Source organism: Typopeltis vanoorti, chromosome 6, assembly GCF_054136105.1.
Source record: "Typopeltis vanoorti isolate ZY-2024b chromosome 6, IOZ_Tvanoo_1.0, whole genome shotgun sequence".
Lineage (NCBI taxonomy): Eukaryota > Metazoa > Arthropoda > Arachnida > Uropygi > Thelyphonidae > Typopeltis > Typopeltis vanoorti.
Genome location: NC_143554.1, coordinates 110,834,176 through 110,888,534, shown reverse-complemented (window position 1 = coordinate 110,888,534; position 54,359 = coordinate 110,834,176). Strand labels below are relative to the sequence as shown.

The 54,359-nt window shown below is 36.3% G+C and overlaps 1 protein-coding gene across 1 annotated transcript; it reads right to left on the bottom strand.

The window, feature by feature from the left end:
• Window positions 1–1,235: 1,235 nt before the first annotated feature.
• Window positions 1,236–53,111, bottom strand: LOC150105807 (V-type proton ATPase 16 kDa proteolipid subunit c-like). The gene is made up of 3 exons (XM_090393597.1): window positions 52,890–53,111; window positions 30,009–30,192; window positions 1,236–2,489 (listed from the first exon to the last, which is right to left on the bottom strand). Exons 1-3 carry the CDS (start codon window positions 52,963–52,965, stop codon window positions 2,273–2,275), a joined length of 477 nt encoding a protein of 158 aa, XP_090249723.1. The 5' UTR covers window positions 52,966–53,111; the 3' UTR covers window positions 1,236–2,272.
• Between the last annotated feature and the right edge of the window lie 1,248 nt (window positions 53,112–54,359).

The window sequence follows — 54,359 nt, the reverse complement described above, 5'->3', positions numbered from 1 at the left end:
TACAAAATATTAGTTAGGATTATATCTCCTTGAATGCAACTGACAAAAAAAAGTTCATAGAACCTGATATAGTGACAGTGGATTATAAAACTATTAGTGATATGAGTTATGATCGTGTGTCGACACTACAGACATTTCATACCAAAATGCTGATTTCTTTATTCACTATTGTATGTGGAAAATTTTGTGTTACCTTTCATTACCAGTATGAGATGATATCCAAGAACTACCTGAAAGAATTTTATTTAGTTCTTAAATAAAGCTGGCTGTAAAATATGTTGCTAGAGCATATTGTATTACTTTATTATGACAGTGTATTGTGGTTAGCCATTGTACATTGTTTTTTTACATTAAAATGCAGTTTAATCGCACCATTGTTTATCGTATTCTGCAATTTCTGAAATGTGCAAGATATAAATAAAAGCTTGTAGCATGTTCCTTTTAAAATTACATTTTTCTTCAACCCATTCAGCTCTTTGGATGGCAGAATCCCTGATTTGAGGCCACAGTGAACTAATGCAACCAGCACACAGCTACATCACCTAAAAGCAAGTATTTATGTCTATAGGTCCATGCATTCAAGGGACTAGTTTACCTGTTTTGAGACGAAAATCCTAACTTTGTTGGATGAGGGGGGGGGAAGGAACCCTCCACCTCTGTAAGCGCCTATCTAGCTCACCATTTGATTGAAATGACCTGACCTTAACTTTCTTATCTACTAACACTCCAAGATCCATAGCCTGTTCAGTTTCTTTTAGCATAATCCCACCAATATAATAAAGCACTGGATATCTAAATCTGTACTGCAGTACTTGGAGAATGATTGCAATCAGCAGCATTCCTGATTACCCTACCTATCTTTGCATCATCAGCAAATAGATGCATGTCACCTGTCAAATCCTCCCAATATCATTAATGTACAGACTGAATAACAGTGGACCAAGCACTGATCCTTGTGGTACCACTGGTTATATCCTTCAGAATCACATATCCCATATACCAATTTAGAAACTTAAATTTTAAGATTTAAAAAAAATAAAAATAAAAATCTGTTAATTTTAATTAAAAAAGAAATTAAAAATGTAAACATTTTAAAAAACAGATTAGTAATAACAAAAATTTAATTGTGCAGTGTATCATAGCATCTTGCACACCCCTTTGAAGGCACTGATAAATGATTAATCGATGAAACAAAAAAAAAAAAAAAGATAAGATTCAACTGAAGTAAAACAATATTTTTGACTAGAGATTTTAATTTTCTAAATAACATACATCTCTGTAAATGATTAACGAATTATATAAAATACTGTTATTTATTAATGAATGTTCACTAGTAGAGTGGTCCACTTTAATCTTTGGTACTGAATGTAGTTCAAATCTTATGTGTATAATTTCATATTTAACATTTCACAATATAAATTTCATGAAAATGATAAATTTCATCAGTTAAAAAAGTGTATTGTAACTGTACCATTACGACAACAAATTAAATTTTTGAAAAATTTCACATCAGTAAATAAATTTTTTACAGCTCTTTTTTTTTTTTTTTAAATATTCAAAGCATTTACAGTTCCATAATAAAAAAAAAAATAATTCAAATTTGATATCTATACATTGCAGACTTAAATCTGAATTAATTATAGCCTGTAGTTAAAAAATAAAATACTGGCCAGTAAACAGTGAAATAACATTGGAATATTTACATAGACTAGTTTATATACATTCTTCGAAATGTTGATACAAAGCTTCCCCAAAGATAAAAACAGCAATGAAAATAGTTTAGATTTTGAGTATTAAGGCACTTGATTATGGAATGTAAATAGCAGAAGACACAGTTCTTTGATATTTAAACAGATTATTCAATAATACAAAACTGGATAACCTATATAGTTAACATTTCTTTTAAACAGTAATATTGGATAAAGGCATTTTATACTTAAAATGCTAATAATATTATTTCCAAAAGATGTTTTGCACTTTGAATAGAAAATAAATCTTTTCAAGACAGCAATGAAAAATTAACATTGACCATCTTAAATTAATGTATAATCTGAGGTAGACAGAATATCCCAATGTGTGACAAGAGAAATAGGAAAACATTAAATTAAATATGGATATTAACCAAAATAAAATGATATTCATTTTCAAAATTTAATTCAATATCCATTTTATCAAGCAAATCAGCTATGCCAAAAATTAAACAACTGAAACAGTTAAAAACTTGCTTCGCTTTGTGGGAAAGAACACTCTTGCTGACAAATAATAAAAATTTTCAACTTCCAGTTACTTTTGTAATAAGAATTAGAGAAACAATAAGTCCATAAAGCCCTAATACTTCTGCAAAGATAAGAATTAAGATCATTCCTACAAAAAGTCTCGGTTGTTGTGCTATTCCACGCACACCAGCATCTCCAACAACTCCAATTGCAAATCCTGCTGCAAGTCCACTGAGTCCTACACTTAGGCCTGCTCCAAGATGAATAAAACCCCTATAAATAGAAATGCAAATTAGACATTACAATTAGAGAAGAAGAAATAAAAATCAATGGAGGACATTTTCCAGATCATTTTCAATTAATATATAATAAAATTCACATAAAATAATATTTTTAGATGAATACTTCTTAGGAGAAATAGGTTTGTTGCACATTTAGAATTAGTCGAGTCACTGTAGCAAACAAACGAAAAGTCTTGAAGAAAGTCTCGAAGAAATTCAATATAGCAAATTATCCACTTGAATAAACTATTCCTGAATTTCCCTACACATTTGCTATAGCAAGAGTCAAATGTATAAACTTTTTTTTTTTTTTTAACATAGCATTGTACTTTGTTGTTGTTGTAGTGAGTCAACCATAATGCAAATTAAAGGTCAAGATCATGCTTGTCAAGTGCATGCATATTTGCTGGATTATTTAATTTGCAAAACTTGAAGAAAATATCCTCGTACTTTTGTGAGCAGCAAAATGAGCATCTATTGAAAATATTACTAGAAAAATGCTTTTGCATCCTTGACACAGTATTGATGTAGGAGGTATTTTAGATGCAAAAAACATAATTTATCAAATTAACTTGATAAGTATCAGAATGTGGAAGAATGCAGCTAATGGGTACTAAACTGTAATAATATTGTGGATCATGGTATCTGACAATCATTGAGGATTTAGATGCAACTAGAGCAGACATTATTCTTCTACCTACAATATGATAATCTTACATACTGACAGAGGAAAACTCATTTATTCAGCAAATTTTTCTAATACTTCAAGAAAGTGGTTTCCTAACAAATGATACAGATAGCAAAGTGACCTATAATCCATTACTGAAGCAAATAGCAAATTGGTTCAGCAAAAACAAGACACTTAACAATGATCATTGATATATGGGACGTAATCAATCAAATTCCTGACACAGTGGCGCATCCAGGGAGGGGTGCAAGGGCCTGACCCCTCCGTTTGTAGCGGCAGAATGACGAATAAAAGAGGGGTGAAGTGGAAAACAATGTGGTTTTATTGCTTCCACCTTCCCTTGCTGTTTTGTCAGATTTGAAGTGAACATGTGTTGTCCACATGATCACATTTCAACTAATTGCTTGTTTATTGATTTCTATTGTTGAAGGTTTTCCTCATTCAGCCAAGGCTCAATATATCTTCAGAAGTACTAAGTAATACTTTTATATATTTTTCGGAAATCGCGCGAAAAGCAAGCTGACAATTGAGTTGAAATGCTAACCTCTCTTCAACCGAATTCCAATAATATGTGAAACTGCCATAACAACATTCACAATATATAAGTTTTAACAGGTTTACGAATTTTAACACTTTCCTGCTCTGAACGTGTTTCAGCTTTTTTCATTTGTGAGGTATATGCGAAACTTTTTAATTTCTTTTTTTTCGAAAAGTAAAATCAGGGGCGAGAGTTATATGCAAGTAAGTACAGTATTTCAATTATGGATAAGTACATTGGTACCTTCTTTAAACGGAAAAATATCTCAGATGACAGTGATAATACAAAACAAGCTTACAATGGCAGTTTGTGTGTAGTTTCTGAAGAGAAAGATCTGTAACGAATCCACAGAATTCCCATCAGTTGCAATGCGATAATATTAATACGCTGAACGAAAGGAAAGATTTGCCGATTTTCTGGACACTTGACCAGTGGATTGCATTTAAAGGTAAATACAGCTGGTTATTTTGTAGGAACATTTTTCTGTTTTGTGACTTTTCTCCCTTTATGGTAATTATGCCTACATTGTGTTATTATTCAACGATTGTTTACAGGTTTGAATGTGTATATAAAGTCAATATCAACAGTAGCCTGATTACGAACGCATGATGAAAGGGACGGGGAGGTTTGGAGCTTCTCCGAATAGTATTCAAAAGGTAAATACAATTGGTTATTTTGTATAGGGCTCTGAAACTTATTAGTTTAGAATTTAACCACCGGGAAAGGGTTTGTGTTCACCTCAAAACTCGGAAACAGAATTTGGAAACATTTTCCGAATAACTTTTTATAAGAAATTTCTGTGATTTCACGATCCATTTCAGGCTTGCAGTCACGAGAACAACCTTTTGTTATCGAAAAAAAGAGCAGCTAATTCAGCTTTCAAGTGACAGCGAGTTTAAAATGCAATTCCGTGATCGTGGTTTGGCTCGATTCCGAATCTCGCCTTCAGCAAGAAGTGAATTTCCCGAATTATTTGAAGTTGAAAATCATCATGCAGTTTTCTACAACCTATCTTTGTGAGAAACGATTTTCATCGCTCCTTCAAATAAAAACAAAATACAGAATTCGTCTTAGTGTGTGTGTCGATCTTCGACTGAAGTTGACCAATATTGAGCCAGATAATCCAGCAACTCTGCAAGGTCAAGAAGCTCATTCATCTCATTAAAAGTAAATAGTAACATAATTATATCATTTTATTTATTTGTTTAATAAAAATTAAAACTTTGTTTTAATTTTTATCCATAGAATTTAATTTTTTATCTATATATCTGGCCTGGTTGGCCAACTCTCCAGCCAAAAGGCTGCGAGTTCGAATCCCGCTGTGGGCATAGATGTTTGCGATTGTCTGTGAAAATACTAGTGGCAGTGGTTGGCAGTAGAAAGCGTTGGTGTAGATGATGATGATTGTAGTTGGTGAAGACTGAGAGTTGTAGAGTAGGTGGCCTTCCTCGATGTCTTTGGACTACCTGGAGATGTTATTATGTAATAATATCGACAAGCTTTATATGTTCATGTGCATCACATAGTTTGAATTTGGCACTTGGAAATGCTATATCTGTGACAAATAAGAAATTGCACTGGCATAATCGAAAAGGTACACAATTTTTTCAATACCTCTAAAAGACAGGATGTCCTTGTTGTTTATAATATTAATATCTTTTAAGATTTAGAATATCTTTATTTAGCTTGCAAAAAATATTTGCGTGCACTTTACCATTGTCTAAAATAATGCAAAAATCTGATAGTGACCTCTTAATTGCCCTAAATTTTGTTGATGATGTTGTGGCTCAATTAAATACCGTTCATGAAACACCAGATTCTTCATTTAAAGATATTTACAATGAAGCATGGATAAAAGCCAATGATTTTAATATTGACATTAAAAAGCCAAGGACTTCATCAAAACAAACATTAAGGTCAAATGTTCCAGCCGATTCTGTAGAAGAGTATTTCAGGAGAACTATTTCATTCCATTTATTGAACAAATATTGACTTAACTTCATGAACGCTTCACTCGACACCGCAACATTTTGAAATATATATTTTTCTCTTCTACCAAATTGAAAAGATGCTCCAACAGCAAGTGCAATGGAAGATTTTCGTCAATTGTGTGAATTTTATGCCGGTAATTTGCCTTATACAAATCCAGCAATTTTGAATGCCGAATTCAAGTTGTGGTATAAGAAATTTGAAAAAACTGTTTGCAATAGCTCCATGCAAAAATGCCGTTGATGCAGTTTCAAAGTGTGACAAAATGATATATCCTAACATCTATAACTTATTAAAAATATTTGCAACGCTTCCGGTAACATGCATCAGTGAAAGGTCATTTTCTAACTTACGCCTTTTAAAAAACTATTTAAGATCTACCATGACACAATTACGATTGAACGGACTGGCTTTGCTACACACACACACACACACACACACACACACACACAGAGAGAGAGAGAGAGAGAGAGAGAGAGAGAGAGAGAGAGATTAATGTAACCACGACTGAAATAATTCAAGGGCTTTGTAAAAAGAAAAGAAAACTGGATTTTATTCTTTAAATAAATTTTTATTATTATAATTACGGCTATTTTGCCTGCTTCTGTTTAGGAGTGCCCCTGTTTAAATGTCATTGGCTATTTACTCACAGATTCTTAGGGCATTGTAGATGTAAATTTACCAAAAGGTAAATGTAGCATAAGGAAGAGAAATTTACACATACCTTTTTCTGGGTGTTGTGGCTTTTCTTCTTTCTGCGATGTCCAAAATACTGAGTGTGTGTGTGGGGGGGAGGCAATTTGGGAGAATTAAAATAGAAAAACCCGTTTTTTTTTAGTAATATATATATATATATATATATATATATAAACATACATATTATATAGGGTAGGAAAGGGTGAAAGAGTTGAAACTAGCAACTGATTTTTTATATGGATTGGGGGGGGGGAAGGGGAAAGATCAGTTGCTGGTTTCAACCCTTTCACCCTTTCCTACCCTATATAATATAATATATATGTTTATATATATATTACTCAAAAAACCCCGGGTTTTTCTATTTTAAATCTCCCAAATTGCCTACACCCCCCCACACACACTCAGTGTTTTGGACATCACAGAAAGAAGAAAAGCCGCAACACCCAGAAAAAGGTATGTGTAAATTTCTCTTCCTTATGCTACATATACCTTATGGTAAATTTACATCTACAATGCCTTAAGAATCCGTGAGTAAATAGCCAATGACATTTAAACAGGGGCACTCCTAAACAGAAGCAGGCAAAATAGCCGTAATTATAATAGTTTGTTAAGAGGAGTAACATGGGAGTTTTCCCAGACATAATATACATACATTTTTATAATTACCTAATGAATTTTATTGAATGAATGAAATTTAACTCATTTTAGTTAAACGGATAAAAATATTTTTATCCGTTCAACTCCCCCCCCCCCCAAAGATTAAATCCTGGGTGCGCCACTGTCCTGACATGTACCTCAAGGGGTGTACAGGATATTATGATAGTACTACATGAAAATTTTACATCATTACCAACTTCCTATCAACAATTTTCCTCCAAATCAATCTGTTACTTACCAAGACGCCAACATTTTCAGATCATATATTTCTGTCTTCCAAGGCAATTTTTACTGTATCAATTCACCTATACCTTGGTCTTCATCTGGGTGTTTCACACACCAACTTGGCAGAAACTTAACAATGATCATCTTTTGATATATGGGATGTAATCAATCATCATCAAATTCCTGACATGTACCTCAAGGGGTGTACAAGATATTATGATAGTACTACATGAAAATTTTACATCATTACAAACTTCCCATCAACAATTTTCCTCCAAATCAATCTGTTAATTGTCAAAACTCCAACATTTTCAGATCATATATTTCTGTCTTCTAAGGTAATTTTTACTGTATCAATCCACCTATACCTTGGTCTTCATTAGGGTGTCTTTTTCATGCCAACCTGGCAGAGAACACTTGTTTTGCAAATCTTTCCTCTCCCATTCTGTTTAAGCGACATACCACCTGAGAAAAGTAGAGCCGAGATTAACATCTCCAATTTTGAAATCAGGTTTAATACCACTTTCCTTCATAATGAGATCCATATAGATAATGAATAACAGAGAGGGATAATATACATTATGTATATTATCCCCCTCTGTTTATTTGTATTGCTTGATATAATGCCCCACTGACACCATTAAATCTGTAGCATTTTGAATAGCTTTTCTCTTGGCACCTGTCATATGCCTTTTGAATGTTTACAAAACTCAAATATAGATCTTTGTTATATTCCCATGATGTCTCAACTATTTGTCGTAAAGTGAAAATCTGACCCTGACGGCCACTATTTGATCAAAATCCAGCTTGTCCTTCACCAAGCTTCCCTTCTACAATCCTCACATTCTGCCACCTTCCTGATATTTATTTTCTATGTTTTTGAGTCTTACCATGACCTTTATTTAGCTAGTTTAACACAGTGTTTAGCTTTCTTACATTTTTAAGAACACAAGCAGATTTATTCGCCAGGAACTTTCGATATGCTTTCTTCTTTTCCTTCACCACCATTAAATTCCTGATATGTACTCTCAAGAAGTGTACAGGTTATAATAGTACTACATGAAAAATTTACATCATTACTAACTTCCTATCTACAATTTTCCTCCAAATCAATCTGTTACCTGTTGAGACTCCAACAATGTCAGATCTTATATTTCTATATTCTAAGGCATTTTTTACCATATCAACCCACCTACTTGGTTTTCCTCTGGGTCTTTTTCCTATCAACTGGGCAGAGAACACTTGTTTTGCTAATATTTCCTCTCCCATTCTGTTTACGTGACTACAACCTGAGATTAGCTGTGCTAATACATTCCTGCATGCTAGCAATGTCAAGTTCATTCCTAATATATACATCCTCATTTTTCATATGATATTACCATTGATGCCATCTGTTCACGCCCCTAATTTTTCTCTGGACTCTCATATCTGTGGTCTCTAGTCTTTGGTCAAGTGTTTTATTTTTAATCCTGCTCTCAGATCCATAAGTTAAAATTGGTTTCAACACCGTCTTGTATACAGCTATTTAATGATCAGACCAATTTCTCTCTTATTTCATATAAATTTATTAAGTTGACTTCCTACCATACCAGCTTTGTCTATTTCCATATTCGATTTACCATAATGTTTTACTTGTTCTATAGGTACTCCATTCCCAATACAGTTGATATTTTCAATGCTTCTGCCTATTTTAATTGTCTTGTCATTGCTGACCTTCAATACCATATCTATTAGAACAGTTATTCAATTTAGTGAAGGAATCTTGCAGACTTATAGTAGATTTATTTAGAAGTATAACATCATCCACATAAAGCAGAGCTCACAATAACATCTCCAATTTTGATATCAGGTTTAATAACACTTTCCTTCATAATGTGATCCATATAGATAATGAATAACACAGGGGATAATGTACATCCTTGTCTGACATCAGATTTAACATTAAAGCAACTTCTTGCTTCCTTCAATTCTAACTGTTGACTTACAACTCAAATCTAAATTGCTTGATATAATGCCCCATTGACACCATATAGCCGTAGCAGTTTTTTTTTTAATAGCTTCTCTCTTGGCACCTTGTCATATGCCAAATACAGATCTTTGTTATATTCCCATGATTTCTCAACTATTTGTCGTAAAGTGAAAATCTGATCCTGACAGCCTCTATTTGGCCCGAATCCAGCTTGTTCTTCACCAAGTTTTTCTTCCACAATCCTTCTCAACCGTTTCTCAAGTATACTTGCATAAATCTTACCATGAACACTCAGAAATACTGCTGTAATTCTCATATTCAGTTTTATTTCTCTTTTATATATGGGTACTATGAGAGCTCTACTCCAATCATCTGGAATTTGACCTTCTGTACTATGCAGTGCAGTCGTGTTGGTTGATTGGTAGAGCCTCTGCTACTAATGGTTCATGAAAAAAGTTAACAAGTTTGAGCGCAGTTAGTAGTTGGAAGGGAATCAATCGTTCGATGCTGTTAGCACACATTCGCTCGAAGAGTCTTTGGACTCTCTGAAGGTGTCACATAATAATAATAATACTTGAACATTTCTGGTCGAATGTTATCTACTTCTGCTGCCTTTCAGGTCTTTTGATGGCTTTTTCTACTTCAAGTATGGATATGTATTCATGACTGCATGCCTGTTGAGTGTTTTTTTTTTTACCACTGTGCTATCACTGCTTTTTTCATTTAGCAATTTTTCGAAGTAATCAGTGTTTTATCTCTAACTTCAAGGATATCTTTTTTGCCAGTTTTAATGTCACCTTTATCATCTCTAATTCCTTTCATAGCAAGCACTCTCACTTCCATTTCTGAGCTTCTTCAATAACATCCAAAATATCTTGCCACCTTCTTAATATTTATTTTCTATGTTCTTATGAAATTCCTCCCTGTTTAGCTAATTTTCCAAAGTGTTTAGATTTCTTACATTTGTCTCTGTATTCTCTTAGAGCACAAGCTGACTTACTTGCCAGGAACTTTGGATATACTTTCTTTTTCCTTCACTGCCTCTTTAACTTCCTGTTTCCACCATGGAGTTCTGATTTTTCTATCCTTCCAGTCAATCTCACACATGCCTTTCTTCAATAATGCTTGTGTATTTTAGTCTACAGTTCATATCTGAGAGCTGCTCTACTTTTATTTGCTTTAAAACTTTCTTACATGTTCTTCTTTTGAATATGAAATTCAATTTTATCCTGCTCAAGACTAAATGGTGATCACTTCCAATTTCAAATCCTCTGTACACTCTGGTGGCCTGCACCAGGGAGAAAACATCACTATCAACAATAACATAGTCAATGAGACTTTTCTTATTCCTTTCCTCTTCTCTCCATGTGAATTTGTGCACATTTTTATGTTGGAACGTGGTGTTAGTAATAACCAGTCCATGTCCTGAGCAGAAATCCAACAGATATTTGCCATTATTATTAGCTTTGCTCTTTTCTCCAAATTTTCCCAAAATATTTTTGTATGTCTGACAATCATTTTCTACTCTGCTATTTAGATCTCCAACAAGGACCAACTTTTCCTTTTTCATTGTGTCAGTTGCTTTCTCTAAAGCCTCAAAAAAATTCTCCCCATTCTACCTTAGAACTTTCTGTGGGACAATAGGCAGTCTGGACAACGAGACTTATTTGCCATAGACAAATAAGTCTCATTGTCCAGTTCCCCATTCTGATATTTGCCCACATCTCTATACTTGAAATTGCCAGCCATTCAAGAAGATTAGCCCAGTATTTAGTGGCTATTGCTACTCCTTTTCCTTGATTGTCATTGCCTGAAAATAACATTTTGTATTTATTGCTCAGAAAGATCTCACCAGTTTTCTTTTTTTTCAGTCGCCTTTATTATGTGAATCGGTACTTATCAAATTCCTCAGCCAGCTCCATTTCTTTGCCATTCAGGCTTCTTATGTTGATAGTACCACACACCTGGTGATGTTGAGTTGGGCTGTGTTTTAGGATTTGTTCTAGTAGCTGACTTTTTGCTGTTTGCCCTGGTTCCCTGGAGAAAACAACAGAGACCTTGTTTAACTGGGTGATGCCCCAGCCAGCATGAAATTCTGTCATGTTGTACCATCATTTTTATATTTTGGTTTAAGCCAATAAGAATGCAATTTGGTCGGCTCAATCTCAAATTGCCAGCTCATCCTCGTTCATTCAGTATCCAGGTAGATACCTAATAGGGTGCACCAAGAGAAGGTGAGGACTGGACATTAGGCCTAAAGCCCTGGTTGGTTCTCTGCATTTCTTTAAAGGCTATGTGGAGGTCTCTTCTCAGTTATACAGCTCTGACCCTTAAGCACTCCTGTGCAGGAAATATTTCAGTAGAATATTTAGCTTTAATGTGAATACACTAAATAATTGTGAAAGCACGGTCAAAGGGTTGAATTCCAAATGACTGGAACACACACTCACTGTTACCCATCTGCAAAAAAAAAAAGGGAATAAAACAATGAAAATTACATCAGGGAAATACTCTTATTAAATGATCCTGGCAAGATTTATGCAAGCATACTCAAGAGAAATACTGCTGATAAAGGAAAAGCTATATTCAGGCTGAATAAAGGTTGTCAGCCCAGATTTTATTTCAATATAAATAACTGAGAAATCAGGAATATAACAAGGATTATTCTTTTTATTATCAGCTAACACCTTTTTGTTCCTGCATAGGGAGTAGGTGCAGCCATTTTAGCCCTATCTAACTCTCGGAGACTGAGTGGGCAGTTCAATCTCCACTGGTAGCCAATTGGAGATAGCTGGCCCAAGGCTATCACTAATTAATCCGTACATAGTGAAGAAGGCGGCTAGTAGGTGCCACTATCTCGTGATCCCTAACACAATATTTTTTTTAATGTCTGAAAATAGTGTGGGTTTGACGGCCAATTTTCTTCAGTTTACAGGACGATAAACCAGTTCCTGGGGAAAAAAACCCGCTTTCCCATGCCAGAGATCGACTAACTCGGGAACCGGTCAAGAAAAGGGCTAAGAAAATGTTCTAGTTGGCAACTAGATTCGAACCAAAGTCTTTCGTCGTGCAGTCAAGCATGGTAGAGTGCAAATGCCAATTCTACTGAGCTACACAGGCTCCAAGGATATGTATTCAAATTTTGTAGATCTCTTAAGAAGCATATAACATACCAAAGAAAAAACTGTACAATCGATAATTCATATGGTGTAAATGTGGTTAGACCAAGCAATATATGGTTTATACTTAAGTTACATACTATCAGTTAGCAATTGAAGTTTATACAGAAACATGTTAAATTTAAATATAAGCAATGCTTTAAAATATCTTAGCAGGTATTAACTATTAGAGATCAGATTATGAAACATTTTATTTTAATTAACTGGTAGTTGCTCAACTATCATTAATTATATATGTTATTATTTTCTGTCAAAATTGTGATCCAGATGGAAGGATATCTGGAAATTAGGGAACATTTTACCATTATGCTCATCAATTCCTTGAAAAAAATTTCTTTAAACCCTGTTTTAAGGAGATGAGCTAATATTGGAAAAGCAGTGCAACAAAAATATACAAGTTACAGAAAAGAGGTGAGCAAAATCTTTCATTATATGGCAGAAAAGGAGAAACTAAGAGTATGACAGAAAACCACAACTGATTTAATGCTGAAAATGAAATTGAATAAACAAACACTTCCTGAAAAAACTTAACCTGAGATGAAGCATAACTACAAGGCTGAATATGAAAGCTGTTTCCCATACCTCAGATATCTTCTTGAAGAAAATAGCAAAATTAATAATGGTAATTTGCAGGATTTCTGGTTTCCCTTTAGGAAATGGAACAGTCATTGCTAATACAATGTTTGAATACAAAGAAAGATATGCACAAATTCACATGGAGAGATAATGCAAGAAATAAGAAAGTGATGGATTATGTTATCATTGATGACGGTTAACACCTGGTTTAGGAGAAGAGTATACAGGTGTTTGAAATTGTAGTGATCACCATTCAGCTTTGAACAGAATAAAAATTAAAAATGCAGCTTTCAGAGGTAAACTGTCAAGGGAAAAAAAAGCATTTGAAAACAAGAAGCAAACTTTAGACTCAGTGGCAGACTTGAAAAAACAAGTCTGCCACTGATGGAGTTGCAAACAACTTCAGTCTTTGATAATAAGCCAAATGGCTATTTTTCTGGCAAATCCAAGCGTAAGTGAACACCTGGTAGTACAACACCAAGGCAACTTGAAGCAAAAGGTAGAGCAAGCTCCCTCACTATCCTTGATATTTTCTCATAATGTAAAACACAGCTCCTAGGAGATGTAATACTGCCTTACATTATGAGGAGAGGTCATTACCCAGACCGGTTTCAACCTTTTTTGAGGTATCATCAGTGAGTAGGTAGACCTAGATGATATCAAAGTTTAAGTGAAAAGAACTTGCATACCTTCACTATACAAATGCCAGAAAGGTGTGCCCATATATTATAACTAAGATAAAAAGCCAAACGGCTATTTTTTCTGGCAAAGTTAATTAAATTAAGGGGATATATGGGCACACCTTTCTGGCATTACATCTCCTAGGAGCTATGTTTTACATACATACATCTTCAAGGCCCACCTTTGGACCTTCAAGGACATCCTAATTGGGTTGTAGGGGAACAACTGCAAGAGGAACTTCCAATGGTCACGATCCTCTGCCACTAAGCTCAGGTGTTCTGGTGGGATTCCCAAATGTGTCCACCCAAGGTTTTGGATATAATCAATCCAGCGAGTCCTTGGCCTTCCACCCTCTGGCTTGGCAAAGAGGGCCTGCTGAGGGAGCCTCTCTTGTGGCATTCTGACCAGGTGCCCGTACCAACGTAACTGTGATCTCTCAACATGGAGAAGCAATGGTTGAGTATTGAGTTTTTCCCCGAATTGCAGAGCTTCTGACTCTGTCGAGTCTTGTCAGCCCCACAATCCCTTGAAGGAACCTCATTTCAGCCACTTGGATTCGTGTCCACATTCTTTTGGTCATTACCCAACTCTCATGACCATAGGTGAGGATGGGGACATAGACTGTATTGAAGACAGCCAGCTTTGCCTTCTGGCTTAACTCCTGCTTCAATACTACCGAACGGCCAAGTCCAGCAATATTGAGCTTGCTAAGCCAATTCGAGTATCTAGCTCTACGTCCCATTTTCCATCATTTGTGAATATGGACCCAAGGTATTTAAACTTCTCCACTTACATGTAGAGTGCACTGGGATGGTTGTCTTGAGACCACAAATGTTTCAGTTTTGGCCACACTGATCTTCATTCTGGTGTCTGCACAAACAGCTACAAACCTATCCAGGGTCTGCTGGAGGTCATCTGTGGAACAGCTAAGCAGAACTAGGTCATCTGCAAAAAGCAGATGCCCAATGCTACATCTTCCAATTCTGACACACTTACTGCCTCGGCTGTGCCTATCAATCCAGTCCATAAATATTATAAAAAGGAGGGGTGACAGAACACACCCTTGGCAGAGGCCAACGGAGACTGTGAAAGGTTCAGACTTTGTGCTGTTTACCCTGACACAAAATTCTGGACATTCGTACAGGGACTTGATGGCAGCTAATAGTTGGTCATCCACTCCATACTACTTGCCAAAGCTTATCCCGAGCCCAGTCATATGCCTTCTCCAAGTCCACAAAACACGTGTAGACATTCTTGGCATATTCCCAAGATTTCTCAAAGACTTGCTTTAAAGTGAAGATTTGGTCAGATGTGCTTCTACAGGACGAAAGTTACATTGTTCTTCCTGGAATTTTGACTCAACTATGCTCCTGCACCGTCTTTCCTCCAAGCACCTAGCATACACTTTCCCAGGCAGGCTGAGCAGAGAGAGAGATGCCATGATAATTACTGCAATCCTTCTGGTCTCACTTCTTGAAGACTGGTATTATTATGCCTGTCTGCCATTGCTTTGGTGCTCGCCCAGATATCCGAGCAGCCTGGCACACTCTGTATTTTACATTATGAGAAAATATCAAGGATAGTGAGGGGAGCTTGCTCCACCTTTCCTTCGAGTAGCCTTGGTGTTGTACTACCAGGTGTTCACTTATGCTTGAATTCGCAGATAGTTCTTCGGCATGAAACTCTTAGATCATAGTTTTTGATCTCAGAATTTCGCATACTGTCTGTAAAATAATAAGGAATTTTTATCCCCTTAATTTAACTTCAGTCTTTGTTTTATTTCTAACCCAGCACTTTGATTCATAAGGAAAATGTTAAAATTGGTTTGAACACCATTTTGTATACAAGCTTAGCATTTTGACTAATATCTCTCTCATTCCATATTCTGTATAAGTTTATTCAGCAGACATCTTACTGAACCAGCTTTACTAATTCTGCTGTCTATTTCTATATTTAATCCACCATCCTCACTTAAAACTGTGCCCTGCATAGTTGAAATATTTTACTTGTTCTAAATGTTCACCATTCAGAATACAGTTGATGTTTTCAATGTTTCTATTTTTATTGTTGAATTTCATACCAAATTTATTACAAAAGTAATTTGTAGTTACTTATTCAATTTAGTCAGAGAATCTTGCAGACTCTTAATGGTTAATTCAGAAGTATAACATTTGCATAAAGTAAAGATTCAAGATTGACATTCCCCATTTTGATATCAGATTTAATACCACTTTCCTTCATAATGTGATCTGCATAGATAATGTGCACCCTTGTCGCACACTTGATTAATCAAACAATCTTCCTGAACCTACTCCAAATCTAACTGCTGACTTGCAGCTTAAATAGACTATTGCTTGATATGTTTCAATTATACATACATAAATCTTACCAGGAACACTTGGTAGGAAAATACCTCTGTAATTTCATTGTTTTATATCCTTAAGGATGAGAGATCTAGAATTCAGCCCTCTGACAGGTCTTCTGAATTATGCAGTGCAGCTACTGTAAAACACTTATATCCCCATATTTGGAGGTATAAGTGTTTTACACATTTCAAGTTCTTGATATCTTTTCCTACTTCAAGTATGGATATGTATTCCTGACTGCATTCCTGTTGGGAGTTTTCTATCACCAAGTTCAAACTACGAGTGATCTGAAAAGTTCTCGGCCTAACAATGAAAAAACGAATTTATATTTTCAAAATTATTTTTATTTTTCAATATAATCTCCTTTAAGGCTAATACATTTATTCCAGCGATGCTCCAGTACCATTAATCCATCCCTGTAGTGGTTCTCAGTAAGATCTGCAAAATACCCCTCTACAGCTGCAATCACCTCTTGATTCGAAGAAAAACGCTGACCAGTGAGGAAGAGTTTTAGTTTTGGGAACAGATAGAAGTCAGGGTGGATGTTCCAACAATTCATAGCACAGATCTCTTAATGTTCCCATTACCAAAACACTTTGTGGAGAGGTGCATTGTCCTGATGAAAGATGATTTTTCTTCTTCTGCAAACTGGGTCTTTTCTCATGAATTTTTTCATCTAGTCTGGTTAAAAGATCAGAATAATATTCCTTGGTTATTGTTTTACCCTTATCAAGATAATTAATAAACAAAATGTCTTTAATATCCCAAAACGCTGATGCCATGATCTTTCTTGCTGATGGAACTGACTGTCTTCTTTGGCGTTGAACAACTGGCTTCTGTCCACTGTTTTGATTCTGGTGTGCTATGGTGAATCCAAGTCTCCTCCATAGTAATAAATCGATGCACAAAATCAGTTTTATTCTTATTAAAATGCTCCAAGCACTGTTTCAGAGATTTTCATGCGAGTGCATTTTTAATCTACTGTGAGCAACAGTGGCACCCATCTTGCGCAAAGTTTTTCCATATGCAATTCTTCATGCAAAATATATCCTACACGTTCTTTTGAAATGCCTATAGTCTCAGCAATTTCACACACTTTGACTCAACAGTCATCCAATACCATATCGTGCACTTGATCAATGATTTCTGGTGTTGTTACACTTTTTGGACGTCCTTCACGTGGATCATCTTCAAGGCTGGTATGGCCACGTTTAAACTCGGCAGCCCATTTCTTAATTGTCGAAAATGAAGGAGAAGAGTGCCCATAAACTTTTATGAACTTCGAATGAATTTCTTTTGGTGTTAAACCTTCTTTTACAAAGAATTTTATAACTGCGCGATACTCAATTTTATCCATTTCAAGGGATACAGACAACACTTTTGCTTCAGACAGCTGTATAAAACAAACTACTTGATAGAATGACTTGTAATTTCACATGGATGCTTATGACAGATGTACCAACTTAGAAAAAAAAAAAAAACTTGCTGATAGTATTGCCATATATGGTCGAGGCCAAGAACTTTTCAGACCACCCCTGTACTTGTTTCATTTAGCAATCTTTCAAAGTAAGTATTCTAGACATCTAGAATATCTTTATCTTTCAGTTTTCATGCTACCTTTGTCTCATTCGTTTTACAGCACTCTTTCCTCCATTTCTAAGCTTTTTCAATAGCGTACAGAATAAGTTGCCTCCTTCCCAATATATTTTTCTATGTTCTTACCAAAGTCTTCGCATTATTTTTGTTTAGCTAGTTTTATACAGTGTTTTGCTTTCTTACATTTTTCTATATATTCTCTAAGAACACAAGTTGACTTACTTATCAGGAATCTGACATGCTTTCTTCTTTTATTTGATCATCTCTAACTTACTGACTCTGCCAAGGAGTTCTGTCATGGTGGACTCAGACAACCTCACTACATATCTCCCTGGCTGAATCAATGTTTTCTTTAGAGTTTGGCAATAAATCTCCAATATTTGGTTCTTATTTTCAAACTCATTTTTTCTGGAATGATGTTTGTGTATTTGAGTCTACAGTTTCCCTCTGAAAGCTGCTCAACTTTGATTCATTTTAAAACTTTCTTACACACTCTTCTTTTCAATATGAAATCTGCTTTTATTCTTCTCAAAACTAAATAATGATCATTTCCTATTTCAAATCCTCTGTATACTCTGTGTCTTGAACCAGTGAGAAAACATTGCTATCAAGTATAACAGTCCATGAGACTCTTATTTGCATCTTCTCTTCATGTGAATTTGCACAGATCTTAATGTTGGAGCATGGTGCAAGTAAAAACTAGTCCATGTCCTGAATAGAAATTCAGCAGGCACTTACTATTATGACAATTTATGCTCTTTTCTCCAAATTTTTCCAAAATATTTCTATATGGCTGGTAATCAGTTTCTACTCTGCTGTTTAGCTCTCCAACACCTTTTCCTATTTCATTGTGTCAAACTTCTCTAATAAAAATCCCCCCATTTCTTCCTTAACAGAACCTTCTGGAAGACCACAGGCACAAGTTTTTGTCCAGTTCCCCCACCATAATATTTGCCCATATCACTCTACTTGATACTGCCTGCCATTCCTTTTCCCTAATTGTTACTGCCTGAATATAACATTTTGTATTTGCTGCTTAGAAAGATTTCACCTATTTTTGTCTTCTTTGTCAGTCATGCCTATTATGTCAATCTGTTACTTATCCAAATTTTCTGCTAGTTCCATTTCTTTTCCATTGATACTTCTGACGGTGATAGTACCAATCTTGAACTCCACTGATGTTGAGTTCAGATGTGCTTTGGGATAGAATAGTCACCGTGGTTTCCCTGATGAAAACAATGGGAGCCTTGTTTAACTGAGCAAAGCTGCAGCTGGCATAAAATTATGTCATGTTGTACCATCATTTTACAGGGTGATTTAAGCCACAATGGTAAGATAAATCACAAATTACCAGCCATTCTCACTTGTTTGGTATCTCCAGCACCTTCTCCATGGTGCATCCCTTTAGGTATCTAAAAGGGATACACCATGGACTGGAGATTATGTCATGAGACTGGAGATTATGTAGGCGCCACAGGTGGTTCTCCACATTCCTTATAAGGCTATGTGGAGGTCATCCCAGTTATATAGAAGGACATTTTGATGTAAAAATCAGGTGCAAGTCAAGAACTGCATTCAATGCAGCCCTTGTGGATGAGCCGCCACTGGTGTACACTAGCTTCAGTCTTATTCATCATCTATATGAATCACATTATAAAGAAAGTAGCATTAAACCTGATATCAAAATTGGAGATTCATAATAGTGCTTCATGATATAAACACTAGGAAGGGGAAAAAATAAATTAATTTATTGAATTTTCTAATATTTCGCTAGTTTTCCACCCCGCATCTTCAGAGCACAAAATATAACTATAACAAGACACAGATACTAAATGAAATTAGAAAAAACAACTCAAATTGTAACTGTAACAGAACTGATGTTCTAACATAGCACTTGCTATGGGCCAGATAACCATAAAGTTAATTTGGAGAAGTCAGACTACATAGTCTCAGAATGACTGTTTCCTGGATCTATGGCAAATCAATGCAAATATTTTAATTAATTTGCCAAAGTTTGTAAAGTGCTTAATAGTAGATGCCAATTCTAAAAATAATTTTTCAGACCTTATCAACTTCTGTATAAAACAGATATCTTCTTCTATTTAATCATATGTGAAAGGATACCCAGAGCATGGTCTGCTACTCCTGACTTGCCATTAAGATGATTACAGATGTAATTTTTGTTCAAGGCAGATGTTAACTGATTTTCCAATCTGTACAAAATATAGCAAACTGCAGGAACAAGGAACTTTATACACTCCAGAATGTGTAAGAGGATAAAGCTGATCTTTAGCAGAATGGATGAAGGTAACTAGTTGCATGAGTGGTTTAAAAGTGGCAACGAGATCACATCCGTAGAGAACTTTAGCTATCTTTTCTGATGTGTCCTTAACATAATGGAATGTTATTATTCTTCTACATGGATTAGTCATTACTTACACCATGTTTCAACATAAAGATGTTCACAAGTTCACATGGAGAGAAGAAAAGAAATAAGAAAAGCCTCATTGACTATGTCACTGTTGATAGTGATATCTTGATGCTCGTTCAGGATACAAGAGAGTGTACAGAGGATTTGAAATTGGAAGTGATCATTATTTAGTGATAAGCAGAATAAAACTGGATATCACATTGAAAAGAACTGTATGTAAGAAAGTTTTAAAAAGATGGAATTAAAGTTTAGCAGCTTTTACGGGTATATTATAGACTCAACTATATAAACATTACTGAAAAAAAAAAATGAAACAAATTGAAAACAAGAACCAAACGTGGGAGTCTTAGTGGCAAACTGAGAAGACACCGATTGATTCAGCTAAGGAGCTATGTAGTAAAGTTGTTTGAAAGGATAGAAAAATAAGAACAAAATGGTGGACACAAGAAGTTAAAGAAGCAGTACTGGAAAAGAAGAAAGCATACCTCAGTAGCAAATAAGTCCCTAAAAGAAATACAGAGAAAAATGTAAGAGCTGTGCGTAAAAGTAGCTAAACAAAAGTTATGGGAAGACTTTGGCAAGAATATAGAAAATATATCAGAAAGGTGGCAAAAATGAAGCTTAGAAATGGAGGAGAGAGTACTTTAAAAAAATTAAAGAGGATAAGTGACATGAAAACTGAAGATAAGGATATCCTAGATGTCTGGAGTAATTACTTTGAAAGACTGTTAAACAAACCAAGCAGTAACAGAACAATGCGTAAAATTTTCAGTAGAAAAAGTCATCAAAAACTCTAAATATGAAAAGGCAGCTGCAGTAGATGATATTCAACCAGAAATGCTAAGTATGGAAGTATAAAGTTTTGCAGTGGCTATAGTGCATAATTCAGAGGGCCTGGTCAGAAGCTCGAATTCCCAATGATGATTGGACTATAATAAATTTAGTTTAATCCTTTATCCAAGTGTGAGCAAACAAAGTTTGTGCCTCAAAGTATCTTCAGGACTGGGTTAAGGTGGTACAACACCAGGGCAACTTGTTGCAAAGGTGGAGCAAGCTACCAACACTCCTGTCTCAGTATCTCCTATAATGCAACACACATCTACTTGCGGATATGTCTAATGTTATGCATTAAGGGAAGGGCCACTACCCAGACTAGTTTCGACCTTTATTGAGGTCTCTTCAGTGGGAGCCAGGCCCAAGTGGAGATATCAGGCAGAAGAATTAGCAGGTCATCTCCACCTATAGGAATTGCCAATTGGTGTGCCACCCTTTTTTAATAATTTACTCTGGATTTAGAGAAAATGTTGAAAGTTTATTTTTCACTTGGTTAGAGTATAATAAATTTAGTTTAATCCTTTATCCAAGTGTGAGCAAACAAAGTTTGCGCCTGAAAGTATCTTCAGGACTGGGTTAAGGTGGTACAACACCAGGGCAACTCGTTGCAAAGGTGGAGCAAGCTACCAACACTCCTGTCTCAGTATCTCCTATAATGCAAAACACATCTCCTTGCGGATATGTCTAATGTTATGCATTAAGGGAAGGGCCACTACCCAGACTAGTTTCGACCTTTATTGAGTTTTCTTCAGTGGGAGCCAGGCCCAAGTGGCTCCCACTTGGACCTGGCTCCCACCCAGTCCTGAAGATACTTTCAGATGCAAACTTTGTTTGCTCACACTTGGATAAAGGATTAAACTAAATTTATTATACTCTAACCAAGTGAAAAATAAACTTTCAACATCTTTCTCTAAATCCAGAGTAAATTATTAAAAAAGGGTGGCACACCAATTGGCAATTCCTATAGGTGGAGATGACCTGCTAATGCTAATGCCTGATATCTCCACCTGGGCCTGGCTCCCACTGAAGAGACCTCAATAAAGGTCGAAACTAGTCTGGGTAGTGGCCCTTCCCTTAATGCATAACATCAGACATATCCACAAGGAGATGTGTTTTGCATTATAGGAGATACTGAGACAGGAGTGTTAGTAGCTTGCTCCACCTTTGCAACGAGTTTCCCTGGTGTTGTACCACCTTAACCCAGTCCTGAAGATACTTTCAGGCGCAAACTTTGTTTGCTCACACTTGGATAAAGGATTAAACTAAATTTATTATACTCTAACCAAGTGAAAAATAAATTTTTAAGATGATTGGACTAGAGCTCTCATAGTACCCATCTATATATATATATTTAAAAAAAAAGGATAAAACTGAATATAAGAATTAGAGGAATTTCTCTACTAAGTGTCCAGGTAAGATTTACGCAAGCATACTTGAAGAGGTTGGGAAAAATTGTGGAAAACCTGGAGAAGAACAAGCTGGATTCAAACCAAATAGAGGTTGTCGAGATCAGATTTTTGCTTTAAGACAAATAGTTGAAAAATCATAAGAATATGACAAGGATCTGTACTTAAGTTTTTGTAGATCTGGAAAAGGCATACAACAAGGTGCCTAGAGAAAATCTTTTCCAAATACTACTATTATATAGGGTGCATGAAACATAATACAGAGCAATACACAGTCTATATTTAAGTTATCAGTCAGCAGTTGGAATTGAATGAAATACAGGAAGATAGTTTGATGTAAAATCAGGGGTAAGACAAGCATGCATATTATTTCCGCTCTTATTATTTATATGGATCTCATTATGAAAGAAAGTGGCATCAACCCATTAGAATTAAAGATGTCAAGCTTAACTCTTTGCTTTATATAAAGGATGTACTCCTAAACTCATCTAGTGCAAATCTCCAGGATTCACTAACTAAATTGAATAACAGCTGTAATAAATTTGGCATGAAAATAAGCAATAAAAAGACCAAAACTATTAAAATAGGCAGGAGCACAGAAAACTTCAGTTGCATTCTGAATGGAAATCCTATAGAACAAGTAAAATATTTCAGCTATTTAGGCACAGTTTTTAGTGAAGATGGGATGGGAAATTAAACCTCGAAATAGACAACAGAAAAAAAGCTGGTATGGTGGATAGCCAGCTGAACAAATTTATATGGAATAAGAGAGAAATTAGCCAAAACACCAAACTAGCAGTATACAAGTCAGAGTTTAAACCAGTTTTAAGTTATGCATTTTAAGTTGGGTTAGAAATACAGTATTTGATCAAAGACTACAGACCACAGATATGAGGGTTCTGAGAAAAATTAAGAGTGAACCAATGGCAGAATCATATTAAAAATGAAGATATTAGAAAGGAACTTGACATTAGCATTCAAGAATGTGTCAGCAAAGCTAACTAATCTAAGAGGTGGCATGGCCACTTATAGAATGAGTAAAGAAAGGTTAGCAAAACAGGGGTTTGATTCGGTCAAAGTGCTTTAGAAGCACAAAATGTTAGATATGACAATATTGGATTGCTCACAAGTAATGGATTGATTTGGAAGAAAATTGTTGATAGGAGATTAATAAGAATGTAAACTTAATCCTGTAGTGCTGTCATAGTAACCTGAACACCCATTGGGAGTGCATATCAAGAAATTGATATGTTGTTGGCCTTTAAATAACTCTCAGATTTTTGGTAAATTACTACAGCTAGACTTACTGATGTATGGTGAGTGTTTGTTGTTGCTGCTGCTGACTCCAAACACTATCTTTCCAATTTGCAACAAATTCTATGTAGCACTTTGGATTTTTCATCTAATCCTTTACGAAGAAGCATACAAAACATAGTCTGCCAGTACCAAATTTCTATAATGATGGCAGAGAATGTATTTCTTCAACTGATCCTTCTCATCTATCCATAGTAAGCCAATTCAGATGGGCAAGGCACTTGTACTCCTAGATGTGATGACAGAGAATGGAATTTGTCCTTGGGTGAACAGGTTAGGGTTGCTAATTTGATATATAGCGTGAATGTTGGCACGGAGCTTATATTTATTATACAGGTAACCCTCATATAACGCGATCTACAAACTGTAGTAACTCTTGTTGAACGTGGTACTTATACAACACGGCTCTGATAAAAATACTGTCTGCAAATTGTAGTAACCCTTTATCTTTTCATATGTTTTTCACCGCACGATTTAAAAATCAAATTTTATCTTCGTTAAATTTGTGTCTGCCTGTATCCCGCATGTAGTTATAAGTAGCGAATTTATATTAGGGGAAATACCCTTTAGCACGCATATACCTCAATTGTTTACCGTATAAAACGTTTATTGTTGAAAATTGTCCTCGTTTCTGCCAGGAAAGTGCATTAAAAATCATGTATATTCGTCTCAAGCTGAGCACTTGATTTTCTGGCGAGTTATATACAACATGTAATGCTTGCTTTTTTTGTGTAAAAAATTATTTTTATAGTAATAGCCACAAACTGCAACTAAAGGGAAAAACCAACATTGAAAACAAAATTAATTTCTCTCGAAGAAAAAAAAATCAAAATCTTGGATCGGTTGAAAAATGGAGAAAAACCAGGAGTTTTTGCAGGGACTAAATGAATCAACAATTCGAACAAAATGAACATAAAATCTGAGAAAGTGTTTACTGTGGGTCAACGATAAGTGCAAAGCATGTTGCGTGTACGCGATATTCTGATTGAAAAAATGGAGAAATCTCTAATGATTTGGATAGAAGATTGCACCTCAAAAGAAAATTCCTATGGATGGAAATCTTATTAAACAAAAAGCTCTAAAAGTTTATAAACATTTATAGTACAGACCAGATGTTTAATGCAGATGAATCCGGGTTATATTGGAAAAAAAATGCAAAAAAACACACCTATATTTTGAAAAATGGAGGATCAGCTCCTGGATTCAAAGACAGAATTACTCTGTAATGCATCAGGTGATTACATGACAAAACCAATGTTTATTAACTAATCCTCAAATCCTCGTACTATGAAAGATTAAAATACGCACTATTTTATTTTGCCTAAAACACTTATGCATTACGTGCAATAAAGTTAAGTACAATTTGTAATTTTTATACTATGTATTTGTTCCATAGTTTATATGTTTTGTTAACTTACATGAATTAAATAAAAATACATTTTTGTTGGATATGTCATTGTTTATAATTTAAAAAAAAGAAAGAAAAGAAAACGATTTCGAAACATAACCCTACTTTTTCTATGTGATCTGAGGCTCGTATAACGAGATTTACATAATGCCAAATTTCTGCGGAACCTAACATCCGCATCATATGAGAATTACCTGTACTTGGGCTTTTTTCTTTTTTATATATTTTGGACATATAGGATGGTGACAGTTTTATTGCTGTCTTGTTTACTCAGGAAGAGAGGAGAAGGAGACTGGGGGGGGTTGTGTTTAATATTTTATTTACTTTATAGGAGTCACCACAGCTATTTATTGTACAATGAAACCTGGAGAGAATTCATGACTAAACAAACACACGTAATAACCACAGTAATAAGTTCATCATCATCATCAAATTCCTGCCATGTACCCTCAAGGGGTGTACAGGATATGACAGTACTACAAGAAAAATTTACATCATTACTAACTTCCTATCTACAATTTTCCTCCAAATCAGTCTGTTACTTGTCAAGACTCCAACATTATCAGATCTTATATTTCTATCGTCTAAGGCACTTTGTACCGTATCAATCCACCTATATCTTGGTCTTCCTCTGGGTCGTTTTCCTGCCAACCTGGCAGAGAACACTTGTTTTGCTAATCTTTCCTCTCCCATTCTATTTAAGTGACCATACCACCTGAGATTAGCTCTGCTAACGCATTCCTGGATGCTGACAATATCAAGTTCTTTCCTAATATCCTCATTTTTAATATGATATTGCCATTGATGCCATCTGTTCACGCCTCTAATCTTTCTCAGGACTCTCATATCTGCAGTCTCTAGTCTTTGGTCAAGTGTTTTACTTCTGACCCAGCTCTCAGATCCATAAGTTAAAATTGGTTTGAATACTGTCTTGTATACAGCTAATTTAGTGTTCCGAATGATTTCACTCTTATTCCATATGAATTTATTCAATTGACTTCCCACCATACCAGCTTTGCTGATTCTGTTGTCTTTTTCTATATTTAATTTACCATCTTCAGTAAAAATCATGCCTAAGTAACTGAAATGTTTTACTTGTTCCACAGGTTCTCCATTCACAATACAGTTGACATTTTCAACGATTCTGCCTATTTTCATTGTCTTTGTCTTTTAATTGCTGACCTTCATGCCATATCTATTGCAACAGCTATTCAATTTAGACAGAGAATCTTGCGGACTTGTAGCGGATTTATTTAGAAGTATAACATCATCTGCATAAAGCAAAGAGCTGACATTAACATCTCCAATTTTGATATCAGGTTTAATACCACTTTCCTTCATAATTTGATCCATATAGATAATGAATAACAGAGGGGATAATGTACATCCTTGTCTCACACCAGATTTAATATTAAACCATCTTCCTGTACTTCCTTCAATTCTAACTGCTGACTTACAACTCAAATAAAGACTAAGTATTGCTTGATATAATGCCCCATTGACACCATATAATTGCAGCATATTGAATAGCTTCTCTCTTGGCACCTTGTCATATGCCTTTTCCAAATCGACAAAACTTAAATATAGATCTTTGTTACATTCCCACGCTTTCTCAACTATTTGTCGTAAAGTGAAGATCTGATCCTGACAGCCTCTATTTGGCCTGAATACAGCTTGTTCTTCACCAAGCTTTTCTTCCACAATTCTTCTCAACCGTTTCTCAAGTATACTTGCATAGATCTTGCCAGGAACACTCAGTAGGGAAATACCTCTGTAATTCTCACATTCAGTTTTATTTCCCTTTTTATATATGGGTACTATGAGAGCTCTACTCCAATCTTCGGGAATTCGTCCCTCAGTCCAGGCTTTCTGAACTATGCAGTGCAGCCACTGTAAGACTCTTATACCACCATACTTCAGCATTTCTGGTTGAATATCATCTACTCCTGCTGCCTTTCCACATTTCAAGCCTTTGATGGCTTTTTCTACTTCGAGTATGGATATGTATTCCTGACTGCATGCCTGGTCAGTGTTTTTTTTTATCACTGTGCTGTCATCACTGCTTGTTTCATTTAGCAGTTTTTCAAAGTAATTACTCCATACTTCAAGGATATCTTTTTCTCCTGTTTTCAGTCACGTTTATCATCTCTAACTCCTTTTACAGCACTCTTTCCTCCATTCCTAAGCTTCTTCAACAACCTCCAGAATATTTTGCCACCTTCTTGATATTTATTTTCTATATTCTTGCCAAAGTCCTCCCATGACTTTTGTTTAGCTAGTTTTCCACAGTGTTTAGCTTTCTTATATTTGTCTCTGTATTCTGTAAGAGTAAAAGCTGACTTATTTGCCAGGAACTTTTGATATGCTTTCTTCCTTTCCTTCACTGCCTTTTTAACTTCTTGTGTCCACCAGGGAGTTCTGATTTTTTTATCCTTGCACACAACCTCACCACATGCCTCTCTGGCAGAATCAATGTTTTCTTCAGAGTTTGCCACTGAATCTCCAAGGTTTGATTCCTGTTCTCAAACTCTTTCATTTTCTTTTCAATAATCTTTCTGTATTTTAGTCTGCAGTTCACATCTGAGAGCTGCTCAACTTTTATTCGCTTTAAAACTTTCTTACATGTTATTCTTTTCAATATGAAATTCAATTTTATCCTGCTCAAGACTAAATAGTGATCGCTTCCAATTTCAAATCCTCTGTACACTCTGGTGTCCTGCACCAGGGAGAAAACATCACTATCAACAATAACATAGTCAATGAGACTTTTCTTATTCCTAGCCTCTTCTCTCCATGTGAATTTGTGCACATTTTTATGTTGGAACATGGTGTTAGTAATAACCAGTCCATGTCCTGAGCAGAAATCCAACAGATATTTGCCATTATTATTAGCTTTGCTCTTTTCTCCAAATTTTCCCAAAATATTTTTATATGCTCACAATCATTTCCTACTCTGCTATTTAGATCCCCAACAAGGACCAACTTTTCATTTTTCATTGTGTCAGTTGCTTTTTCTGAAGTCTCAAAAATTTCTCCACTTCTACCTTAGTAGAACATTCTGTGGGACAATAGGCACAAATAAGTCTCATTGTCCAGTTCCCCATTCTCATATTTGCCCATATTACTCTACTTGAGACTGACTGCCATTCAAGAAGATTAGCCTCATATTTTGTGTTGAATACTATGGCTACTCCTTTTCCTTGATTGTCATTGCCTGAATATAACATTTTGTATTTATTGCTCAGAAAGATCTCACCAGTATTGGTCTTTTTTTGTTTCAGTCACCCCTATTATGTCGATCTGGTACTTATCTAATTCCTCAGCTAGCTCCATTTCTTTGCCATTCAGGCTTCTTACGCTGATAGTACCGATCTTTAACTCTGGTGATGTTGAGTTAGGGTTTGTTTTCAGATTTGTTCCAGTAGCTAACTTTTCGCTGTTCGCCCTGGTTCCCTGGCGAAAACAATGGGGGCCTTGTTTAACTGGGAGACGCCCCAGCCGGCATGAAATTTTATCATGTTGTACCATCATTTTTTATTTTGGTTTAACCAATAAGAATACAATTTGGTCGGCTAAATCCCAAATTACCAGCCGAACCTCGTTCGTTCAGTATCGAAGTAGATACCCAACAGGGTGCACCACGAGAAGGTGAGGATTGGACATTAGGTCAGAAGCCCTGGTCGGTTCTCCACATTCCTTTAAAGGCTATGTGGAGGTCTCCTCTCAGTTATACAGCTTTGACCCTTAAGCACCCCCAGTAATAAGTTTTAATAAGTAAATACTTCATCCTAAGTATCTTAGGACATAGTCAATACTAGGAGTAACATACAGTTAGGGCGCATGATTACAATGGAATCACAATATACGTGCAGTAGTATGTTATAGAATTAAATTAAAATATATCTGGAAAAAAAAAAAAAGATTACATTAAAATAAGATAACATATATAAAAATTATTTTACACAATTTTGTATGACCCTTTCTTGCCCCCACCCGGGATTTATGGTTTACCAAAAATCCACAAACCTCATCCCCCCCCCCCCAAGAACTATAGATGCCACCAATGGTCCATGCTACAAATTATCTCAACAGCTAGTAAATGCTCTTACTCCCCACCACTCACTAGTCATACCACATTTCACACACACACACACACACACACACACACACACACTAGGGGGCTCTTCCCCTGGTGCCCAACCCCCGTGTTCCAGACTGGTAGGCTGGTTTTCCTTGAATTCTGATGACTCGACACTCAGGGCTACTCTGAGTGTCGTCTTCAAAAGTGGTGGTGGGGGTTCTAGAGCCTACGGCATCCAACCTTTGAGTTCTGGACTGGTAGGCCGGTAATTCTCCTTGAATTCTGATGACTCGAATTTCGAAAACTCGAAAGGGGATCGAAAGGACCACTGACAAGACCTCAAAGGTCTCGTCAGTGGTCCTTCCCTTAATGCATAGCATTATACATGTCTGCAAGGTGATGTGCTTTGCATTATGGGAGATATTAAGACGAGTGATGAGAGCTTGGTGCACCTTTACCACGAGTTGCACCAGTCCTGAAGATACTTCAGGTGCAAACTTTGTTTGCTTACACTTGGATAAAGGATTAAACTAAATTTATTACAGATCTGTAGAGTAGGTGCCCTCCCTCAATGAGTCGTTGGACTCCCAAGAGGTGGCATGTAATAATACACACACAAGGCAATGTGCACCCTTGGGCTAGGTGCATGTTGCACCCCCCCCCCACACAATTTTCAAATGAATGTATGCAGAATCTCGTGTGGAAGGGTCAACTTTCCTTCCCACAAAGCTAGCAAAATCAGTCTAATAAATGCTTTTAAGAGATAAAATTATATTTTGTGAGTAGTGTTTCAATGAGTGAAGTTGTCTGCAGAATGGCCTCATGTAATGAGTCAAGAAATAAACTTATTTAATCTTATATATATAAGACAACTTACTTATATAGGCTGTAAGGCTCCTTGACAGCATTTCCTATGAGAACTGCAACTACCAGTCCATATATAGCAATAATACCAGCCATAACAACTGGAATTACAGACTTCATTATAAGTTCAGGTCTCATAACAGCCATAGATGCAATTCCTGTTCCTGATTTAGCTGTTCCATAAGCTGCTCCAAGAGCTACAAAAAAAAAAGTTATTATTATACAGAGGCTGAATTTAGGAAATAAATGAATTACATTTTATGTAAAGAATTTTTTTTTAAATATATATCATTCCCACACACATACGAGGCTGCAAGACAGCAAATTGTGTGGGCTGGGATAAAGAGAAAATCAATCTGTTGCTATACCTCTTGAAGAGGTTATAATCATTGGAGAATGCTTCATGCCAAAGGATGTTACACAGAACTGAGGTAGATGAATTAAGGATGACTGGGAATAGTAGCTTCAGTGAGTCAGCAATTCAACTGTAAAGGAATGTTGGACAGCTGTTGCATATGTTTAGTTGCTTTAGTAAAAATGAGAGGTATAACAATGCTAGTTCTGCTGAAGAACTCATGAGAATATCTGTAGAACAGACATAACGTGGAAACTTGCTCTCGTCCACTGTCTCATAGACAGTGGACGAGAGCAATTGTCAATCAACCAAACTACTCTTTTGAATAGCATCAAGAATTTTTAGAGGTTCTAGGTATACCACACCAAAATGCGAAAGCAGTACCGAGTAAAAAATTAAAATTAATGCCTTGAGAGAAAACAGTTTTTTTTTTGAAGCTAAATATGTTATATAAGTGATGTGATTATGCTGAGAAATGATACATCCACATCTGGATTAGGATGCTCAAGTCCAGTCCTCTGGGTTTCTTGGGATGATAAAGCAGTGGAAAGGATTCAGAAGCGATTGACCAAGATGGTGAGTGGTCTGTGGAATGTTCCCTATAAGGATAGATTGAGGGTGTATGGTTTACAGAAGTTGGTTCATAGGAGAAAAGGAGAGGATGTGACCGAAACATTTAACTTGCTTAAAGAGTTTTATAGGATTCATGCATGGGAAATGTTTCAGCACTTGGCTGAAATTTCAGGGATGACCTCTTGTATCAGAACAAGAGGTCATCCCTGAAAGTTGAATAAAGGTGTGGTTAGTAAGGGTGCGAGAACTAGATTTTTTGATCGGAGGGTTGTGAACGAGTGGAATGGGTTGCCAGTCAGTTGCGAGTGCTTGTTCTGTTAATGGGTTCAACGAGAGGTATGATAGATTGTGTGCATAGTTTGGGTCTTAAAGCCAATAAAAAAAAAAACCAAAATAAACAAACATTCATTATTCAAGAAAAAATTAAAGTTTCAGTGGCAAGCTCTGAAGAATAAGCTGGATTCAGGTCAAATAGAGGTTGTCAGGATCTGACTTTCACTTTATGAGAAATAGTTGAGAAATCATCGATAGATTCAGCCAGAGATGTGTGGTTGTCGGCAAAGATAGAAAAATCAGAACTCGATGGTGGACACAGGAAGTTAAAGAGGCAGTGAAAGAAAAGAAGAAAGCATACTGAAAGTTCCTGGCAAATCAGTCAGCTTGTGCTCTTAGAGAATACAGAAATAAATGTAAGAAAGCTAAACATTGTGTAAAACTAGCTAAACAAAAGTCATGGAAGACCATAGAAAATAAATATCAGGAAGGTGGCAAGATATTCTGGAGGCTGTTGAAAAAGCTCAGAAATGGAGGAAAGAGTGCTGTAAAAGGAATTAGAGAAGATAAAGGTGACATGAAACTGGAGAAAAATATTCTAGATGTCTGGAGTAATTACTTTGAAAGACTCCTAAATGAAACAAGCAGTGACAGCATAGTGGTAAAAAAACACTCAGCAAGCATGCAATCAGGAATACATACTCATACCTGAAGTAGAAAAAACCATCAAAAGCCTGAAATGTGGACAGGCAATAGGAGTAGATTATATTCAACTAGAAATGCTCAAGTATGGAGGTATACAAGTCTTACAGAGGCTGCACTGCATAGTTCAGAAGGCCTGGACAGAGGGACAAATTGAAGGTGATTGGAATATAACATGTCATATTCCCATGAGAAATCATGGAAATATAACAAAGATCTGTATTTAAGTTTTGTAGACCTGCAAAAGGCATATGACAAGGTGACAAGAGAAAATCTATTCAAAATGCTACAGTTATATGGTGACAATGGGACATAATATCAAGCAATACTTAGTCTGTGAGTCAGCAATTAGAATTGAAGTACAGGAAGATGGTTCGATGTTAAATGTGGTGTCAGATAAGGATGTACATTATCCCATGTTATTCGTTATCTACATGGATCACATTATGAAGGAAAGTGGTATTAAACCCGATATCAAAATTGGAGATGTTAATCTCAAATCTCAAATCAGCTCTTTACTTTATGCAGATGTTATACTTTTAAATAAATCCAGTACAAGTCTGCAAGATTCGCTGACTAAATTGAATAACTGTTGTAATAAATTTGGTATGAAAATCAGCAATAACAAGACAAAGACAATAAAAATAGGCAGAAATACTGAAAACATCAACTCATCATGAATGGAGAACCTAAACAAGTAAAGCATTTCAGCTACTTAGGTACAATTTTTAGTAAAGATGGTAAATTAGATATGGAAATAGACAACAGAATCAACAAAGCCAGTATGGTAGGAAGATAACTGAATAAATTTATATGGAATAAGAGTGAAATTAATCAAAACACTAAATTAACTGTATATAAGACAGTTTACAGGATATTATGACAGTGCTATATAGAAAAAAGTAACCTCATTACTAACTTCCTACAGACAAGTTTCTCCCAAAAATTAATTTATCTGTCAAGACTAATGTCAGATCTTAAATATCTATATTACAGTTGCATAAATTACTCAGTTTAAACAAAAGCTGCATAATAGATTTAGTAAAGGTCCCTTTAAAAAAGAGAAGTTTTAATAAAGTTAAAATATAAAACATCAAAAATATGCATTAGATAGGGTGGTGAGTCCCCTTCCATTTTATATTTCACATTATATATTTTTCTCACATGAATGAGATGAAAGATACACAGGTAAGTCTGCCCATTCTCATTTGTAAGATCTTGAGAGCAAAACAAAGCGCTACACATTTCACTTGCTCACTGTCACATCTTGTTTTGCTCTGAGGATGCTAGTTTAAAATCCAGCAAAGAGCAAGCTAGTTAATAAACATCTTTTTATAATTTAGTGTTTTCTTTTGGTGTTGGGGTGCAATCCTAGCTCACCTCCTCGTGGTGCACACTGGATAACGCTAAATGAGCTAGAGCGACCTTGGCAGCCAGTCTATCCACGGATCTCCTGGCTACTAACTACATGCAGCAATCAGAAGCGAATCGTTTGAAGAACCAACTGACTAGAAATCTTGGACCCCAAGTCCGAATCTGTCATCTTAACATTGAAGGAATAGCAAATCAAAACGTGAATATATTTCAAAAATTCCTTCTTGACCAAAATATAGACATTGTACTCCTCCAGGAAACACATGCTGCTACTAAAGAAGACTTGTACAGAAGAGGGAGAACATACGGCTACCAGCTTGTAGGAGCAACTTACCACCATGCAAATGGTATAGCAACATATGCCCGCAACAACATTGAGCAGATTGAACTTGTTACTGCATCAAGTGATGATGATGATGTCAGTTTGATCGTGACAAAGTTGGGCGAACTGACGCTTGCTAATGTCTACAATCCACCAAAAGTCCAATGGCCTCAACAAGTCCTCCCTCTTTTGAGCCACCCAACTATATTTGCGGGAGACTTCGATAGCCACCATGAGTTATGGAAGTATGCTCAGAATGATGAATGCAGCATAGCCCTCACCGACTGGGCTGAGACTTCCAATATCTACTTGGTCTTTGATGCTACAGAACGTGGCACCTTCAGATCAGCAGCATGGAGAAGAGACTATAATCCTGACCTCTGCTTCGTCACCTCTAACAACATGAATGAACCTCTACCTGCTCAAAGAAGAGTTCTCCGTGACTTCCCTCACAGCCAACACTGAACAAGAGGCATAAAAATACCTCTTGTCCAATCAATTCCCTGCCCGAGATGGAAACATCGAAGATCCGATTGGGAAAAATATGCCACTGACCTTGACAAGTGTGTTTGTTTCATACCTCCTGTACCAAATAACTACAATCGATTTGTAAGAGCTGTCATCTCTACTAAAAAACATATCCCTAGGGACAACAGAAAGGAGTATATCCCTGGATGGAACGAACGGAGCAAACAGCTCTACGAGAAATTTATGGAGAGAGGTGATCTGGAAATCACAGAACTCCTCCACGACTTGGACGCAGCAAGACGACAAAGCTGGATCTAAGGCACTCCAGCAGGAAGGCCTGGAGTGTATTACGGGAGCTAGGAGGCACTACAATGATGACTGCTAAAAAGACAGATGTCACACCAAACCAAGTTGCTAACCACATTACTAGAATCTCGAGATGCCAACGTGATAAAAACCATACAATTAAAGTTAAAAGAGAAGCCAGGGACCTGAAGGCAAAACTACAAGACGAATCAGAATATGCAAGAACCTTCAGTGATGAGGAAATCCACAACACACTAGCTGATACAAATACGGGAAACGCCCGGAATTTCTTATTCATGCTGACAAAAATACCAAAAAATGGCTCACCCGTTTCTTCTCAGAAATAATGAACATCGGCGTGTTGCCAAAAGAATTTAAGAGAGCTAAGATCATAGCACTTTCTAAACCCAGAAAATCAACTGACAACCCACAAAACTATCGTCTCCAATTGCACTACTAAGTGCAACATATAAATTACTGGAAAGACTACTGTACAATCACATAAGCAACACCATCCTTGAACACATTCCGACAGAACAGGCAGGCTTTAGGCACAATCGCAGCTGTTGTGAGGTTCTGGTGCTAACATCATACATTGAAGCGGGCTTTCAACAAAATATTAAAACTTCTGTAGCTTTCCTTGATTTAACTGCCATATACGACACCGTTGAAGAGAGGGCTTGCTGTATAAACTAATGAAAGTACTACCGTGCCAAAGAACAATACAGCTTATTAATAATATTCTCAGCAATAAATATTTCCGTGTTATCCTTGGAAAAAATATCAGTAATCAAAAGAAACTCAACAACGGCCTACCACAAGGCTCAGTACTGGCCCCCCTCTCTTATTTAACCCATACATTGCTGACCTGCCAGTTACAGCATCTAGAAAATGCTGCTATGCAGATGACAGTGTTTGCCACCAAAAATAGAGAACTAAGACGGATGGAGGAAACTCTCACAAATGACCTTGCTGCTATGCATAACTACTTTAAAAAATGGAGACTGCAACCAAGCCAAAGTAAAACTGAAGTGTCAACATTCCATCTCAGAAATAAACTGGCACATGACGAGCTGAACATCTGATTTGGAAACTCAGTTCTACACCATAACAAATATCCTAAATAACTAGGAGTGCACTTGATTGCACCTTATCATATAAGAAACATGCTGAAAACAGCTGTAAAAATTAGAACCAGAAACAACAACATCCAGAAATTATGTGGCACATCTTGGGATGCAGCAGCAACCACATTAAGCACATCTGCACTCAGATAAGTTTTTTCGGTGGCAGAGTGCTATGCTCCTGTTTGGCTCAACAGCTGCCATACCAAACTAACTGACTGCCAACTTAACACCACAATGCGACTTATCACTGGAACCATAAAAACAACTCCTATTTACTGGCTCCCAATGCTGAGTACCAAAATACCACCAAACCTACGAAGACATGATGCTCTACTACGTGAATATGATAAAATACTCAGAAACACACACTGACCACCTATACACACTGACATACTAGCGCTACAGCTCAACAGACTGAAATCAAGAAAGCCCCCTCTCTGTGAAGCTAAACACCTGAAAACGACCAACTACAACACCAAAGAACAATGGAAGCGAACATGGAGAATAAATACCAATGCTCAACTCCAAACTTGGTTTGATAGGCATCGTCTCAACATCCCGGGTATGGAACTGAGCTGAAAGACTTGGACAACGCTGAACAGGATTCACACCGGACATGGAAGATGTGCAAGCTCTCTCTACGAGTGGGGAAAAATTCCCTCACCGGAATGTGACTGCGGGCACCCAAATCAATCAATCCACCACATCTCTACTGAGTGCAGTCTTCGTGCATACACAGGCCAAAGAAACGACTTCCTGGAGGTGACACTGCCTGTAATAGACTGGATCAGACAACTTGATATTAACCTATAAGTGTTTTGTTTGTTGAAAATATAAGTGTCTTTGTTTTATTCTAATTGTTTGTTACTTACTTACTATATATTTATTTGGACTTATGTACCTTTATAACTGCATGTAGATTGCCACATGCTAAATAAAATTCTTTTGGTGTTGTAATATCATTAAAGTAAGTAATGAATAATTCACAACACCTCAACCTGTCCACAACTTGAATGAATTTTTAAATTTCTTGGGGTCAAATCTATATAACTTGAAGATCTCCATACCTTTTCAAGTAATGCAAAGAATTGACCAATACTTCTGACAATGTCCAATCCTCGCCTTCTTGTGGTGAATTCTATGAGGTATTTACCAGGATACTGAATGAATAAGAATGTGCTGGAATTTTGCAATTTAGTTGATTAAACTGTATTCTTACAGTTTAATTCTTATGGCTTAAACCATAATGCAAAATGATGGTACAATATTACATGACAGAATTTTATGATGGCAGGAGCATCACAAAGCCTCATTGGTTTTCTGATAGCTGAAAATCAGCTATCAGAACAAAATCCCAATTCAACATCAGCAGAGTTCAAGATTGGCACCATCATCATCATAAGAAGCATCAATGGAACAAACAGAAGAACTAGATAAGCACCAGATTGACATAATAGATGTCATCTAAACAAAGAAGACAAACAGGTGAGATCTTTCTAAACAACAAATACAAGATGGACTGATATTCAAGCAATAACAATCAAGGAAAAGAAATAAATGCTAAAGGTTGGCACCATCATCATCATCATAAGAAGCATCAATGGAACAAACAGAAGAACTAGATAAGCACCAGATTGGCATAATAGATGTCATCTAAACAAAGAAGACAAACAGGTGAGATCTTTCTAAACAACAAATACAAGATGGACTGATATTCAAGCAATAACATTCAAGGAAAAGAAATAAATGCTAAAGGTATTCAAGTAAATTGAACACTAAATAAGAATCTTTTAGAATGGCAGGCAATTACATATAGAGTAATGTGGGAAGATATCAGAATGGGAAGCTCGGCAATGAGACTTATTAGTGCCTATAGTCCCAGAAGATTCTACTAAGGAAGATGTCCAGGAATATTTTGAAGCATTAGAGAAGATAGCTGACATAGTGGAAAAAGGAAAAGTTGATCCTTGTTGGAGAGCTAAACAGCAGAGTAGAAAATGATTACCAGTCATAAAAATGCTTAGAGTAAAGCTAATAATGGTGGTATGTAAGTGCTGGATTTCTGTTCAGGACATGGATTAGTTACTACTAACATGAAGATCTGCACACATTCAGATGGAGAAAAGATAGAAGAAATAAGAAACTTCTCACTCATTGACTATGTTATTGTTGATAGCAATGTTCAGGACAAAAGAGTATATAAGAGGACATAAGCGGTCCTTGTTAGAGATCAAAACAACAACAGGAAATTATTACGAGACATAAAAATGTTTGGAGAAAAGAGCTAAGCTAATAATGATGGTACGCAAAGGTTGAATTTCTGTTAGGACATGGACTAGTTACCACTAACAAAGATTCTGCACAAATTCACATAGAAGAAGAATGAAATAAAAAATGTATCACTCATCGACTATGTTACTGTTTGACAGTAATGTTTTCTCACTGATTCAGAACACAAGAGTATACAGAGAATTTGAAATAGGAAGTGATCATTACTTAGTTTTAAACAAGAATAAAAGTGAATTTCATATTGAAAAGAAGCGTGTAAGAGTTTTAAAATGAATCAAATTTGAGCAGCTTTCAGACATTAACTATACTCAAATACAAATATTATTCAAGAAAAAAAAAAGAAAGTTTGAAAACAACCAAACCTTGGAGATTCAGCAGAAAATCCTGAAGACATTGATTCAGACAGAGGCATGTGATGAGGATGTCTGAAAGGCTAAACAAATTAGAATTCCACAGTCAACTTGGGAAGCTGAAACAGTCAAAGTAAAGAAGAAAGCTTATCAAAAGTTCCTAGCATGTAAGACTTTGGTAAGAATATAGAAAATAAATATTATCTGAGAAACATCAGCAACATGGTAAAATATTCTGGAGTCTATTGAAGATGATTAGAAATGGAGGAAAGAGTACTGTAAAAGGAATCGGAAATGATAAATGTAACAAAAACCAAAATAGATATTCTAGATGTTTGGAGTAATTACTTTGAAAGACTGAAATGAAACAAGCAGCCCAACAGGAATGCAATCAAGCAACACCTATGAATACTTGAAGTAGAAAAGCCATCAAAAACCTGAAATGTGGAAAGGCAGCTAGAGTAGATGAAATTCCACCAGAAATACTCAAATATGGGGATGGACATTACACTGGTTAAGTGGATAAGACTGTGGCTGCTGGACAGATATCAATAAGTGGATGGAGGGGTGGAATTGAGGCAAAAACAGGCGACTAGTAGTGTGCCATAAGGTTCAGTTAATTTATACATAAATGATATAGGAAATAACCTGAAAGGAAATATTCAGTCTTGCTGAATGCAAAATTAGGTGATATGGATAGCTTGCAGGATGATTTAAATAGGCTATAAGTATGGGCAAAAGATAACGGGTATCAGTTTAATGTGAAAAAATGTAAAGTTATGCATTTTGAGAAAAATAGATTACAAGCCGTGTATCATATTGATGGCACTATACTCTAGGAAATAGATGAAGCTAGAGATTTAGAGGTGGTGGTACACAGAGTTAAAGTTTAGAGGACATATTGCTAAGGTGGCCCATAAGATTACTTGGCTATTTAAGAACATATTAACATGTAGAGATAAGGAAGTTATTCCTAGATTACTGTGCTCAAGTCTGGTCCCCTGGGAATGAGGAAGCAGTGGAGAGTATTCAGAGGCGAGTGGCCTGTGGAATATTCCCTATGAGGATAGATTGAGGGCATTTGGATTGCAGAAGTTGGTTGATAAAAGAAAAAGAGGGGATATGATAGAATCATTTAAGTTGCTTAAGGGGTTTTATAGAATTGATGAAGGGAAAATGTTTCAGTACTTGATCATCCCTAGAAGTTAAATAAAGGTGTAGTTAGTAGGGGTGCAAGGATTAGATTTTAGTGTGATGGCGAGTTGTGAATGAGTTGCCCATTCCACTCATTCACAACGAGTGGAATGGGCAACCCAATTCCACTCGTTATTTGCAAAGCACTTGCAAATGCTGAGTCATTTGCAAGTGCTTTGTCTGTTAACGTTTTCAAGCAGAGGTATGACAGATCATCTCCCACAATGCGTCTTTGGACTCCATGGAAGTGCCAGTACAATAATAATATGGAGATATCAAAGTTTTATAGTGGCTGCACTGCATAATTCAGAAGGCCTGGTCAGAGGGTCAAATTCCAGATGACTGGAGAAGAGCTACCATTTACAAAACTGAATGTGAAAATTACAGAGGTATTTCACTGCTGAGTGTTCCTTGGAAACAACTAAGAAAAATAATGGAAGGGAAGCTTCACAAAGAACAAGCTGGATTCAGACCAAATACAGGTTGTCAGGATCAAATTTTAACTTTAAAACAAATAGTGGAGAAGTCATAGCAGTATAACAAGGATTTGTAAGATTAGTAGATATAGAAAAGGCATATAACAAGAGAGAAGCTGTTCAAAATACTACAGTTAAATGGTATAGTTTTGGAAGATGTTGATTGGGAGGATAAATGTCAAGCGATAGCAGGTGGCTTGCAGAGAGAGAGAGAGAGAGATATGCTGAAAGAAATGGAATGCATCAAGAATGAATTGAGAAGTGTGACAATTAATTAGGAGACTGGAAACAACAAATGTGAATCGAATCAGAGTAGGAATGAGAGAGAGTTATGGGAATGATAGACAGGCAGAGAATAAGAAAACCAGTGAAACAGGAAATGAGAGAAAGGCAAGAGTGCAGGAACCAGGGATGGAGAGATGACAGGACAGCAGGTAAGTGGGAGAACAAGGAGAGAAAGTGTCAGAGTGGGGGGGGGGGGAGAAGAGAGATGCAGGTGAACAAGGAAAAAAAACAGTGGTAAGAGGTGTGATGTATGAAGATGCGATCTGTGGTGTGAAAGATAGAATGCCAGGAGTGTCTGCCTGGAGAAATGATAGTGATAAGCAAAGTGAAAGAGTGGATGAGATGATTCTGATGGTGGGCACAAATGACTTAAGAGACAGAATGAATTGAATAGCAAGAGATCTGCAATTCATACTTTAGTTTGTATGGAGGAAAAAAAGAGCGATGACAAATGAAGAGCATCAATAATGAATATTAAGATGCTCTCCATTTGTATTTTGACCAAAATGGGTCAAAAGAGGCTTGAATTACACGGATGTCATTTGAAGACAGAAAAGAACTATATACGAGAGAGAGCTTGAATATGAACAGTGAAGAATGTAGGCATCTGGAGAGAATGCTGTTCTTCGAACAAGTCAATGTGGCCATGCAAAGAAACTAGAATTATCAGGGTGCATGGTAGCAGGGATGGCCTCTTGTGGGAATAGTAACTTGGGAGAAGGGGAAGAATACATCACGTAATGCCGAGTCCAGTGGAGCCTGGAGGGGGATAATGATAGGTATAAAAACGGTGACTATGTCTTGATTCTTTATACAAATGCCAGGAGTATCCGGAATAAAGGAGATGAATTGGTGGCAATGATAGCCTCAACTTGTAGTTGACAGAAGATGATATACTGACAGGAATTTCGGCAAGATAGGAATGGCAAACATGGTGGTGGAGTACTGCTTATGATAAGTGATGATTTGTCTTCTCAGAGTGGAGGATTTGGATGACAATCACACTAATGGTTTTGGGAGCATATAGCGTGGGATGTGTTGCTATAAGCCAGGGAGCATAGAGAGTGAAGAGCAAGGCAGACGAGCTTGTCAAGTGCAAAAATGATTGTTATGGGAGAATTTAACTATAGGAGTATAAATTGGGAAGATGAAACTGCATGTAGTAGTAGTAGTAAGGGATTGGAATTTCTGGAATTCTTGAGGGATAAATTTCTTAAGTATAGAGAGAACATGAAGTTCAAGAGTTTTGGATTTGGTCATAGAAAGAATTATTATTACGTGACACCTCCGAGGAGTCCAAAGGGGAGGGCACCACCACTCAATCCGCCAACTACAGTGAACCTCATCATCTAGAGCCCACCACCACTAGTATTTTCACAAACAATCACAAACATCCATGCCCATGGCAGGATTCGAACCCACAGCCTTTTGGCTGGAGAGCAGATACACTAACCACTCGGCCAACCAGATCTGATTATAACTGAGATGGCATCTCTACCTACAGTTGGAGATAGTGACCATGTGGTTTTGAGACTTGGAAGATGAATAGACATGCAGGAGTATCAAAGAGAAAGGAATTATAAGACAGTGATTATAATAATTTTACAAATCAGCTTGGGGCAGTTCCATGGATGGAGGAATTAGAAGGGTGAGATATCATCAGCGCTTGGGAACTGGTGAAGGTACAGTGGTAAAGTTGGTGACAAACAATATCAAATGGGAACTGGAGATAAAACTGCAATACCAAGAAGAATACTGCCAACACAGATAAGAGTTGTCATTCCATTGTATAAAGTCCTGATAAGATCACATCTGGACTATTGTGCTAAAGTTTGGTCCTCAGGATTTGAAGGGGATAAATTAATCTTGGAAAGAGTTCACAACCTTGGAAGTTGTGAAAGGAAGACATGAGCAAGAGAGTGAGGAGTGGTTTCTTTGCATGGAGGATGGCTGAACTGTGGAATGAATTCCCCGAGGAGTGGTATGACTGTTTTCTAGGGCAGGTGGTCTCCCACGATGAGTCTTATGACTCCATGTTGTTTGTGGTTATGTTCCATCGAGTCGTTTTCGACTCTTAGTGATCCCACGAACATACACTCTCCATTCAGATCTGTCCTTGACCATGTCTTTAAGAATTTCCAAGCGCACTCCAGTTGCTCCTTTAACTCCATCCACCCATCTAATTCTTAGTCTTCCTCTTCTCCAGACTATCATTTGCTTGCATAATATGTCTGAAGTATGACAATTTTTGCTTGATGATCATAGCTTCGAGGGAGCAATCTGGCTTTATTCTGCCTATCACTGATTGATTGGTTTGCTTTGCAGTCCATGATATTCTTAGTAAGCGTCTCCAAACCCATAATTCAAATACATCTATCTTCCTTCTTTCACTCTTTCTCAGGGTCCAACTTTCATATACAGTACCACAGGGAATACCATTGCTTTAACGATCTTGATTTTAATTGCGAGGCTAATATCTTTAAAATTCTTGCTTAAATTTTCATTGCTTTCTTTCCAAGTAATAATCATCTTCTTCTAACTTCTTCAATACAATAACCATCTTTATCAATTCAGGATCCTAGGAGCACAAAATTTTTAACTGCTTTCATTTTCTCACCATCTACTTCAAAATCATTAAGTTCACATGTTGACATATGATTCCATAAAGGTCCAGAATCATAACGATAATAAATGGGAAATTATATCAAGCAATACTCAGTTATGTTTCAGTTCAAATCAGCAATTAGAATTGAAAGAGGTATAGGAAGATGGATTGTGTTAAATCCGGTACGAAACAAGGATGCACATTATCTGCACTGCTATTTATCATCTATATGGATCACAACATGAAGAAAAGTGATATCAAACCTCGTATAAAAATTGGAGATGTCATCTCGGTTCTTTACTTCATGCAAATGTTATACTTCTAAATAAATTCAGTAGACGTCTGCAGTATTCCCTAACTAAATCTAATAACTGTTGTAATAAATTTCATATGAACATAAGCAATAAAAAGAAAGATAATGAACGCATGCAGAAACAATGAAAACATCAACTGCATTCTGAATGGGGAATCTAAAGAACAAGTAAAAAATTTGACATTTAGACAATATTTTTAGTGAAGATTATTATTAAGGGAAACTCCAAGGAGTTCTTAGATGCATCGAGGGAGGGGCCCTAAACATCATGTCAAGAGCTATTCAGCATTCACACAGTATCTATCATATTTTGCTTTGAACTCATTCACAGTCATGGCACCCACAACAGACTGGCAGCTCATTCCACTCATTCACCACTCTCCAAGTAAAAAAACCTAGTTCTAACACCCTTGCTGTTTCAATGGAATGGCCCCTAGTTCTCCCACCACCAGACCTGTTCTGAAAAATTTCCTCCAAGTTAGTCTTATAAAATTCCCTCAGTAATTTAAAATGTCTCAATCATATCACCTCTTTTCCACCATCAACCAATTTCTGTAACCCACAGATCTTCAACCTGGTCTCGTAAGGTTCATTCCATAGACCAGCTATCATCTTGGTAGCTCGGCTCTGGATCCTCTCTACTTCCTCCCCATGAAGAAGAAACCCCGACACCTAGATCTGGGCACAGTAGTCAAAATGGGGTCTTATCAAGGCTCCATAAAGAGGAACAATAACCTGCTTGTCTCTGCTCAAAGTATTCTTCAGTAACTAAGTGATTTGATGAGCTGATTTAGCCACTTTTGCTATGTGCCCTCTAAACTTCAACTCCCTATCCACCAACACTCCCAAATCTCTGGCTTCGTCAATTTCCTGGAGTCCAGTTCCACCAACGTGGTATACTGTTGCTAATCTTTTCGCCCCAAAATGCTTAACTTTACACTTTGCCACATTAAACTGACATCCATTCTCCTTAGCAAGTCTGCCAATCTATCCAAATCATCCTGCAAAATTTTGACATCATGTGTATTCACTATTGCTCTACCCAATTTTGCATCATCGGCAAATAAATGAACAGCTACTCTCATATCCTTTCCTATATCATTAATGAACAAAATAAATAGCAATGGTCTCCAAGAACAGAGCCCTGCAGCACACCACTAGTCTCGGGCCTTCTTTCTGGACTCTACTCCTGAATAAACTACTGTCTGATATCTCTCCATCAACCACCCTCCTATCCATCCCTATGTGCTGCAGTTTACTGATTAGAATTCCATGTGGTATCCTGTCAAAGGCCTTAACAAAGTCCAGCAGTATCACTGTAAACCCATTACCCTTACCCAGTTCAGATGTCACTGTATTATAAAATGTGAGCAAGTTATTGAGGCATGATCTACTCTTCACAAAACGATGCTGCCCCCCCCATACAGTATGCCAATTTCCATCTATCCATTCCTGTATTTTGCTGGACTAATTTCTCCAAAACCTTGAAGACTCCTGATATGCTGATTGGTCGGTAATTTGCAAGAGCAGTCTTGGAGCCTCCTTTATGCAATGGAATTATTTTCCCCTCTATCCACCCCCTCGGGACTAACCCAGAGCCGAGACTTAAATTAAACAATATGGTCAAGGGCACTGACAATTACTTTGCCGCTTCACATAAGACTAGCTAGTATCCATCCAATCCCACAGATGTATTCACATTAAGGTTCTTCTCATGGAAAGGATTAGACGTTGGTTATATATGCTTCCTAAATAGCTTAAGGAAATTACAACGTACAATAGAATATACATTAAAATAAATTTTAATACACTTCCAATATTTCTGCAGTGTCATGTTGCCGAAATATTGGAAGTGTATTAAAATTTATTTTAATGTATATTCTATTGAACGTTGTAATTTCCTTAAGATATTTTGTAAACATTAAGGTTCTGTAACATACTATATACCTCAATTCCAGTGTTCCCTCATTCCTGCAATATCACAGCCTGGATGATATACTCTTGCAGAGTGTTTGCTTAGTAATTCTACAATTTCGACTGATTCAGTTACCTCCATCTAGATGATATACTTTTGCAAAGTGTTTGCTTAGTAATTCTACTATTTCGACTGATTCAGTTACCTCCCCTACCATTGGCATTCCTTAAAATCATTTTGCTGTATACATTTTTTCTTTTACTTGCAGCATATGGAAAGAACTGTTTGGGATTCTCTTTAGCTTGCGTTGCTTATTTCCTTTCATAATCTGATTTTGCTTTTCTTACCACACTAGTTACCCTTCTGGCCTGTGCTTTGTACTGTTCGTGTGCCTGCAGGTCACCTTTCCTCCTCAAATTCCCTCCACATTTTTTTTTTTTTTTTTGCAGCTCAAGCTTAATGGTGTTATTTATTTAACTCCCACTTTATTTATTCTCTGGACTCTAGGTATGCAGTCAGCCACATTACCTCTCTTAAACGCTCCTTTACCACTTCCCATGCACTATCAACATCCAGCCTAAGCTTAGGAGATTGCTTGGCACTGATCAAGCAATCTCCTAGGGTTGTTATACTTACCAGCCTGGTAATTCCAAATCTACCCTGTCTTAATTGAAAATTCCACACACAAGATGGCAAATTAAATAATGAAATAGACAGTAGTATTAGAATAGCTGTATGGTAGGAAGTCAAATATATAAATTTACATGGAATAAGAGAGAAATTAGTCGAAACACTAGATTAGCTGTATACAAGACAATGTTCAAACCAATTTTAACTTAGATTTAATTTAGGAGGGAAAATTGCTAGTTAGAAATCAGTAACGATGCAACTTTTTCACGTAGTTCTATCATAATATCCCTGTGCAATAATTTTCTGTCTACCCTTGCATAAGACATCTTCACCAATTTACATCTGTCAACCCTATGTTTCACCTATTTACTTATCTATTTACATTCCCATAATGTTTCTTCATATTATCAGGACTGTAGAAAGTTTATTATCTTTTGTTCTTATCTCTAAACTCTCTCCGATGTTTCATTATTACTTACAATTATAATAACAGAATTGACTCACAAAATATTTATTAGTAGAATTTTCACCTGAGTATCACAGGTATCATCAGTACAAGTACAAAGGCTAATTAAACAATAACTAATATATTCACAAAGTGTCACCTAAGTAGCTAAAGTAAGATAACTAAAAACAGTCCTTGAATTTCTTGAACTTATTTAAAAAAATATATATATGTCTATACAGTTATAAAGATTAGCTGATTTATAGAGTAGTACTATCTCCCATAAAGGGAACAGACGTAGACCATCGGATCTGTTTAAGTTAGAGGAGTGAAGTAACGTTTCACGTTTCTTTGTAAAGCCATTCCATGAGGAACCGACTTTTGTGAATGACTTTTGTCTTGTTCCACTGATCTCTATGTCTAGTGTTGATGGCATGCTCTGCAAGTCCAGACTGTTCAGGTTCAAGGTACTAAATATACGACTTGTGTTCTTCTAACCGGATATGAGCAGATCTTCCTGTTTGTCTGAAATATGATAACCCACAAGAGCAGGGAATCTGGTAGACACTTGGATAGCTGAGATGTGGGAGCTTATCCTTCGGAGACGTGAGGAATGTGGAGATTTTTTGATGGGTCGAAAGGCAACACAAACATTTAGTAGTTTTAACTCTTTAGGTATGCGTTCGCTAACGCCTTGCACATAGGATAGGTATACGTGTTATTTCTTCTGTATTTGAATAGGATGCTGAAACAAGACTACTCAATGCTCTTCTTATGAAGGAATTCTCATATCCATTGGATAAGGATGAATTAATCTATTGCAATTCTTACTGTAATAGTTCTTCTGAAGAACAAAAGGAGTGGGCTCGATGAACCAGTGTTTTTATTGTACCTGCCTTTTGACTGGGATGGTATTGTGATTCAGCATGGATGTAATGGCCTGTATGAGTCTCCTTCCTATAGACTGTGAATTGTAGGTTACCATCTGGTTGATGAAGAATTAAGAGATCAAGAAAGAATGATAAATGCACGTAAACACAAGAAAGATATTTAATTAACCAAATATTTCGGTCTGGAAATAGCAGACCATCTTCAGTGGTATTACAAGAACAGTTTTAAAAAATACAAGCTAGAATACTAACAATAGATCGTTAAAAATAGAACATGCCGTGTGATGTTATATCACTAAGTATTAAGTATAAAATGGAACATTTTGAAGTAGAGACATGATTGAAAAAAAAAAAAAAAAATTAATGAGTAATCTTGATTAGACTTTCCCAGATTTTTGATATGGATTACTCATTAATTCCCCCCCCCCCCAATCATATCTCTACTTCAAAATGTTCCATTTTATACTTAATACTTAGTGATATAACATCACACAGTGTGTTCTATTTTTAACGATCTATTGTTAGTATTCTAGCTTGTATTTTTTAAAACTGTTCTTGTAATACCACTGCAGATGGTCTGCTATTTCCAGACCGAAATATTTGGTTAATTAAATATCTTTCTTGTGTTTACGTACATTTATCATTCAGTCTTATGTCACAAGTATCCTTAAAACAGCAAAGATCAAGAAAGGTTCACTGTTTATTTACTTCTGGAGTGAACTGGACTCCTTGGATCATATTTCGGACAAACAGGAAGATCTGCTCTCATCCAGTTAGAAAAACAAGTCATATATTCAGTACCTTGAACCTGAACAGTCTGGACTTGCAAAGCATGCCATCAACACTAGACAGAGTTCAGTGGAACAAGACAAAAGTCATTCACAAAAATCGGTTCCTCATGGAATGGCTTTACAAAGAAATATGTGAAACGTTACTTCACTCCCCTAACTTAAACAGATCCGATGGTTTACGTCTATCCCCTTTTGTGGGAGATTGTACTCTATAAATCAGCTAATCTTTCCTAACTTTTATAATTGTATACACACATACACATATATATAGTTTTTTTTGTTTGTTTTTTTACATAAGTTTAGGAAATTCAAGGACTGTTTTTAGTTACTTTAATTTAGCTACTTAGGTGGCACTTTGTGAATATATCAGTTATTGTTTAATTAGCCTTTGTACTTGTACTGATGATGCCTGTGATACTCAGGTGAAAATTCTACTAATAAATAATATTTTACGCAAGTTAATTCTGTTATTATAATTGTAAGTAATGTGTCTACTCACGGTATTTCCTTACTGAAACTAATGTTTCATTATACACCTAAAATCCAAGTGAAAAGAGTCCAAATACCTGGGTCAAGCCCTTATGTAGAATAGTATAACTCTTACCTCTATTTATTAATATCCAAATTATTACAGTTATTCCTTACAATGCTGTAAAAGTTCAATTTCTTGCTGTACCACCCTACCAACACATGATGGATGAATTCATGAAGTCTCTTCACTCCATGATACTTTTATAAAAGGTTTTTATGAGCAAAATTATGGTAAAATTACTCACAGGAATGCCATTTTATTTCTCTTGATATGCTCAACAAATTAATAAAATTTTGAACAGGAATTCAAATTAAAATTTATTACCAAAATTCAGAGTTAGTGTAAATTGGGCATTTTGATCTATTTGACATGGAGACTAATGAGTTATATGATAGCTCTAAATATATATACTTTTATATAGTTAGCAGAAACTATAATTTTAGACTGCTGCTAGAGTAACTGCATATCTTATATTAAATTGGTTTAGCAGCTTGCTCAATCAAGCATCCTGCTGAATATCTGAAATATGCATGACCTGATCAAGCCAGTCATGTACTTGAAATATACCAAAAAAGACATTCTTCATTAACTTCTCTGCCAGCATTGCTTATGAATATAAAAAACTAAACTGCTGAATGAATGGAGCAATGACTTCACCTTTTAGATGCATAAACTATTCCCCATAGTCCAATCCATCTGCAAGGCAATTTTTAATTTTCTTTAAATGGCAATTCCACCCATAAAAGATTTTAAATCTAACATATTAGTATCTGTTCTAAGGATAAGACTCTACTCAAAATCAAACATAGCCTTTTCCTGCAACTTCAGGCCTTTAATAACCAAGGTGATGGTTTGTTTGTTTGTTTGTTTGTTTTTAATGCTTGCTCATACATGAGAGATTAGTTAGTCAGCCCATAGTACATTAGTACAAAGCATGGGAAGAGATTTGGAAAAGGAGGAACTTGTTCATGTTAGATTTGAAGGCCTGTGCATTGTATTCTTTGGGAAAGAAATGGGAGGGTAGACTGTTCCAAAGTACAGCATCAAGAATGAAGGAGAAGGAAGAGAAAATTGTTCTATCAGTATGGAGTTGGACAATGAAAGGGTGTTGGGTGGCAACTGCACATTTCAATGGATTTGAGAGAGAGAGAGAGAAGGGAATTATTGATGATTCTAATGATCATTTACCATAGAAATATTTGTAGACGAATGCAGCAAATACAAAACACCTCTGCAAGATTGCTTTGAGTTGGTATGAGATAAATCATTTATCAGGCTGACTGCTCTTTTCTGAATTGCATTCAGTATTTTAAGAAAGCTATTGGGGGCACTGCCCCAGATGTGAGAGCAGTACCAGATGGATGGATGGATGAATTCATGATTTGTACTGGGTTAATAGCTGTTCAGAGGTAAAGTAATGATGAGAGAAAGAGGAATCCAAATTTCTTGAATGCCAAGGAGACAATGGTTGTAATGTTTTTATGCCAAAAGAGACTTGATATCAAGGCAATCCCAAAGAGAGAAATTTCATCTTATCTAGAGATTTGGATGTTATCAAAAGGAAAGGCTAGTAGAATATGAATCTTTTTTGTGGGAAATAAGGCAGAACTGCATATATCAGGCATTGAAATTGAAAAGGTTATGCAAGTTTGATCAAGGAAAAGTTTGTAGGTCAGAATTTAATTCTGTAATGGTTATTGTTCACTGGATTTTTGTTTGTGGTTTGTTTGGCACAAGGTCTGTCAAGCGAAGAGCAATGTAGTGTCCTATCATTGGGAACCTGTGGAACCCCAGAGTTAGTGACATAGAAGATAGGGAACTAAATCACACACACACAATGTGCATTCAGTGATAAAACTGGCAACCCAGTTGCAGAAGCCATGAGACAGTCCAAATGATAAGATCTTAATATGCCCTTTTGCCAGACCCTGTCAAAAGACCTGGAGATGCTGGATGCAACAACTTGGGATTTGCCAAACCTTTCCATGATGTTTATCTAAAGATTGGTGAAAACGGTGAGCAGATCCCCTGTTGAAAGGCATTGACAGAATCCATAATGGCAGTTGCTTGACATTGAGTACTTTCAACATAGTGTAGGGTTTGGGTATTGATGGTTCTTTCCATCACTTTGGAGAGGACTCAGGTGCCAGACCCTGTCAAAAGACTTGAAGATGCTGGATGCAACAACTTGGGATTTGCCAAACCTTTCCAGGATACTTATCTAGAGATGGGTGACAAAGGTGAGCAGAACCCTGTTGAAAGGCATTGGCAGAATCCATAATGGTAGTTGCTTGTTAGTTGAGTACTTTCAAAGTAGTGTAGGGTTTGGGTATTGATAGTTCTTTCCATCACTTTGGAAAGGACTCAGGGGAGAGTATGGAAGGTTGTTTCATGGTAAAGATATGTCACATATTTTGGGAATATGTTGTACATGGGCTCATTTCTAGTGTAGGGTAGATGCCAGTTGAGCAAGACATCATTAAGAGGTGACAATAATAAATTTAGTTTAATCCTTTATCCAAATGTAAGCAAACAAAGTTTGCACCTGAAGTATCTTCAGGACTGAGGCAACTCATGGTAAAGGTGAACCAAGCTCTCATCACTCCTTGTCTTAGTATCACTCCCATAATGCAAAGCGCATCTCCTTGCGAACATGTATAATACTATGCATTAAGGAAAGGGCCACTACCAGACCGGTTTCAACCTTTATTAAATGTTCAAGTACAGGTCAAACTCCAAAAATTCAGCATTGTTCCCCTCAGTAACAGGCTCACCCTGTCACTGAGACGAACTTTCAGCGTTGGCTCTACCCCATGGCAGGCTCACCCCATCACCGAGCAGAGTTGCTCATATGTCAGCTGAGGGGTAACAGCAACAGCCATGCCTCAGTTAACTTGGTATCATGGGCTACAGCATTGCCATTTATCACTTAAGCTTCCAACCAGTTTTGACCTTTATTGAGGTCTCGTCAGTGGGAGCCAGACCCAGAGGTGGTGATACCAAAGTGGAATCATATTTACCTATACGAGTTGCCAAAAGATGTCTCGCCTTATTATTAAATTACTCTGGATTTAAAGAAAGATGTTGGAAGTTTTTTCCCACCTGGTTAGACTATAATAAATTTAGTTTAATCCTTTATCTAAGTGTAAGCAAACAAAGTTTTGTGCTTGAAGTATCTTCAGGACTTTGCTTTGCTTGCACTTGGATAAAGGATTGAACTAAAGGTCGAAACCAGTTGGAAGCTTGGGTGATGAATGGCAATGCTGTAGCCCATGAAGTTAACTGAGACACGGCTGCTGCTGTTACCCCTCAGATGATACATGTGCAAATGAGCGGCTCTGCTCGGTGTTGGGGTGAGCCTGCTACAGGGTAGAGCCAACACTGAAAGTTCTTCTCAGTGACAGGGTGAGCCTGTTACTGAGGGGAACAATGCTGAATTTTTGGAGTTTGACCTGTACTTGAACATTTAATAAAGGTTGAAACCGGTCTGGTAGTGGCCCTTTCCTTAATGCATAGTATTATACATGTTCGCAAGGAGATGCACTTTGCATTATGGGAGTGATGAGAGCTTGGTCCACCTTTACCACAAGTTGCCTCGGGTATTGATGGTTTTCTCCATCACTTTGGGGAGTACTCAGGTGAGAGATTGGATAGTTTCATAGTAAAGATTTGTCACCCTTATTGGGTATTTCAGTATTAATAAAAAAAAAAACTCTTACAAAATAATGTCCTTTTAAATAGTATAACTTAAACAATGAAAAATGTGTCGTAAAATACCTCTACAGATACAAAGATTATGCCAAAAACAAAAACAAAATAACTTTTTCATATACCAAATTCAAACTATTTCGTTAAGCTACAATATTACTATAATCATGGTAATATTGTAGCTTAACTAAATAGTTTGAATTTAGTTAAGGACTATATCAATTTTTGCCAATCAATTTTGGCGAAACCAAAATTGACTGGTTTGTAAATTTAAGGGAAATTTCCTTCTGTCCAAAACAAACGATCGTATTTATTTATGAATGGATTATGTAGAGGGTATGTACTAGGCAATGCAATAGAATAATTTAGTTCATGATCAAGATATTTTATTATTATTATTAGTGAAATCAGACGACAATACGGTTTCATATAGCATATCTTAAGTTAAACAAAATGAATTTGTTCAATTTTCTGCAACAAAAAGTTTTTTTCTAACATTATTTCTCGCGATGAGTCGCATAATAATCATAATTTAAACGTTATTCCCTTTCTCCGAAATCTTGTAGCATGATATAATCACTGAGGGGGAGGTGCTTTAATTCTCGGAATGATAGTGGGATAGGCAATATAGTAGCACACTTTATGTTGTACCTGCATTTCGAAATTGAAACCAATTTTACCCAATAATAGTACACACCAATTGAAACCCAAATTAAGAGACATAATATGTAAAGTAGTTAAATTACATATATATAGATTATGACATAATTTGACATGTAGAGTAGAAGCACCAGATACTGTAAAGGTAGTTGAACTTTTTTTTCGTCCCTCCCCCCAACAAACGCCAGCAAATTATAAAACATAATAATAATATAAAATACAAATTAAGAATGACGCTAACAGATATGTGGATGTTTACCTAAACTGGTGGAAATTTTCATTTCAAAATTTATATATATTACACGTCTTACCGCTAAAAGACATCGCTGCTGCCGCTCCAATGACACCAAAAAAAGGTGCGTACACAGGATTAGCATCGTCTGACATGTTTCCTCTAGTTTCCTTTAGGTATTTTCAAAATAAAATAACTGGGTAAGCTAAAAACTGAATATGAAAGAAGCAAAATCAAACGAGGAAATGATGCGAAGAACGAACAAACTAATACACCCACAACGACAAAAAAAAAACAGGAAAGTCACATGACGATTAGCACGACAAGAGAGATGAGTTCTAGAACTATGATTGGCTGTTAAGCTATGAGTAATATGAATAAATAGGAAGAATTACATCCTAGTTACCTCCATTGTTTCTAATATAATAAGGTAAAAAAAAAAAAAAAAATCAACTAACGCCTTTTATTCCCTAATAGGGAGTAGGCGATTGTTGTTGTTGTTTTTTAATATAATATGAAAAATACATTAGGAGTATTATATTTATCGATTCGAAATTAGTATTGATAATTAATGGTTATTAATGAGAGGGATACAAAGGAAGAAAGCTATTAAATATGTGTATTATTTATTATGTGTATTATTAGTGTATTCGAAGGGAAACGAGCCGAGGACGTCCTAAAAGAAGGTGGAGTGATGAATTATCATCACTGTTTTGTTGGGGAAAATTGGTCAACCATTGCCAAGAACAGAGAAAAGTGGAAAGAACTGGAGAGACCTTCCTCCAGCAGTGGACAGAAAATGGCTGAGAAGAATAAGAAGAATTAGTGTTGCCTATGGAATTCACACATAGACTAAAAATACAGGAGAAGAAAGCTCACATAACCACAATTAATAGAATTACAGGGGGGTTCCAGAGAACACGATATTGAAAATATTGTAAAGCACGTAAATGGAGAGTGGCTGGAGATATTAGTAGATTAGCAGAAGAAAGATGGGCAAAATTAACCAGACAGTGGATTCCAAAACGAGGAAAAGTCACCAAAGAACAAGATATAGGGATAATCTACAAGAGTTTGGCATGAGATGATAGAATATTGTATAAAGATAGAAAAAACTAGAAAGTTAAGGGAGAAGCCTATATCGAGCAGTGAATGCAACGAGGTTACAGCTGGCCCCAGACTATCGCTAATTATAAACGGCAGCCGATAAAGAGATTGGCAAACAAGTGCTGACATCTCATTGTAATTAAACTTAACAGGATATGTTATTACAAAATGAAGATTTATTGTTACATAGACCATATATTTACAACGTACTTAAGCTCTTACAAATTGCCTACCGGTTTTGCTAGTAACTGACCAGCTTTCTCAAGGCTTGCATAGTACAAAAAAGAGGTAATTGCAAAAAAGGTTTCAAAATACAAAGAACCGTTAGTACCTGTTAGGTAGCTAGAGTGAAGAAGCGGCAGTTGTACTACGTACGGGAAGTAACCTAAACAGAAATCAAGGGGCCATTCTGAACGATACCTGGAAAAATCTAATTAACTCC

What these genes read in the sequence shown, in the direction of transcription:
- LOC150105807 (XM_090393597.1), bottom strand. Translation starts at nt 52,965, where the DNA reads ATGTCAGACGATGCTAATCCTGTGTACGCACCTTTTTTTGGTGTCATT. An exon ending in AGCAGCGATGTCTTTTAGCG is followed by an intron (nt 30,193 to 52,889) that starts GTAAGACGTGTA and finishes TTTTTTTTGTAG; the next exon opens with CTCTTGGAGCAGCTTATGGA. An exon ending in GAGCCTTACAGCCTATATAA is followed by an intron (nt 2,490 to 30,008) that starts GTAAGTTGTCTT and finishes TTCTATTTATAG; the next exon opens with GGGTTTTATTCATCTTGGAG.